Genomic DNA, 72,089 nt, shown 5'->3' on the forward strand with positions numbered 1-72,089 from the left:
GTTGCAGGGAAGCCAGCGGCATAGAGTTGTGGGGAATGGGCCGCAGTATCAAAGCTATTGAAAAATAGGTTTAGTTCATTGGCCCGGTCCACGCGACCTTCCAACCCCATGCCAATGGACTTCTGGGACCCTGTGATGGCTCTCATCCCACTCCACACATCCCTCATGTTGTTGGTCTGGAATTTATTCTCCAGATTTCTCCTGTACATGTCTTTAGCCTCCTTGATTTTACGTTTGAGTACCCCCTGCACTCTCCTCACCTCCTCATGGTTGCCATCTCTGAACGCTCTCTTCTTCTCATTCAGGATGGCCTTTATGTCCTTGGTGATCCATGGTTTATTGTTAGCGTAACAGGTGACAGTCCGAGCTGGAACATTGCAGTCCACACAGAAGTTGATATAGTCCGTGATGCACTCTGTGAGCCCATCGATGTCCTCCCCGTGGGGCTCACAGAGTGCAGGCCAGTCAGTCACCTCAAAGCAGGCCTGCAGTGCCTCATAAGCCTCCTCCGACCACCTCCTCACAGTTCTTGTGGTCGTAGGCTTCCTCTTCACCAGAGGCACATAACAGGGTTTGAGGTGAACCAGGTTGTGATCTGACCTGCCCAGAGGGGGGAGAGAAGAGGAGATGTATGCATCTTTAATGTTAGCATACATCAGGTCCAGGGTCCTCTCCTCTCTGTAGGGCAGCTCACATGCTGTTTGAAGGTCGGCAGAACTTTGTTCATGATGACATGGTTGAAGTCTCCCGACATGATGATGAGGGCATTAGGATGTTGGGTCTGTAGTTTAGAGATGGTGGTGTGTATGATGCTGCAGGCAGATGTTTGGTTTGCAGAGGGAGGGATGTACAGGACAGCAGCGATGACGTGTGGGATCTCTCTGTGCAGCTGATATGGACGGAGTCCAACGGCCAGCAGTTCAACATCTGGGCTACAGAGCTGTTCTTTAATGGTGATGTGACCCGGGTAACACCATCTGCTGTTTACTAGAATGGCAAGCCCCCCTCCTTTCCGCTTACCGCTCTTAGTGTCCCGGTCAGCCCGGACGGTGTGAAAGCCATCCACAAAGACAATCTGGTCCGTAATGTCCTTGTGCAGCCATGTCTCAGTGAAACGCATCAGACTGCACTTTCAGTACTCCGGTTGGCTCCACGTTAGCACCGTTAGCTCGTCAATCTTGTTGCTAAGGGACTGCACGTTTCCTATAATGACAGAGGGGAGACATGGCTTAAATCCTTTTCTTTCAATAAGCCCGTCCCGTCTCGACCCTCCTTTCATCCCCCAATGTTGCTTTCCTTGTCTGCAACCTCGGTGTGTTTTTCTCCAGAGTTCGGGTGGTATTTCAACTGGTCTGGCTACCACGCCGGTCAGCATTAGAGCGATCAGCTGTTCTCAGGAGTTGCTAACTGTCTTTATTTTAACTTCACGTAGCGGTCCTCCAGCAGCAGCACCCGAGCAGCCGGGTAACCAGGCCGGCTGGGTGAGGGTTCGTAGGAAGCATAGCACAAGATTCCAGCCCCCAGGTCACCACCAACCCGTCTGCGTTTCTGACAAATTTTCCCCACTCAGCGACACATCCGCTGAGAAGCCGACCCTGGTGATTGGCAGCTCAATAGTCAGAAACGTGGCACTAGAGACACCAGGGACCATAGTCAAATACCTGCCAGGGACCAGAACGGGCGACATTGAATCCTACCTGAAACTGCTGGCTAAGGATAAGCGTAAATGTAGTAAGTTTGTTATTCATGCTGGCGGTAATGACACCCGGTCACGCCGATCAGAGGTCACTAAAGTTGGTGTCGCTTCGGTGTGTGAGTTTGCTAAAACAATGTTAGACTATGTAATTTTCTCTCGTCCCCTGCCTGATCTGACCAGTGATGACATGTTTAGCCGCATGTCATTATTCAACCGCTGGCTGACGTGGGCTACATTGATAACTGGCAAACTTTCTGGGTAAAACCTGGTCTGATCTGGAGAGACGGCATCCATCCCATTTTGGATGGTGCAGCTCTTCTTTCTAGGAATCTGGCCGAATTTATTAGTTCTCCTAAATGCTGACAACCCAGGGTCCAGACCAGGAAGCAGAGCCGTAGTTTAACACACCTCTCTGCAGCTTCTGTACTGTTACCCACCCATTACCCTATTGAGACGGTGTCATTCCCACAGCCAAAACAGAATAGATCAAAAACTTATCTAAAAGGAAAAAATCATAAAAATCTAATAAAAATCAATACAACTTACCTTGAACCAAAAGATAAAACAATTAAATATGGTATAATAAATATAAGGTCTCAACCTCAAAAGACTGTTAGTTAATGAATTGTTTCCGATAATCAGATTGATTGATTTTGTCTCACAGAAACCTGGCTACAAGAGGACTACGTTAGTATAAATGAGTCAACTCCCTCCAATTATTCAAATTTTCACATTCCCAGATCTGTGGCAAGAGGAGGAGGAGTGGCAACCATCTTTCAGTCTGATTTATTAAAGGCATACTATGCAACATTTTTCAGTTAATTAATGTGTTCCATACCGTTTTGGATGATTAAATGAGTCATTTCAGGTCGAACAAAGGTTTTCTCGGCCGCCCTGGGGGTCTGTGGGGGAAATACCGCACTTGCAATTGCAAGAGCTCACGGCCCGCACACACAGAAGTCTCGCTTTACGGCGAGAACTCCATGTGTTTTTGCCCTGCCATTCACGCGCGAAAGCAACAACAAAGAACCGCGTGTTAATGTCAAATAAACATGCAAGCATATCGAGTTTTATTATTATTATTTTTATTTATTTTTTTATGTTGGCGAGACGCTACCGCGGCGGCCGCGGCGAGGCGGCTGTGGCTTGGCGAGGCGGCGGCCGCGGCTTGGCGAGGCGGTGGCGGTAGCGTCTCGCCAACATAAAAAAAATAAAATAAAATAATAATAATAATAAAACTGGCGAGGCGGCTGTGGTGGCCGCCTCGCCAAGATAGCGCTGCGGGAAGCTTGATGTTCATACCTTCACTGTGTTAGTCATTGTTTGTACTGCCGTTTTTTCCACTTTTCGTTGCGTTCGCCTGTCTGCTAAGCTCAAAACAACCGCGCCTGACTTGACGGAGAAACCAGAACAGCTGAGCATCTTTACGACAGTGCACTTTTACTTTCGCCCTCTGGGGGGAGCCTCGCTGGAAAATCAACCCCGGTTGCATAGTATACCTTTAATTAGTCTCAGGCCAATTAATAACTACAGTTCTTTTGAACATAACCCTCAGTTTCCCTCATCTAAATTTCAAAGCAATAAAACCTCTTCTGTTTGTTGTTTTGTATCGTCCACCAGGCCCTTACACTCAGTTTTTGGATCAGTTGTCAGACTTCTTATTTGATTTGGTGTTAAACACTGACAAGGTTATTATAGTGGGGGATTTCAACATTCATGCTGACACAGAGTGTGATAACCTTAGTGTAGCCTTTAAAACTATCCTAGGTTCAATTGGTTTTGCTCAAAATGTGCATAAACCGATGCACTCTTGGCTCCATACTTTAGACCTTGTGCTGACATATGGCATTGATTGTGAAGAATTAACAGTATTTCCTCACAACCCTGTCCTATCTGATCATTTTTAATAACATTTGAGTTTGATCTAACTGAGTTCTCACCCCCAAAAGAGGGTTCCATTATAGTAGATCTTTATCGGATAATGCTGCATCAAACCTTAAAGAGTCTGTCCCCCTTTTAATATCTTCAGTATTGGAGAAATACCCTGCAGATAGCAGCAATGTTGTTTTTTCCCATTCACAAATAGATGTCTTTGTTACCGGTGTGACTTCGTCATTGCGTTCTTTATTAGACAATGTAGCTCCCTTGAAAACGAAGGTGATTATTCACAGGAAGCTGGCTCCCTGGTTTAATTCAGAGCTGCGTTCCTTGAAGCACAATGTTAGGAAATTATAGAGAAAATGCCGCTCTACACACCATGAGGAATCTTACCTAATCTGGAAAGACAGTCTATTGTTCTATAAAAAGACCCTTCGCAGAGTTAGAGTAGCATATTTTCCATCATTAATTGAGGAGAATAAAAATAATCCTAGATTTCTCTTCAGTACAGTTGCCAAACTTATTCAGAGTCACAGCTTTGTTGATCCATCCATTCCCTTAGCTCTTAGCAGTAATGATTTTATTAGATTCTTCATAAATAAAATTGATTCCATTAAAAATAAAATAATTGGCATCCTCCAAAACATGATTACCTCGTCTTCAGTAAGTGAGGCAGCATTGGAGGAATCTTTAGAACCTGCATGGTGTTTGAACTGTTTAGAAGCAGTAGAGCTTTCTGAGCTATCTAAAATTCTAGCTTCATCTAAACCTTCTACCTGTATGTTAGACCCAATCCCAACCAAGTTGTTTAAGGAGATATTCCCTTTGTTCAGTGGCACTATTTTAGACATGATTAATCTATACTTAGTAAATGGATATGTACCACAGGCTTTTAAAGTAGCTGTTATTAAACCTTTACTTAAGAAACCTCTTGATCAAGATGAGTTAATAAATTACAGACCTATATCTAATCTTCTTTTCCTATCTAAAATTCTTGAGAAAGTAGTTGCTAATCAAATATGTGAACATTTACAAAGCAATGACCTCTTTGAAGAGTTTCAGTCAGGCTTCAGAGCTCATCATAGCACTGAAACAGCTCTGGTGAAGGTCACTAATGATATTCTCATGGACTCAGATAATGGACTTGTCTCTGTACTTGTCCTGTTAGATCTCAGTGCTGCATTTGATACAGTTGATCACAATATTCTCCTACATAGACTTGATCATACTGTAGGGATTAAGGGGAAAGCATTGGGCTGGTTTAAATCTTATCTATCGGGCAGATTCCAGTTTGTTCATGTCAACAATAAATCTTCTTCAAACTCTAGGGTCACCTGTGGAGTACCACAGGGTTCAGTCCTTGGACCAATTCTCTTTACGCATCCGATTGGCAAAATTATCAGACAGCATGGGATTAATTTCCACTGTTATCCTGATGACACTCAGCTATATTTATCCATTAATCCTGATGAATCCAATCAATTACTGCGACTGCAGTCATGTCTGATGACATCAGAAGCTGGATGACTTTAAATTTCCTGCATTCTCCTCAAAAGCAGAGTTCTCAAAAAAAATCTTCTTATCCAATCACTTAATTTAGATGGCATTAACCTGGCCTGTGGTAATAAAGTAAAAAAATCTTGGTGTTATTTTTGACCAAGACATGTAATTTAAACCCCATATTAAACAGGTTTCCAGAATTTCCTTTTTTCACCCCCGGAATATTGCCAAAATTAGAAACATTCTGTCCAGGGGTGATGCTGAAAAACTAGTCCATGCATTTGTTACTACAAGGCTGGACTATTGCAATTCTTTACTTTAATGAAGTCCACAAAATGCAGTTCAAAGTCTTCAGCTGATCCAAAAGTTCTGATGAAAATCAACAAGAGGGATCATATTTCTCCAATTTTAGCTTCCCTTCATTGGCTTCCTGTTAAATCAAGAATACAATTGTAAATTCTTCTTCTGACGTATAAAGCCCTTAATAATCAAGCTCCATCATATATCAGAGCTCTGATTACCCCATTTGTTCCTAACAGAGGACATTGCTCTCAGACTGCAGGTCTGCTGGTGGTTCCTAGAGTAGAATGGGAGGCAGATCCTTTAGCTATCAGGCTCCTCTTCTGTGGAACCAACTCCCAGTTTTGGTCTGTGAGGCAGACACCCTGTCTACTTTTAAGACTAATCTTAAAACTTTCCTTTGTGACAAAGCTTATAGTTAGAGTGGCTCATGTTACCCTGAGCTACCTCTATAGTTGTGCTGCTATAGGCTTAGGCTGCTGGAGGACATCAGGGCCTATTTTTCTCACTCTACTAAGTTCTAATGTTCTCTAGTTTTGCATTGCTTGTCGACATTTCAGCTTTAAATTTTTTGTTCTCTCTCTTTTTTTCTTCATAGTAGGTACACCTGGTCTAGCGTTCTGTTAGCTGTGACATCATCCAGGGAAGACAGATCACCCGCTATTACCATCTAATGAAAAACAGATTACTGGATCAATGTGTGCTTCTGTGCTTTTTTGTCTCTCTTGTGTCATGATTTCAGCACTGCTGTCTGGTTTCTCATGTCCCAACACCTGCTTAGCTCCGCCCATTCCTCATCACCTCAGATCTGTTCCACCTGCTCCTACTAGTATATAACCAGCTCTTTGACAAGACAGCAGTGCCAGTTTATTTCAAGCCAGTGGTGAGATCTATTCCAGCGTTCTTTATTCTGATTTCCTGATCCTGACCTGTTTTACCTCCTGACCTTTGAGCCTGCCTGTTCCCCGCCTGTCTGTGTATCGTATTGGACCTGCTACCTGACCACCGAGCCTGCCTGACCTCGTCTTGCTCTCCAGTCTGACCGTGTACCGAACCTGGATCTGTGTCCCGACCTCGTCCTGGATCTCCCTCTGGCGCTTCAGCTGACATCTGACCACCTGGCTCTGACCTTGGATCTCGTCCCCGACATCGGCTTCTGGTTCGTCCTCCTGATCTTCCTGCTCACGATTGTCCTAGCGGTCCTGACCTCCTGCCTGTCCTCCGACCACCGATACTTCTGCTTCAGGGACGTTCTGGGCGGCAACCGCCGCGCCGGATTAGCAGCCCGCCAGCAGGGATCTACCTCCGCTACTAGATCTGAACTGGACATTAAGACCAGAGGCTCCCGCTGTAGACGCTGACGCCTCCCGCTCCGCGTCTGATTTTAATAAACTTTTAAACCTAAACTGTTTGTCTGCCTCGAATACTGGGTCCACTTGTTCCGAGCCTAACAGATTAAACTGGCCAGTCATGGACCCATCGGTTGACAAACAGTGGCGGTCGGGCGTAGAGAATTCCATTTCTCAGTTAAAATCAGGCATGCAGGAGATTCTTTTTCACCTACGTAATCAGCCAGCTCCCGCTCCGACACTTCCGCAGACGTCATCCTCCGACGCTGCGTCACCAGTTGCTAGGCAGATTTGTCAGGAGCCGCGGCTGTCACCTCCAGAGTTGTTCAGAGGTGATTCTGATCAGTGCCGGGCTTTTCTCACACAGTGTGAGATCCAGTTTGAATTACAGCCCTCAGCTTATCCATCAGAACGTGCTAAAGTTGCGTACATCATCTCCCTTTTAGCAGGCAAAGCCAAGCTCTGGGGAACTTCTGAGTGGCAGAATGATTCCAGTATCTGTCACTCCTACCGAGCTTTTTCACAGGAGTTAGTTCGTGTCTTTAGTCCTGTTCTTCCCTGTCGAGAAGCAACCCGAGGACTGTTGGCTCTGAGACAGGGTAAGAGGTCGGTGGCTGACTATGTTATTGACTTCCATCTGCTTTCATCGGAGAGTCGCTGGAATGAGGACGACCAGATGGACGTTTTTATTACGGGGCTTAATGAGAGGATTAAGGACCAATTATCAACCCAAGACTATCCACAGACACTAAAGCAGCTGGAGGACTTGGCCACCCGTATCGACCTTCGACTGACAGAACGGCGCAGAGAACGGAGGGCGATGACATCATTTCCTCCTCGCTCCATTACTCCTGTATCTACTGGAGTTCCCTCGCCTGCTCGGACGTCGGAGCCTGGACCGTTGCAGCTGGGACGGACACGTTTGACAAAAGAAGAGAGGTTAAGACGTCATCAGCTGAACTTGTGTTTGTACTGTGGCGGTGAGGGTCACCGCGTAAGATCGTGCCCGTCGAAAGGGTCAGGCTCAGCAGAGCAGGGGAGAACTTTACTGAGCCACACCAGACTTTCTGCCTCCCCAGACCTTTTGCTTCCTGTCACGCTCATGGTTAATTCCAAGTGTCACAACCTGTCTGCCCTTGTTGATTCTGGCTCAGACACGGAGCTTATGGATGAGGGGCTTGCCAGGAGCCTGGGGATCAGGCTCTTTCCGTCCCCAGCATCACACAAGGTGGTTGCTTTAGATGGACACCAAATTAACCATTCTCATCTTATTTCTGAACCTGTAGAACTTCTGGTAGGGGGTAATCATATTGAGAAGCTCTCTTTTATGATCATCGAATCGCCACAGGTGCCTATAGTGTTAGGGCTTACCTGGTTAAGAAAACACAATCCTCAAATCGCCTGGCAGAGGATTGAGGTGCTAGGTTGGGCTTCATCTTGTGCTGGTACCTGTTTACAGTCTGCTCAGCCTAAGCAGGCGCCTGACAATGAGGTGGAGGAGGTTTATCCTGACCTCTCCAAAGTCCCAGTTGAGTATCTTGATCTGAAGGAGGTGTTTAATAAATGCAAGGCCACGGCGTTACCTCCACACCGTCCATATGATTGTGGCATCGATTTGTTGCCTGGAGCAACACCCCCTAGGGGCAGGTTGTACTCGCTGTCTGTGCCTGAGTCTCAGGCCATGCAAAAATATGTTTCTGATTCTCTCAAGGCCGGGATTATTCGTCCCTCTTCATCTCCAGCTGGGGCAGGGTTTTTCTTTGTGGGGAAGAAGGATGGCTCCCTCAGGCCATGCATCGATTACCGGGGATTAAATGAAATAACAGTTAAGAATCGGTACCCTATCCCCCTTATCAACTCCGCTTTTGACCAGATTCAGGGAGCTAGCATCTTTACCAAATTAGATCTACGTAATGCGTACCATTTGGTACGGATCCGAGAGGGGGATGAATGGAAGACAGCCTTCAACACCCCTACTGGTCACTATGAGTATCTGGTAATGCCTTTTGGCCTCACTAATGCTCCGGCTGTTTTTCAACACTTAGTTAATGAGGTTCTTAGAGACATGGTGGATCAGTTCGTATTTGTTTATCTGGACGACATTATTATCTACTCCCGAGATCTGGAGTCTCACAGGAAACACGTCAGGTCAGTTTTACTCCGCTTACTCCAAAATCAGCTATTTGTTAAAGCAGAGAAGTGTGAGTTTCACGTGTCCACCATGTCCTTCCTGGGGTTTGTTGTGTCTCCTGACCGTATTGCCATGGACCCCTCTAAGGTTAGCGCAGTCACCGACTGGCCCGTCCCTAAGGATAGAAAGCAACTTCAGAGGTTCTTGGGATTCGCTAACTTCTACCGCAGGTTTATTAGAAACTACAGCCAGGTAGCAGCCCCCCTACATACACTCACTTCTTCTAAGATCAAGTTCTGTTGGAATGAGCAGGCCGACAGGGCATTTCTGAGACTCAAAGATTTGTTCACCTCAGCTCCAGTCCTTATTTCTCCAGACCCAGAGAGACAATTTATTGTAGAGGTTGACGCTTCCAGTACGGGGGTTGGGGCTGTTCTCAGCCAAGAGGCTAAGGATGGAAAAGTCCACCCCTGCGCATTCTTCTCCAAGGGACTGTCTAGTGCTGAGAAGAATTATGATGTGGGGGATCGGGAACTGCTAGCGGTCAAACTAGCATTAGAGGAGTGGAGGCATTGGCTGGAGGGTTCAAAACTTCCGTTCCTGGTTTGGACGGATCATAAGAACTTGGAGTACCTTAAATCAGCAAAAAGACTGAACCCTAGACAGGCGAGGTGGGCACTCTTCTTTGGACGATTTAACTTCTCCCTATCTTACAGACCCGGGACTAAGAACATGAAGCCTGACGCCCTCTCCAGGATGTATGAGGCGGATGGGGAGAGAACCAGTGGTGCAGAGGAGTTTGTACTTCCGGAATCCGTAAGATGTGCTGTCACTATGGTTGACTTGGAGAGAGAGGTCAGGGGGGCTCTCATAAATCACCAGCCCCCAGAGGCCTGCCCGAAGGACCGTCTATTCGTTCCTGACCACCTGATAAAGAGAGTGCTGGAGTTTTGCCACGGGTCCCGCCTGTTTTGTCACCCTGGAGTCACAAGGACGATTCGTACAGTGCGAGTGCAGTTTTGGTGGCCTTCTCTGTCTGCTGATGTACGGGAGTTTGTGGCAGCTTGCCCTCAGTGCAACCAAGCTAAGACATCCAGAAGACCACCATCCGGTCTATTACGACCTCTACCTGTTCCCTCACGACCATGGTCCAACATCTCGATGGACTTTATCACCGGCTTACCCAAATCTCAAGGTAATTCAGTCATTCTCACAATCATCGACCACTTTTCTAAGATGGTTCATTTGGTTCCACTGGCCAAGCTCCCATCAGCTAAGGAGATGGGGGAGATTCTGGCCCGTGAGGTCTTCCGCCTGCATGGTCTCCCGACGGACATTGTATCCGATAGGGGTCCCCAGTTTGTGGCACAGTATTGGAGGGAGTTCTGTGCCATGCTGGGGATCTCTGTCAGTTTGTCGTCGGGATTCCACCCCCAGACTGATGGGCAGACAGAGAGGGCTAACCAGGAGGTGGAGACCAAGCTGCGCATTGTGTGTGAGTCTGACCCTACCAGATGGTCCAGCCAGTTGCCGTGGATTGAGCATGCTCTGAACTCTTCTCCGTCTAGTACCACTGGTCTCTCTCCCTTCTATGTTGTGTTTGGTTTTCAGCCACCGGTGTTCACCATCCAGGAGAGAGACTCTAAGGTTCCTTCAGCCCGATTATCGGCAATGAGGTGCCAGCGAGCCTGGAGGAGGGCTAAAAAGACCATCACCCAGATGTCAGAGAGCCAAACCAAGGCCGCGAATCGCCACAGAATTCCGGCACCGGACTACCGTGAGGGACAAAGGGTTTGGCTCTCCACAAAGGACCTGCCGTTGAGGGTGGATAGTAGGAAGCTGGCACCTCGATTCATTGGGCCATTCCCTATTGTTAAGGTGGTGAACCCGGTGGCTGTCCGCCTCCGGCTTCCCCGCACTATGAGGATACATCCTACATTTCACGTGTCCCGGGTCAAACCTGTTGCCACATCTGGATCTGTGTCCCGACCTCGTCCTGGATCTCCCTCTGGAGCTTCAGCTGACATCTGACCACCTGGCTCTGACCTTGGATCTCGTCCCCGACATCGGCTTCTGGTTCGTCCTCCTGATCTTCCTGCTCACGATTGTCCTAGCGGTCCTGACCTCCTGCCTGTCCTCCGACCACCGATACTTCTGCTTCAGGGACGTTCTGGGCGGCAACCGCCGCGCCGGATTAGCAGCCCGCCAGCAGGGATCTACCTCCGCTACTAGATCTGAACTGGACATTAAGACCAGAGGTTCCCGCTGTAGACGCTGACGCCTCCCGCTCCGCGTCTGATTTTAATAAACTTTTAAACCTAAACTGTTTGTCTGCCTCGAATACTGGGTCCACTTGTTCCGAGCCTAACATCTTGTTGTGTCTCTGCTCTGTCTTCTCTAACCCCCAGTCGGTCGAGGCAGATGACCGTTCATACTGAGCCTGGGTCTACTGGAGGTTTTACCTTCCTGTTAAAGGGGAGTTTTTCTTTCCACTGTTGCTTCATGCTTGCTCAGTATTAGGGATTGCTGCAAAGCCATGGACAATGCAGACAACTCTCCCTGTGGTTCTACGCTTCTCCATGAGTGAATGCTGCTTGTTGGGATGCAATCAACTGGTTCCCTTATATAGGACATTTTTGACCAATCTGTATAATCTGACCCAATCTGTATAATATGATTGAACTTGACTTTGTAAAGTGCCTTGAGATGACATGTTTCATGAATTGGCGCTATATAAATAAAATTGTATTCAATTGAATTGATCGTACCAGTGACTGCATTCTTCTGAAGATTACTCCCACTTTCTATGTTAACCCAGAATGTATAAAAGTTTTGTCTGCCCTTTTCTTCTCGCTCTGTTTCCTGACTGCCTTGGGGGACAAAGACATTCAAACACTCAATGCCTTTGAATTAAATAACTTACAAACAAATGATGCATCATTTTTTTTCATGAGCTGTGTGCTCACTTAATTGATAATTGTTAATATCCACTACAATTTGGCATTGCCAGCAGGATCCGACGTGACAGGAGGACTGCGTGGTGAGGGATGAGGACGCTTGGCCAGCCTGAAGACTTTTCTTCAGTCCACCATTTTGTTGCACATTAACCTTTATCTTCTTATATTTATTTAATTTTGCAGAGTTGGTGGAGTAAGAACATCAGCGCGAGGGCCTCGCCCTGTCAGGAGAACAGTTTTATTGGTAACAATAGGACCAAGCGAAACAAAGGGTTTTGAAGGTGGTTTTAGCATTTCTACACCTCATAAAGAAGAAAGCCAGGACGGGTAGACGTGCCGCCTGTAAAAAAAAAAAAAGGTTCCGGAACCTCAAAGGCCTCAAGGGTGTCTCCCTCTCCTCCAGACTCTCCAATATCTAAAATTATGAGAGGGAAAGGCGGAGATGGTTGTGTTGAATGTGCTTTAACTTGGGACTTTGACAGGTGGAACTTTGAGTATAAATCAATGAAATAAAATAAAAAAGCTGATGGATGGAGACTGAGAGAAAAATAAAAATAAGAATTTTTTTTTAAAAATTCTCCATTGCAGGTGGAGCTGCAGGCCCTCCAAGTGGCTGACCCGGATCTGGACTCCTATCCCCCTCCGTGAAGACGTCCACCCGCTCAACAACATGTGGACCGAGGCTGGGGAGCGAGGCGAGCTCAGCAAGCAGGGCGGCTCTGACGGAGCAGCGAGTGAACAACTACGGGTGGATCCCTCCCTCATGCATCACTCCCAAGGCAAAGCAGCCACAAGAGTCATCTCAAAGCCAAAACTGGACTGAACTCTCCTTTTATTCACACTTCTCCAGTTTTTACATGCCAGAGAAATGGGAAACAGTGAGTAAACAAAGTAAGGACAAATTCATCAATTCCACATGCTGGAGGTGACTGGATTAAATGGACCCCAGCTGGTGTTTAGACCAAGGACTGCAGCTGACATCCAGGCCAGCACTGCCCTCCTCCCTAATTCAGAGAGGACGAGGAAAGGTTTGCTGCAAAAAATGTAAACTTTGTATGGAGACTGGAGTCATGGTGTGCATCTGCCTGAGTTAAAGAGACATGCTCTGCACAGTGGTGAGGTCATCAGTGAAGGAAAGAAAAAGAAAGCTGACAAAAGAGACACTGATCTGCACAAGGCTGCCCTAACCCTTTTTTCTGATGGATCTCAGCGAGGAAGATCTAACCGTCATGGACATGGCCGTGAATGTCGGGGCAGAGGCCGTGGACGTGGACAGTGGTTCCGTTCTGATGCATATCACAACTGTGGACATCTGGGACACTGGAAGAATGACTGCACACAGGAACCGCAGCAGCCTGGTGCCGGCAACTGACAGGTGGGGGACCCTGGATCCGGAGGCCAACCTCGTTCAGAAGGGACTTGCTAAGGGGCGTAATGCTTCACACACACAAACACACACACACACACACACACACACACACACACACACACACACACACACACACACACACACACACACCGTTACACCTGTGTCTGAATGCTGAGATGGTACCTGCTTCTACTGATCCAAATAGTTTGCTCACAGAGGCCATCACCCACTTAGAATGTGTTTCATCAGGCACGTATCTCCACACAGAGATACGTCACCATCTATGCTGGTGATGGGTGAAGAATTTTATTTTGTTGTTGACTCAGGTGCAACTCACTCTGTTTTATCTGCTAAATGCATTAAGGAACAGCCAAAGCTCAGTGTTTGTTATGTTCATTCTGTCTGAGTTTCAGTTAAGGAAACACGAGAGAGCATGGAAGCATGAAACCACTGGACGGCTACAATTATTTTATATCGGGACATAGGCACCAGCAACTCCCGCGACCCCATGAGGGATTAAGCAGGTCAGAAAATGGATGGATGGATGTTCAGACATGTTTGTGTAACAGCGGGAAGCGGAGTCGGACACAGACAGCGCCTCAGCAGAGAGGAAGACCCGCCCGGTAGGTTAAAAAAACATTGTTCACTATGGATTATTTTGGTGTTTTTGTCTTATTAAAATGGGTGGGGGTGTCGGCGACATTGCAGCGTAAACACAGATGTACTAGCACGCGTGAAACAAGGGCGTAATGCAGCCGCTGTCTGAACATTATTGCACACTGATTGCACAAAGAAAAGTAAAATGATGCGCCGTGCTGCTGCTGCAGCGCAACGACTCCCCTTCTCCCGGCCCCGTCTAGCAATTGCCACCTCCCCTCCGCCGCTATTTAGAACAATGACTAGTGCAGAATTAAGTTGTATTTACCGGAGATGAAGTGTAGACTGCAAATTCTGTCGTGGTATGATGCTCCCACTGTCCAGTCGGATTGTCTGCCTGCACTCTTTTCATTGAAATTATCCATTTCTTTCTTCTTTCTTCATCCTTCGGTAAACGACAGAAACGTACATCCGACGATTTGGAATGCCTCTGTGTGCAACTGGGAGCACAGAGAGGCATTCCAAATCGTCGGGTTGGTCTTCATCTACCGCCTCAGTCTAGACCTTCTACGTATCCCAGATCAAGCCGGTTGTGGACTGTGACTTTTGCAGTCAACCCCGCCCTGACGTTCAGGCCTCGTTCAGCCGACTAGTTGTCATATTTTTGTTACTGCTCTTTCCTTTAATAAACACCTTAAACTGTGCTCTGGTCAACCGTCCTTATCTGCATGTGGGCTAAACATCTCAAAAACATGACAAGTGGTAGCTGAAATCCTAGGCCGGTGCTGAAGTCCCAGGCTGATGGGTATGAGTTAGGTGATTACTCAGGTTAGTCACAAATTGTTCGTGCTGTACCTTTTCTCTGATGAGCACAGGAGTGATAAAAAACTTGAAGTGGATTGTCCTTTCTTCTGGTACTCAGTACTTAAAAAAAAAACAGAAATGAAAAACAAAATAAAAATCCCACTGCCTCTCCAGAGTGGCATCTGCGCTTCAAGCTGCACTGTTACCGGCCTGGTACAGGTGGGTGGCAGGCCCGTCGCTAGAAGGCAAGCAAACCAAGCAATTGCTTGGGGCCCCAAGACAACGACTGGTTAACAATAAAATGCAACGACAAACTGTGAGCGCCGCTTTGATAGTCAATGCAGTAAAGTGCAACGACACTGTTACCGGCAATACTGGAATCCCCCTCAAGGGAGCCCCTCTCAGTAGTCGCTGACAGCAGCCAGCCAGCCAGATTTGTGATCTCTGCTGCGGGAAAACATAAACGCTCTCCAGTCATAATGAATCGGAGTTATGCGTCCGGAATCCAAAAAAGAAAGAAGAGAAAGGAAGAGGATGACAAGAAGAAACAAGATAGTGGTAAGTGATAAATTACACTGGATAAAATAGCTCTACTTGTCTTGTACAAATGGTGTAATGTCGCAGCAGGAAGGCTAGCTTAGCAAAAAATGTTTATTATGTTAACTACCTTCCTGACGGCCCATGCTGCTTGTAACAAACTAGCCTGTAACAAGTTAGCGCAACTTTTTTCCGAACGGACGGAATATGGTTACATACTGTAATATGTTTATTAACGGGATAAAGAAGACGCAGATCTGTTCCAGAATCACTGTTTATCGTATTTAATGACATAACATTGCTATAGCTTTGTACTGGGTTTTGATGAAAGTAGCTTCTCTGCTATACTAACTATTCGACCGTGATAATCTATTTACCAAATGGGGGTCAGGAAAACCACACGATAAATTGTAAAATATGTAAATGCTAACATATCTTTTCTTTCTCCCTCAAGGTGCTTTGCTTAAATTCCTTAGCCCTCAGGCTCTTCCTAAGGATACATCTACAGATGAAGGTAGAGTGCATTTCTCTCACTGAGCTGAGCTGTTAATAACCTTTTCCAATATGCTAACAGTGAAATGGTCAAACGTACTTCACAGGTATTTTCAGTTTTTTTTTTAATTATTCTGTTTTTTCAATCATTCTGCCTTCTGTCTTCTCCGCCTCTCTGCCTGTTCGGACGCTTTTTTCTCTGCTCTCTGCTCCCTGCTTGCTTGCATTTTCCTGCCTTTTACTTTTTACCTCCTGTTTAGCTCTTAACCTAAACCACAGAAAGTTGGATTTAGTTATTTTAATTATTTTGTTTTACTTACTTTTTGATTTTGATTTTGAAAAGATGCCTTCCTTCACCACAATGGATTTTGACAAGCTTTTACAGAAGATAGCTGTTATGGAACTGAAAATCTGTCGACTTGAAGTGAATTATGATGTAAACGCAGCGCATGGAAATGAAACAACCCTGCCTGTGATTCAAAACGGTGACCACCAGCCCAGCGACTCAGCGAACAAACAGTTCCCTGAGGAAAATGAGAATCCCTGGACCACTTTGGGTGCAAGACCAAAGGATCAATGAACCCCACACCTAGACAAAGAAAACTGGCCGAGACTACAGAGAGATGTTCCAAGACAAGTGAAACAACAGTGGGCTGTTCTCAAAACAAATGATAGGAGTAAACCTCCTGGAAATGCTGGAATTCCATTACTAAACAGATTCGCTCCGCTCCAAAATGTGATCAGGAGGACAAAAATCAGAGGTATGTCAACGATTTTCGTTCTAAAACATCAGAGAAAAGACATGCCACAGGGCCAAGGACCCTGATATTATGCAATGGATCTGTAAGGGGGATTAAACATTTCTGTAACAAGAAAAACACAGAGGTGTTGATTTATAACGACGGGAGCTGTAGCCTAGTATCTGATGTTTCAGACATCCTTCCAAGGGTCTTGAAAGAATGCCCGACCTTGGAAAAACTCATAATACAAGCTGTAGCCCTGGGTGACACCTTCCAGAGAAAATCAGAAGTATTGAAAGAGGACTACATTTGTCTGTTGAACTTAGGTGATGGCAAAAATCTCAAGGTGTTTCTCAGTGTCCCTCGTTCGCCCGTTACTTGTGGAGACGAGATTTATTCCACAATTCTGATGCTAAACAAATGGCTGAAAAAAACATGCAAACAAACAACTGTAACCTTCATAAACAACTTTAACATAGTTTGGGAGAAGAGTCATCTGTTCAGCGACAATGGTTTCTCTCTAAATAGGTCAGGTGCAAAACGACTGATTTCAAACATCTTCTATTCTGTGAACCATGCACCATCAGCTTTGTTCCAAAACAAAGTACATCCAGTGCCTAAACAAAAGATAAGCCCAGTGCAGTCCGAACAAGCCAAGATAAAGACGGCCAGAAAGATGACACAGAATGAGGCGTTGTCAGAGCTACAGGACGATTCATCCCAGATCTCAGCAAGACAAAGAGAGGACCAAGAACCGCCATCGTCACGAACACCGATCCAGACTACACCCGCCTCGCTTTCCTCTCCACACCCGCCTCGCCTTCCTCTCCACAAAGCCCAGAGGTTCCTTTCCTGGATTTCTCTCATAACATGAACAAAGTCCTTAAGATTGGTCTACAGTTAACATCCTCTCCACATATAAATTCTGAATACCGCAGTTCTGTGACTAAATCAGCATCTTCCAAAGGACGCAGAGGTCCAGATCCTCCTCCTCCTCTACATATCACAGAACATGCCTGTCCTGAAGACCTTCGGGTAAAACTTCCTTGTGATATTCAGCGGGCCCTGGCAATACGTTTATCAGTCAAGACCGCTTCCAGCATAAGCCTGGGCCTCCTGACGGAGAACATGGAATATCTCTTATGGTACGTGGCAGAAATAAGAAAAGCAAAAGGAAAACAGACAGGAAAAATCAGTCTTACTTAAAAGTCAGATGCAACCTGCCACAGAGACATCATCAACCACCAAATCATATAAACTGGGTTTACTAAATATTAGATCTCTGTCAGGAAAATCCCTTTTAATTAATGACTTCATTATTGACAATAATCTTGATGTTATGTTTTTAACAGAAACATGGTTACATGAATTTAATGAAGCAGCCATGCTGCTGGAGTCGACACTTCCAAACTACAATTTTCTTTGTGAAAGCAGACAGCAAAGGAAAGGTGGAGGAGTAGCAACATTGTTTAATGATTCACTAAAGTGTAAAAAGGTGTTTTTGGGAAAATTTGACTCTTTTGAACATTTGGCTCTCCAGGTAAAGGGCCTGATACGAACTATGTTTCTGAATGTTTACAGGCCTCCTAAGTCCACATCAAACTTTTTTAATGATTTTAGTGACCTGCTGTCTGTGATATGTGTTGATTATGACTTTTTAATTATTGAGGGAGACTTCAACTTTCACGTTGACAACCGTAAAGACAGAAGTGCAAAAGAACTGTGTGACACACTTAGAAACTTTGGTTTAACCCAACATGTTAAACAGCCAACACACAAACAGGGACATATTTTAGACTTAATCATCACTAAAGGTCTAAACATTTCACAGGTCAATGTAACTGATGTTGTCTTATCCGATCACTTCTCCGTTACCTTTGAAAGCATCATTTCCAGTGACTCATTTAGCCAAAGGGACATCGTAAGAAAACGCACCTTTAAGGACAATGCCACAGAAAATGTTATTCAAGCTTACTCTGCTACTTCAACCTTGGGCTGCAACTCAGTAGATGAGCTAGTAGATAACTTTCATTCTAAAGTCTCAGACATCATTGACTGCATTGCTCCAGTTAAAGTGAAAGTTGTTTCCGGGAAGAAAAAATCTCCTTGGAGAAATGCTCCAGCAGCTAGAAGTGAAAAAAGGGAGTGCCGGAAAGCTGAACGCAGGTGGAGAAAGAATAGACTCCAGGTTCACTACAACATCTATAAAGAGAAACTTTACAGATATAACTTACAACTGAAAAATGCAAGGGAATCTTTCTTCTCTGAGATCATTAAGAAAAACATTAATAATGCTCGTGTCTTATTTGCCACAGTCGACAGGTTAACAAATCCTCCTGTGTCCGTGGCTTCTGAACTCCACTCCACCAGGGCCTGCAATGAATTTGCTAACTTCTTTACTGAAAAAATCCTAAAAATTAGAGGATCAGTTTGTACATCCACACCAGCTCCAGAACCAAAGCCGTATTCAGCTGGAACTTATCCTGACAAAATGTCCCAATTCAGCCAAATAAACCACAAAAGCTTAGAGCAGATCATTCAGCAGTTAAGTTCCTCTTCATGCTGCCTTGATGTTCTACCCACAGTTTTCCTTAAGAAAGTTTTGCCTGTCATAGCGTCTGATTTGACTCAGATAATAAACACATCCCTTCTGTCAGGTGTTTTCCCCGAGTCCCTAAAAACAGCAATTATCAAACCACTGCTGAAAAAGAACAATTTAGACAAACTTCTACTCCAGAACTACAGGCCCATCTCAAACCTCCCCTTTATCAGTAAGATTATTGAAAAAGCTGTATTTCAACAATTAAACACCTTCTTAACAACGACCAGCCGCTTTGATGTTTTCCAGTCAGGTTTCCGTGCTCACCACAGTACAGAGACCGCCCTTATCAAGGTTTTTAATGACATCCATATAAATACAGACTGTGGAAGAACCACCGTGCTGGTACTATTGGACCTTAGTGCAGCATTTGATACTGTCGATCACTCCATTCTGTTAGAGCGCCTGGAGAACTGGGTCGGCCTAGCTGATACAGCTCTCCACTGGTTTAAATCCTACTTAAAGGACAGGGACTTTTTTGTATCAGTAGGTAACTTTACATCAGAGATGACAAAAATCGCATGTGGGGTTCCCCAAGGGTCCATCCTGGGTCCCCTCCTTTTCAATATCTACATGCTCCCTCTAGCTCAGATAATAAAAAATAACAACATCAGCTACCATAACTATGCAGACGACACACAGCTTTACATCACCATGTCACCAGGTGACTATGAACCAGTTCAGGCACTGAGTAAATGCCTAGAAGAAATCAATACGTGGATGTGCCACAATTTTCTTCAGTTGAATAAAAACAAAACAGAAGTAATAACATTTGGACCAATAGAGGAAAGATCAAAAGTTAGCACACAGCTTCAGTCGCATCAGCTAAAAACCACTAATCAGGCCCAAAATCTGGGTGTAGTGATGGACTCAGACCTGAACCTCCAAAAGCATCTAAAGACAAGGTCGGCTTTCTATCACCTGAAGAACATTTCCAGGATTAAAGGACTAATGTCTCAGCAGGATCTGGAAAAACTAATCCATGCGTTTATTTTTAGTAGAATTGATTACTGCAACGGTGTTTTCACAGGTCTGCCTAAAAAGTGGATCAGACAGCTGCAGCTGATCCAGAACGCTGCTGCCTGCGTCCTCACCAAGACTAAGAAAGTAGAGCACATAACCCCAGTTCTAAAGTCCTTACACTGGCTCCCTGTATTTCAGAGAATAGACTTTAAAATACTTCTGTTAGTCTATAAATCCCTAAATGGCTTAGCACCCAAATACATCACAGACTTGTTATCAGTGTATCAACCCTCCAGACCACTAAGGTCTTCTGGCTCCAGCCTACTCTACATACCTAGAACCAGAACTAAACAAGGAGAAGCAGCATTTAGTTCCTATGCTCCACTTATCTGGAACAAACTTCCAGAAAATTGTAAAGGTGCGGAAAGCCTGAGTTCCTTTAAATCAAGATTAAAAACACATTTGTTTAGGATTGCCTTCAACTGTTCTAGTTAACTGAATCACCACTTCTTTGTTCTAATTTCTATCTACATTTTATTCCTACTTGCTTTTATTCTGTTTTAATTTGCTATATTTTAATCATGTAAAGCACTTTGCATTGTCCCTGTACTGAATTGTGCTATATAAATAAATTTGCCTTGCCTTGCCTTGCCTTGCCTCTGGTGAGAGGAGCTTTTGAGCTTTGAAGCTGATAAAAAATTACATGAGGTCCACTTTGGACCAAGAAAGGCTCACAGGACTGGCACTTATGTCAATTGAGCGTGATGTTCGCCGGTCTTTGGACATGGAGGACATTGTGGTTGCCTGTCGCAAACAGCAGTTTTAGATAATTTGCACATGATGGCCTGAAAGGTTAATCTCTTGTGTGTGTGTGTGTACTTGTATTTATGTTGGATTTTTAAATTACTATTACAACCTGCACTTTTTAGAGTTTGAACAATGCATCCTTTTTCTGCATAAGATGGCAGTGTTTTATTTTCTCACTTTGTGAGAACTGAAAAATGTTAATGTGTGTGTGTGTGTGGTGTGTGTGGTGTGTGTGTGTGTGTGTGTGTGTGTGTGTGTGTGTGTGTGTGTGTGTGTGTGTGTGTGTGTTTAAGTATGTTGGGTTTAGTTATTGTGCACTTTTTAAAATTTATATGGGATCTTATGGTGTTCAAATTTTCAAAATGTTCAATAATGCACAGTATATATATGTAACAGACATACATTTTCTTACACATTTTCACATTAAATCAGCCTTGTAATTGACAAGGTAAAAGTAAAGGGTAAACAGTAAAAAGTGTCTTTCGTTATTTTGTCTATCCTGCTCCTTTTTGCTCCATTTCAAGCTGTCAGAATGAATCAGTCGGCGTTCAAAGTATTTTCATATAGTTACCTCTAGTGATGGGTCGATGATAACCTGACGCCGCCAGATAGATTTGCTTCGCATATCCATCTGGAAACCTTCCGTTGAAGTAATTTTGGGAAGGGGCGAAAATACTGGTTAGCTGATTGGCCTATGTTGGTGATTGACAAGCCAAATAAACCAATCAGATCAACGAAGCATATGACGTACTCAACAACATGCTTCGTCGTCGCTCTGTTACGAGCGACGACGAAAACACAACCACAAGCCAAGCTACTCTTGCTGCTGCAGGTAAAGGCTCGTTAGCTCAGCAAAGAAATACTCTGTAATTCCGATAAAACTTGCTCGATAGCCACGCTAACGCTAGTTTCATCGGCTGAAGCCGCCATGTTCTTTAGACTGAACTGTCGCGCTTCTCGTTGCGTCACACCTCAACCCGCCTCAAAGCCAACGCTGATTGGACGTTCGTTTGGTGAACGGCTCCAAATTTTCTTTAACGGAGAGTAGCCAGACTGATCTGCGAGTGAAACCTTGAAAGCTCGCGAGATCAGGATGGTCTCACGAGGCTAGGTCGATGAGGCGTCATGAAGCGTTTCAACACGTTGCCAAACTGTATTGCCGATATTGTGTCACTGAATACTGCTGACTGAATACTGACACCTGCTGGACCTTAAAAATCCTTACAGGCAATCTAGTTGACAGAGTTAACTGACACTGATTTGATGACCAAGTATACACAATAATACAATTTAAGTCATCGTATGTTGCATTGTATTATTTTATATTTTCATTTGAATTTGAAATATATTAGACTTTTTTAGATACAGTCAATAAATAATGTGAACCTGTATCATAACGTAAGTCAACATATTGTGAATGAGGATGCTTGTGGACTGGCTTTTTTATTTTATTTTTTTTTTTACAAATCTTTTGCTGGAGCACCTTAAATTTTACAATCTAGGATATTTTTGCAAAGCTCGATAGAAACAAACCAATAATCAAGTCTTGAACACATATTGTTATTCCCAGCATTACACCATGTGCACAGTTTTTGGAGTGTATCCTCTTTGGGATGTTCTGTCTAAACATGTATTAGGAGCAATATTGAATTCACCACCCATTACTATATAGTCTATATGACGTATTTAATTTCCATTTGCTTACTACTGAGCTCATGTTATCCAAAAAAATTCTTATTCAAAACCTGTATATCACATTCCCTTCATTAAGTGTTAAACACTTAATGAAGGGGAAAAAAGTGTAAACAAGTGACATTAACTTAAATACAATATAAATATGGCACTGTGCAATGAAATCAAAGAAATGAATAGGCACAAAAAATATAAGGATTTAAATAAAATAAAATAAAAAAACATGAAAATATGATCTTACAAATAGCTCTTGTGGTGACTTTAGTCTGCCTTCACTTGAATTACTTCAAAAACTGTATGCCACCACTTTTCTCACATCCTTATTCTCACATGACTACAGCTTTACTCTGTCATGATTTGAAGGTGAACCCGAACACAACCACAGAAAGAGATATGTTTTAAGAGAGTTTATTGGATGATGATGAGTAGGCCCGGCTGAGCTGGGTTGGTCTCCCTTGTTATTGTCTGTGCATCAGAAAATCCAGTGTTTCTGTAACTGGTGAGGCAATCTCTTGTTTTCCTCAGCAAGTCAACAGCTACGTCAAGCTGCATGGAGGGTGACTGCATCAGTTTACTGACATGTTGGATTTTGCAGAGAACGTCATACCATATGGCTGTACAAATGCAAAAGCGAAATGATCCAATCTCCTCAGCTAAAGACTGGGCTTCAACTCTCACCACAGGGTCTGTAGTTTTTCCCCTCACCTCCAAAAGAGCCTCTCGGATTTGCCCAGCCTGATACCTTACTGCCTCAACGCGTTTTATCCTGCTTTCCCATCTGGTCTCAGTCCATGATTTCAGAGTGATTTTCACATATTTTAAGAGGACATCCCACATTTGGGTGTAGGCTGAGAAGCGCTTGAATAATATTGTCAAATGCCTATGCATTTGACAAAAGGGCATCTGCTGAGCTTTTTGCAGCATCAGCTACTACCAGGTTTAAAGTGTGGGCACCACATGGGACATAAAAAGCTTTTGAGTTCAGCTGAAGCAACTTTGCCTGAACACCTTTATTTTTTCCCTTCATATTGGCGCCGTTGTCATAGGACTGGCCTCTGCAGTCCTCAAATGGGATGTTAAGTTCCTCTAGCCTTTTTAGGATTAGAGATGACACATGTTCTCCACTTGACTGGTCTGCCACCAGAAAGCCTAAGAAATGCTCTTTTACTTGAGGAATGTCTTCTTGTGACACTATCCTGACTATGACAGAGAGCTGTTCCTTATGACTCAGATCAAGGGTGCAGTGTAAAATGATGGAGAAATATTTTGAAATTTTGATCTCGTCACAATGTGTTGTATTATTTTAGAACTGATGGAGTCAATCAGTTAATTTTGAATTGTTTTGCCAAGATAATGTACACGACGACCAGCTCCACTTTCCACCCTACTGACATGCTGCTTCATCACTGGATCAAATCTGGCCATGAGCTCCACCTCTTTCAGAAAATTTCCATTGTCTGGTTTATTTAATGTGTCTGTTGAACCCCTAAAACCCATGTTTCTTTCAGCTAAGGACTGAATTATTGCCACCAATCGGTGTAGAACGTCACGCCACCTTTTACTCTCAGCCTCAGCAAGTGCCATCTCTTGTTTATCTATCGTAATCCCCTTTGCAAACCGGACCTCCAAGTCCTTCCATGTTGGCATGTGAGCATTGTGCTTCTGGCTATCCTCATGGACCTTGAGCAACTGATTTGCATTTTTCCAGTCCTTTAGTCCTTCCCTGTTAAGTCGGACTAAAGTCCCTGTTAAAAGTTTGCAACAGAAGCAGTGCAAGCTATTGTCTTTTTTAGAGTATATAAGCCAGCTTCTTCTGACTTTTTCTCCATTGATTAAGAGTCTGTTAAAATAGTCATGCTGACACCTTCGTCCGTCTTTTGTTTTAGGGAATGTGAAGCTGTTTTCTGTTTGAAATGGACCTCTGTGAACCAACTCTGTTCGTACCTTATCAGTTAAAGGATGTGGTCAGTCAGCCGGGTCTACAGGAGCAACAGGAGGACCGCTTGATGCTGCTTCTTCTTCAATGCTGGGTTGTGCTGCTGAGGTAGAAGCGGCAGGAGAATTTGCAGGGGCTTGACGGAGAAACCTCAGCAGTGCATCTGAAGACATAAGAGGAATATGTGACACCAGTCTAATAATAAACACATGATTTCAAGAATAAAGTAAAATTAAATTAAATAATATAAACAAAAAAGAGATGCATGCATGATGTACACTATCGCTTATAATATACAATATGATTTTTGGATTAGTAATAATTATTACTGTAATTTATTGTTATTACAGTGAAATGCTAATTAGAAGAATGCAATGGATCAGTAAACTGCAGTATAATATGCTATAGCATGTGGGAACTTTGTGCTAACTTTGCTGTAACATTAATGATGTACACTTTAACACTAACATAGTTAAACATGATGAACACACTTTAGATAATATGAGATATAACACAGCTAATAGCTAGGCTTAAAATTATGGAAAATTTATAGTATTTTGGACTATTACCACCTGGGAAAAGGTAAAATAACCATGTCAATGCAATTAACATTATAATATCTGCTGAATAAATCTAATATATACACATTTGCCTGAGGATGGCAAGGGGGGGGGGGCATTTAAATCACTATTTTCCAACAACTGTGCCCTTCCATAACATTAACTGATGTTAAAACTAACAGATAGTGCTCGCTATTTATTGATTAGCCAACTATGTCATGCTAACGGCTAATGCTATTATCGATCATTGTTTTGTATCAGCAAAATAATATTATCATCATCTTTACCGTAACATTACCTCTGTCTTTGTCGCGTGTTTCCTCCTCTTCTTTTCTGTTTTTCCTCCCCTGGGCACCAGACAGTTTAGGACGCTTTGACATTATGAGATTTTAGATGCAACAAAGACCGAAAACCGAGTTGCAGGTAAAAGAAGTTGGGCTTATTTTTTATTTTTAATTCAGGTCAAGGTACAGGCTGGGCGCCCCCTGGTAGTTTGCGCCTTTAGCATTTGCCTATACTGCCTAAGCCATAGGCCGGCCCTGATCAGAAAGATATATATCAAAATATCAAAGTGGTTTTAGGAGGGGTAGGAAGTTTTGAGTTTGGAAATTAAAATCAGATTCCACAGAGCTTGAATGTCCAGTATCCAACTTCAAACCAACTTCACCACGGTCTCTCCTCAGTCAACCCATCCCCGATGGAATGTCTTCCTCACCTTCCTTCTGCCACGTTTCCTTCTCCTTGCTCCTGCATCACTCTCCCTCTCCGTGCCAAGCCTGCTGCCTACCAGTTTGTCCAAGTCTCCTGGCTGCCAAACTGCTGGTTCTCCCGCCGCAGACCCTGTGGTGAGCAACCCAAACGCCTGCTCTGCCTGCCCTGGTGGTTTCCCGGTTTCTTTCGTCAGATTCAGCTCCGTCCTGGGCTGCCACCTTCGACCTCCTGCTCATTCCCGACCGCCTGCTCCTGCTTTGCTTGGTACCATTCTCCAGTCTCATCTTCCACTACTCATCTTCCTTTCAATAAAACTCTCAAACGTTGCTCTGTGTGTGGCTGAATTCGGGTTCACTTGATCAGTTCTTGATAGCACATTCCAGCCAGCATGAACCCGTTGCCCACACAGAGCTCGGAGCCCACAGCCGCTTCCATCCTGAGGGGACTGCTGGACTTCTACGTCATCCTGGATCTGTCTTGGTTGCGGGTGACTGCAGCAGAGGGTTTATGGGACATTTGGAGGGATAAGACCACACTCTTATCCCTCCTGGGAATAACCGGCCTAGCAGAAGCACAGCACTGCCTCCAATGCAAATGCATGGGCAGGGCCTATTACTATGCACCTCTAAACGGACTATATCTTATTCTTTATTATTCTTCCTTCACGATTAATGGGGCCCGAACCTTAGTGTGCACCCCCACAATATAGGCATCAAAACCTGTGGCTCGATCTCGAGATGTGTGCTACTACTTTTATTGGGATTTCGAGTTACCATGGCAACAAAATTAGCGAAAAACCAACCCCCAAAAAACCCATAATAATCAATGGAGTCGGGTAGAAAGAAAGCCTCAAAAAAGCCTCAAAATTACCATTTTCAAAGCTTTACTGTGTCGTCATGCTTTCACCTACGAACACCGTTTAACTTCCAGTTTGTAGATATATCTGTGAACTACTCAGAAGTGAAAACGGCATGTGGATATTTTTTATCGTCTCTTCACAGTTACTTCTCAAAGCTCATGTCCAAAAATCAGCGAAATCATCGTTTACAATGAAAGTCAATGACGGAATTCTCCAACCGCTAGAGTGGGCCACTCTAGCTTTTTTTAAAGATTTCAAAACTCCGAACAACTTGACCTTACTCACTCAATTTTCACTCTATGTAGACAAATTATACATAAAAACGTAGGTATTTTTGTCTGGATTCGGGAAATGTAACCCTCATTGGTGTGGCTTTTATAAATTTTTCGCAAATCAGACAGAATCTGACAGAAGAACTCTGGCTAAGCAGCTGTTGGTAGGACCTTCCTAAAGCTATTTCCGGTTAGCAACATGCTAACGGTTAGCCGCTAGCATGGCTGTGTTCAGTATCACCGGGTGATGTTACTCTGTTAGTTTGGTTGAAATCCTGTACTGAGAAGTGCCTAAAAAGGGAGAAAATCCTAAAATTCACCAAATCTGTCAAGCAGAAGTTTGTACAGGCTTCCTAGAGCTACCTCCGCTTAGCAACATGCTAACCGTTAGCCGCTAACATGGTTGTGTTTGGTATCACTGGGTGAGTGTACTCTGTTAGTTTGGTCCAAATCCTGTACTGGGATGAGCCTCAAATAGGGAGGAAAAAACGTTGTTTGTAACGTTGCCATGGTAGCTCAAAATGGCGGGTGGTACAAAAAAATACTTCATGGGATCAGCACACATGTTTTAATATACACACTGTGGGGATTATAATACAAAACTGTTAGTCTCCCACACCGGGTTTCGATCCCACGACCTCTTGCATGCAAAGCCTGCAATTTCCATCTGAGCTATACTGGAGCGCCATATATGGGCATGCATTATTGGGACCATAAGGGGTTTGGTCCCCCATTGAAAAGCATTGGATGTTTGACACCTCATAGCTTGGAGATGCTTTATGCGACGTAGCCCAAATTTCTTGTGGAGCTTTCTCTCTAAAGGAAGAACAGACTGTGTGAAGCAGAAGTTGGTGAGACCTTCCTAGAGCTACTTCCGGTTAGCAACATGCTAACCATTAGCCGCTAGCAAGGATGTGTTCAGTACCACCGGGTGATTGTACTCTGTCAGTTTGGTCCAAATCCTGGACTGGGAAGTGCCTCAAATAGGGGTGCCAATACTTAATGTCACCAAACATGACCAAAGTTCATGGGTCACATTGGCCTCCTTTAGCAACTCAGCCTCACCACATCTGGGCCCAGAACTCAACATTTGACCAAAATGGTGTGTAGTGCCATTTCCCACATGTGGGTGGTGCTGTATTGGCCAAGTGGGTCGTGTCTGGGCATCATGCCAGGTCCTGTTGGAAGCAAAGGCCCAATAGGAAAGCATGTGAAAGTCTCATGTCTGTACATAAAACGGTTTAGGAGTAGCGACGATGCAAAAACATGTGATGTTTTGGATTTTCAGACGTCATTTTTCAAAACCGCTCCATAGGAAATGAATGGGGGAGGTTTCGGGTTTGTGTCGCTCTGAGGTGATTTGCGAAACATCTATAAATGCCACACCAATGAGGGTTGCATTTCCCGAATCCTGACAAAAATACCTACGTTTTGATGTATAATTTGTCTACGTAGTGTGAAAATTGAGCGAGTAGGCTCAAGTTGTTCGGAGTTTTGAAATTTAAAAAAAAGCTAGAGTGGGCCACTCTAGCGGTTGGAGAATTCCGTCATTGACTTTCATTGTAAACGATGATTTCGCTGATTTTTGTACATGAGCTTTGAGGAGTAACTGTGAGGAGACGATAAAAGATATCCACATCCCGTTTTCACTTGCTAACCAGAAGTAGCTTTAGGAAGGTCCTATCAATTTCTCCTTAGCCAGGGTTCTTCTGCCTTTACAGACAGAGAGAGGGCTGCAGCTGTCAGTGAGTCTCCATGACAACGCTGCTAGCAAGAGGCTCCTAGGAGGTCCTTTGACTTAACATGGCACATTTCGACGGCCGCTGCGGGGGCTGTGAAGACCGTAGGAACCTGAAATTTGCAGTGTTACTTCCTGTTGCTATTTCTGACGGTACGGTACGCACCAAGTGGCAGGCGCCTTGCTAAATTTCTTCAGAAATTTTTCTAGTTATTCTTAATTTTTCTTCCGTCACGATTAATGCGGCCCGAACCGTAGCGAGCACCCCCACAATATAGGTATCAAAACGTGTGGCTCGATTACGAGATGTGTGCTGGTACTTTTATTGGGGTTTCGAGTTACCATGGCAACAAAATGAGCGAAAAACCACCCCCAAAAAACCCATACAAATGAATGGAGTCGGGTAGAAAGAAAGCCTCAAAAAAGCCTCCAAATGACCATTTTCAACGCTGTACTGTATCGTCATGCTTTCACCTACGAACACCGTTTAACTTCCAGTTTGTAGATATATCTGTGACCTACTCAGAAGTGAAAACGGGATGCGGATATCTTTTATCGTCTCTTCACAGTTACCCCTCAAAGCTCATGTCCAAAAATCAGCGAAATCATCGTTTACAATGAAAGTCAATGACGGAATTCTCCAACCGCTAGAGTGGGCCACTCTAGCTTTTTGAAAGATTTCAAAACTCCGAACAACTTGACCTTACTCGCTCAATTTTCACTCTACGTAGACAAATTATACATCAAAATGTAGGTATTTTTGTCAGGATTCGGGAAATGTAATCCTCATTGGTGTGGCATTTATAGATTTTTCGCAAATCACCTCAGAGCGACACAAACCCGAAACCTCCCCCATTCATTTCCTATGGAGCGGTTTTGAAAAATGACGTCTAAAAATCCAAAACATCACATGTTTTCGCATCGTCGCTTCTCCTAAACCGTTTTATGTACAGACATGAGACTTTGACACATGAATGTGCCAAACCTTCTGGCACTCAAGAAAAATTAATTTTGTGGATAACTGTTACGGTTTTTCCGCAGGAACAATTTGTTCGGGAGTAGCGAATGTGCAAAATCCTAAAAACGCTTTGGAGCTGCATTTTCCCACATCATCCACTTTTTTACATCGTCGCTGTATCTACACCGATTTTTGTACAAACATAAAAATGAGCTTCATGGTCCTCAAAAGCCTGCTGATACTCATGGTGAAAGAATTATTTTGATCTCTCTTATACTTTTTGAGCTACAGCGATTTGTTCGGAACCGTTTTAAGAGGATTTCGGAAAATCCATAAAAATCCCATTTAGATCATAATTTTTTACGCCTTTATTAAACTTTTTCCAGCAAAAAAAGATAGCTTTTCTTCTTCCCCTATCCGTTACGAAATAAACACAGAAAAAATTACGTCTCTACCATTTACGGTTCCAGAGAAATCGTGCGTTGTTCGAGGCAAAGTTCTCCATTATAATCCAATAGGCAGACTTGGACACAAAGTGTCTGCACTTCTTTAGACTGGCCCGCTGCAGCTGTGTCAGTGAGTTTCCATGACGACGGAACTCTGAGGGCCAGTGGGAGACGTTCCATTGAGATAGAATGGCAACTTTCGACGCCAGCTGCAGCGGCTGTGATTAATGTAGAAATCTGAAATTCGCACAGTCACTTCCTCTTAACATTTTAAAATTTTCATGTGACTTTCAGTCATGTGTCACTTTTCTGTCCCATTTTGGATGTCACATGCTTTCCTATTGGGCCTTTGCTTCCAACAGGACCTGGCATGATAACCAGACACGACCCAATTGGCCAATACAGCACCACCCACATGTGGGAAATGGCACTACACACCATTTTGGTCAAATGTTGAGTTCTGGGCCCAGATGTGGTGAGGCTGTGTTTCTTAAGGAGGCCAATGTGACCCACGAACTTTAGTCACGTTTGGTGACATTAAGTATTGGCACCCCTATTTGAGGCACTTCCCAGTACAGGATTTGGACCAAACTGACAGAGTACAATCACGCGGTGGTACTGAACACAACCTTGTTAGCGGCTAACGGTTAGCATGTTGCTAACCGGAAGTAGCTCTAGGAAGGTCTCCCCAACTTCTGCTTCACAGAGTTTGTTCTTACTTTAGAGAGAAAGCTCCACAACAAATTTGGGCTACGTCGCATAAAGCATCTCACAGCTATGAGGTGTCAAATATCCTATGCTTTTCAATGGGGGACCAAACCCCTTATGGTCCCAATACTGCATGCCCATATATGGCGCTGTTGTATAGCTCAAATGGAAAGTACAGGCTTTGCATGCTAGAGGTCGTGGGATCGATTCCCGGTGTGGAAGACTTGGAGATTTGTATTATAATCCCCACATTGTGAATATCAAAACATGTGTGCTGATCCCATGAAGTATCTTTTTGTACCTTCCGCCATTTTGAGTTACCATGCGCCATTTTGAGTTACCATGGCAACGTTATAAACAATGTATTTTCTCCCTATGTGAGGCACTTCCCAGTACAGGATTTGGACCAAACTGACAGAGTACAATCACCCAGTGATACTGAACACAATCTTATTAGTGGCTAATCGTTAGCATGTTGCTAACCAGAAGTAGCTCTAGGAAGCCTGTACAAACTTCTGCTTGACAGATTGGGTGAATTTTAGGATTTTCTCCCTTTTTATGCACTTCTCAGTACAGGATTTCAACCAAACTAACAGAGTAACATCACCCGGTGATACTGAACACAACCATGCTAGCGGCTAACCGTTAGCATGTTGCTAACCAGAAGTAGCTTTAGGAAGGTCCTATCAACTTCTGCTTAGCCAGGGTTCTTCTGCCTTTACAGACAGAGAGGGCTGCAGCTGTCAGTGAGTCTCCATGACAATGCTGCTAGCAAGAGGCTCCTAGGAGGTCCATTGACTTAACATGGCACCTTTCGACGGCCGCTGCGGGGGCTGTGAAGGCCGTAGGAAGCTGAAATTTGCAGTGTTACTTCCTGTTGCTATTTCTGACGGTACGGTATGCACCAAGTGGCAGGCGCCTTGCTAAATTTCTTCAGAAATTTTCTAGTTATTCTTTATTATTCCACGATTAATGCCGCCCGAACCGTAGCGTGCACCCCCACGATATAGGTACCAAAACGTGCGGCTCAGTCGGGAATAGTGTGCTACTATTTTTATTGGGGTTTCGAGTTACCATGGCAACGCAATAAGCGAAAAACCACCCCCCAAAAAACCCATAATAATCAATAGAGTCGGGTAGAAAGAAAGCCTCAAAAAAGCCTCAAAATGACCATTTTCAAAGCTGTACTGTGTCGCCATGCTTTCACCTACGAACACCGTTTAACTTACAGTTTGTAGATATATCTGTGACCTACTCAGAAGTGAAAACGGGATGTGGATATCTTTTATCGTCTCTTCACAGTTACTCCTCAAAGCTCATGTCCAAAAATCAGCGAAATCATCGTTTACAATGAAAGTCAATGACGGAATTCTCCAACCGCTAGAGTGGCCCACTCTAACTTTTTTAATGATTTCAAAACTCCGAACAACTTGTGCTTCTTCGCTCAATTTTCACTCTACGTAGACAAATTATACATCAAAACGTAGGTATTTTTGTCGGGATTCGGGAAATGTAACCCTCATTGGTGTGGCATTTATAGATTTCTCGCAAATCACCTCAGACCGACACAAACCCGAAACCTCCCCCATTCATTTCCTATGGAGCGGTTTTGAAAAATGACATCTAAAAATCCAAAACATCACATGTTTTCGCATCGTGGCTACTCCTAAACCGTTTTATGTACAGGCATGAGACTTTCACACATGAATGTCCCAACCCTTCTGGCACTCACAAAAAAGGAATTTTGTGGATAACTGTTACGGTTTTGCCGCAGGAACAATTTGTTCGGGAGTAGCAAATGTGCAAAATCCTAAAAACGCTTTGGAGCTGCATTTTCCCACATAAACCACTTTTTTACAACGTCGCTGTGTCTTAACCAATTTTTGTACAAACATAAAAATGAGCTTCATGGTCCTCAAAAGCCTGCTGATACTCAAGGTGAAAGAATTATTTTGATATCTCTTATACTTTTTGAGCTACAGCGATTTGTTCGGAACCGTTTTAAGAGGATTTCTGAAAATCCATAAAAATCCCATTTAGATCATAATTTTTTACGCCTTTATTAAACTTTTTCCAGCAAAAAACGATAGCTTTTCTTCTTCCCCTATCCGTTACGAACTAAACGCAGAAAAAATTACGTCTCTACCATTTATAGATCAGGAGATATGAAGCGTTGTTTGGGGCAAAGTTCTCCATTATAATCCAATGGGACTTATTGTGAGCAAAGTCTCTGCACTTCGGTAGACGGCCGCTGCAGCTGTGTCAGTGAGTTTCCATGACGACGGAACTCTGAAGGCCAGAGGGAGACGCTCCATTGAGATACAATGGCAACTTTCATCGCTCACTGCAGTGGCTGTGATTAATGTAGAAATCTGAAATTCGCACAGTCACTTCCTCTTAACATTTTAAAATTTTCATGTGACTTTCAGCCATGTGTCAGTTTACTGTCCCATTTTGGATTTTACATGCTTTCCTATTGGGCCTTTGCTTCCAACAGGACCTGGCATGATGCCCAGACACGACCCAATTGGCCAATACAGCACCACCCACCTGTGGGAAATGGTTCTACACATCATTTTGGTCAAATGTTGAGTTATGGGCCCAGATGTGGTGAGGCTGAGTTGCTAAAGGAGGCCAATCTGACCCATGAACTTTGGTCACGTTTGGTGACATTAAGTATTGGCACCCCTATTTGAGGCACTTCCCAGTACAGGATTTGGATCAAAGTGACAGAGTACAATCACTCGGTGATACTGAACACAACCATGTTAGCGGCTAACTGTTAGCATGTTGCTAACCGGAAGTAGCTTTAGAAAGGTCTCACCATCTTCTGCTTCACAGAGTCTGTTCTTACTTTAGAGAGAAAGCTCCACAAGAAATTTGGGCTACGTGGCATAAAGCATCTCCAAGCTATGAGGTGTCAAACATCCAATGCTTTTCAATGGGGGACCAAACCCCTTATGGTCCCAATACTGCATGCCCATATATGGCGCTACAGTATAGCTCAGATGGAAAGTGCAGGCTTTGCATGCAAGAGGTCGTGGGATCGAAACCCGGCGTGGCAGACTAAGATTTTTGTATTATAATCCCCACAGTGTGTATATTAAAACATATGTGCTGATCCCATGAAGTATTTTTTTGTACCACCCGCCATTTTCAGTTACCATGACAACGTTATAAACGACGTTTTTTCTCCCTATTTAAGGCTCATCCCAGTACAGGATTTGGACCAAACTAACAGAGTACACTCACCCAGTGATACCAAACACAACCATGTTAGCGGCTAACGGTTAGCATGTTGCTAACCGGAAGTAGCTCTAGGAAGCCTGTACAAACTTCTGCTTGACAGATTTGGTGAATTTTAGCATTTTCTCCCTTTTTAGGCACTTGTCAGTACAGGATTTCAACCAAACTAACAGAGTAACATCACCCGGTGATACTGAACACAGCCATGCTAGCGGCTAACCGTTAGCATGTTGCTAACGGAAATAGCTTTAGGAAGGTCCTACCAACTGCTGCTTAGCCAGAGTTCTTCTGCCTTTACAGACAGAGAGAGGGCTGCAGCTGTCAGTGAGTCTCCATGACAACGCTGCTAGCAAGAGGCTCCTAGGAGGTCCATTGACTTAACATGGCACCTTTCAACGGCCGCTGCGAGGGCTGTGAAGACCGTAGGAACCTGAAATTTGCAGTGTTACTTCCTCTTGCTATTTCTGACAGTACGGTACGCACCAAGAGGCAGGCGCCTTACTAAATTTCTTCAGAAATTTTTCTAGTTAGGCGCCTGCCATAGCATTTGCAATGAGGAGGCAGTGCTGTGCGAAGCACAGCACTGCCTCCCATGCAAATGCATGGAGGCACCTATTACTATTCACCTCTAAACGGACTATTTATTATTCTTTACTTCTTCTTCCGTCACGATTAATGCGGCCCGAACCGTAGCGTGGACCCCCACAATATAGGTATCAAAACCTGCGGCTCGATTACGAGATGTGTGCTACTACATTTATTGGGATTTCGAGTTACCATGGCAACAAAATTAGCGAAAAACCACCCCCAAAAAACCCATAGGAATGAATGGAGTCGGGTCGAAAGAAAGCCTCAAAAAAGCCTCCAAATGACCATTTTCAACGCTGTACTGTATCGTCATGCTTTCACCTACGAACACCATTTAACTTCCAGTTTGTAGATATTTCTGTGAACTACTCAGAAGTGAAAACGGGATGTGGATATCTGTTATCGTCTCCTCACAATTACTCCTCAAAGCTCATGTCCGAAAATCAGTGAAATCATCGTTTACAATGAAAGTCAATGACGGAATTCTCCAACCGCTAGAGTGGGCCACTCTAGCTTTTTTAAAGATTTCAAAACTCCGAACAACTTGACCTTACTCGCTCAATTTTCACTCTATGTAGACAAATTATACATCAAAATGTAGGTATTTTTGTCAGGATTCGGGAAATGTAACCCTCATTGGTGTGGCATTTATAGATTTTTCGCAAATCACCTCAGACCGACACAAACCCGAAACCTCCCCCATTCATTTCCTATGGAGCGGTTTTGAAAAATGACGTCTAAAAATCCAAAACATCACATGTTTTCGCATCGTCGCTACTCCTAAACCGTTTTATGTACAGACATGAGACTTTCACACATGAATGTCCCAACCCTTCTGGCACTCACAAAAAAGGAATTTTGTGGATAACTGTTACGGTTTTTCCGCAGGAACAATTTGTTCGGGAGTAGCGAATGTGCAAAATCCTAAAAATGCTTTGGAGCTGCATTTTCCCACATCATCCACTTTTTTACATCGTCGCTGTGTCTACACCGATTTTTGTACAAACATAAAAATGAGCTTCATGGTCCTCAAAAGCCTGCTGATACTCATGGTGAAAGAATTATTTTGATATCTCTTATACTTTTTGAGTTACAGCGATTTGTTCGGGACCCTCTTTAGAGGATTTCTGAAAATCCATAAAAATCCCATTTAGATCATAATTTTTTACGCCTTTATTAAACTTTTTCTAGCAAAAAACGATAGGTTTTCTTCTTCCCCTATCCGTTACGAACTAAACGCAGAAAAAATTACGTCTCTACCATTTACGGATGAAGAGATATCAAGCGTTGTTTGGGGCAAAGTTCTCCATTATAATCCAATAGGACTTTTTGTGAGCAAAGTCTCTGCACTTTGGTGCAGAGACTTTGGGCGCTGCAGGTGTGTGAGTGAGTTTCCATGACAACGGAACTCTGAGGCCAAGAGGGAGAAGTTCCATTAGGATACAATGGCAACTTTCGACGCCCGCTGCAGCGGCTGTGATTAATGTAGGAATCTGAAATTCGCACAGTCACTTCCTCCTAACATTTTAAAATTTTCATGTGACTTTCAGCCATGTGTCAGTTTTCTGTCCCATTTGGGATTTCACATGCTTTCCTATTGGGCCTTTAGTTCCAACAGGACCTGGCATGATAACCAGACACGACCCAATTGGCCAATACAGCACCACCCACATGTGGGAAATGGCACTACTGACCATTTTGGTCAAATGTTGAGTTCTGGGCCCAGATGTGGTGAGGCTGAGTTGCTAAAGGAGGCCAATCTGACCCATGAACTTTGGTCACGTTTGGTGACATTAAGTATTGGCACCCCTATTTGAGACACTTCCCAGTACAGGATTTGGACCAAACTGACAAAGTACAATTACCCGGTGATACTGAACACAACCATGCTAGCGGCTAACGGTTAGCATGTTGCTAACCGGAAGTAGCTCTAGGAAGGTCTCACCAACTTTTGCTTCATATAGTTTGTTCTTCCTTTAGAGAGAAAGCTCCACAAGAAATTTGGGCTACGTGGCATAAAGCATCTCCAAGCTATGAGGTGTCAAACATCCAATGCTTTTCAATGGGAGACCAAACCCCTTATGTTCCCAATACTGCATGCCCTTATATGGCGCTACAGTATAGCTCAGATGGAAAGTGCAGGCTTTGCATGCAAGAGGTCGTGGGATCGATTCCCGGCGTGGGAGACTAAGAGTTTTGTATTATAATCCCCACAGTGTGTATTTTAAAACATGTGTGCTGATCCCATGAAGTATTTTTTTTTACCACCCGCCATTTTGAGTTACCATGGCAACGTTATAAACAACGTTTTTTCTCCCTATTTGAGGCTCATCAAGGTACAGGATTTTGACCAAACTAACAGAGTACACTCAATCAGTGATACCAAACACAACCATGTTAGCGGCTAATGGTTAGCATGTTGCTAACCGGAAGTAGCTCTAGGAAGCCTGTACAAACTTCTGCTTGACAGATTTGGTGAATTTTAGGATTTTCTCCCATTTTAGTTACTTCTCGGTACAGGATTTCAACCAAACTAACAGAGTAACATCACCCGGTGATACTGAATACAACCATGCTAGCGGCTAACCGTTAGCATGTTGCTAACCGGAAATAGCTTTAGGAAGGTCCTACCAACTGCTGCTTAGCCAGAGTTCTTCTGCCTTTACAGACAGAGAGAGCTGCAGCTGTCAGTGAGTCTCCATGACAACGCTGCTAGCAAGAGGCTCCGAGGAGGTTCATTGACTTAACATGGCACCTTTCGACGGCCGCTGCGGGGGCTGTGAAGGCCGTAGGAAGCTGAAATTCGCAGTGTTGCTTCCTGTTGCTATTTCTGACGGTACGGTACGCACCAAGTGGCAGGCGCCTTGCTAAATTTCTTCAGAAATTTTTCTAGTTAATATTCTTTATTTTTCTTCCTTCACGATTAATGTGGCCCGAACCGTAGCGTGCACCCCCACAATATAGGCATCAAAATCTGTGGCTAGATCTCGAGATGTGTGCTACTACTTTTATTGGGATTTCGAGTTACCATGGCAACAAAATTAGCAAAAAACTACCCCCAAAAAAACCCATAGGAATGAATGGAGTCGGGTAGAAAGAAAGCCTAAAAAAAGCCTCCAAATGACCATTTTCAAAGCTGTACTGTGTCGTCATGCTTTCACCTACGAACACCGTTTAACTTCCAGTTTGTAGATATATCAGTGAACTACTCAGAAGTGAAAACGGGATGTGGATGTCTTTTATCGTCTCCTCACAGTTACTCCTCAAAGCTCATGTCCAAAAATTAGCGAAATCATCGTTTACAATGAAAGTCAATGACGGAATTCTCCAACCGCTAGAGTGGCCCACTCTAGCTTTTTTAAAGATTTCAAAACTCTGAACAACTTGACCTTACTCGCTCAATTTTCACTCTACGTAGAAAAATTATACATCAAAACGTAGGTATTCTTGTCAGGATTTGGGAAATGTAACCCTCATTGGTGTGGCATTTATAGATTTTTCGAGTTACCATGGCAACAAAATTAGCGAAAAACCACCCCCAAAAAACCCATAGGAATGAATGGAGTCGGGTAGAAAGAAAGCCTCAAAAAAGCCTCAAAATGACCATTTTCAAAGCTGTACTGTGTCGCCATGCTTTCACCTATGAACACCGTTTAACTTCCAGTTTGTAGATATATCTGTGAACTACTCAGAAGTAAAAACGGGATGTGGATATCTGTTATCGTCTCCTCACAAGTACTCCTCAAAGCTCATGTCCGAAAATCTGTGAAATCATCGTTTATAATGAAAGTCAATGACGGAATTCTTCAACTGCCAGAGTGGCCCACTCTAGCTTTTTTAAAGATTTCAAAACTCCGAACAACTTGACCTTACTCGCTCAATTTTCACTCTACGTAGACAAATTATACATCAAAACGTAGGTATTTTTGTCAGGATTCGGGAAATGTAACCCTCATTGGTGTGGCATTTATAGATTTTTCGCAAATCACCTCAGACCGACACAAACCCGAAACCTCCTCCATTCATTTCCTATGGAGCGGTTTTGAAAAATGACGTTTGAAAATCCAAAACATCCCATGTTTTCGCATCGTCGCTACTCCTAAACCGTTTTGTGTACAGACATGAGACTTTCACACATGAATGTCCCGACCCTTCTGGCACTCACAAAAAAGGATTTGTTTGGATAACTGTTATGGTTTTGCCGCAGGAACAATTTGTTCGGGAGTAGCGAATGTGCAAAATCCTGAAAACGCTTTGGAGCTGCATTTTCCCACATCATCCACTTTTTTACATTGTCACTGTGCCTACACCGATTTTTGTAAAAATATGAAAATGAGCTACATGGTCATCAAAAGCCTGCTGATACTCATGGTAAAATAATTATTTTGATATCTCTTATACTTTTTGAGTTACAGCGATTTGTTCGGGACCATTTTTAGAGGATTTCTGAAACTTCATAAAAATGTCCTTTAGATCATAATTTTTTACGCCTTTATTAAACTTTTTCCAGCAAAAAACGATAGCTTTTCTTCTTCCCCTATCCGTTACGAACGAAACGCAGAAAAAAATTACGTCTCTACCATTTATGGATCAGGAGATATGGAGCGTTGTTCGAGGCAAAGTTCTCCATTATAATCCAATAGCAGCCTCTGACACAAAGTGTCTGCACTTCAGTAGGCTGGCCCGCTGCAGCTGTGTCAGTGAGTTTCCATGACGACGGAACTCTGAGGTCCAGAGGGAGACGCTCCATTGAGATAGAATGGCAACTTTCGATGCCCGCTGCAGCGGCTGTGATTAATGTAGAAATCTGAAATTCGCACAGTCACTTCCTCTTAACATTTTAAAATTTTAAAGTGACTTTCAGCCCTGTGTCAGTTTTCTGTGCCATTTTGGATTTCACATGCTTTCCTATTGGGCCTTTGCTTCCAACAGGACCTGGCATGATAACCAAACACGACCCAATTGGCCAATACAGCACCACCCACCTGTGAGAAATGGTGCTACACGTCATTTTGGTCAAATGTTGAGTTATGGGCCCAGATGTGGTGAGGCTGAGTTGCTAAAGGAGGCCAATCTGACCCATGAACTTTGGTCACGTTTGGTGACATTAAGTATTGGCACCCCTATTTGAAGCACTTCCCAGTACAGGATTTGGACCAAACTGACAGAGTACAATCACCCGGTGATACTGAACACAACCATGCTAGCGGCTAACGGGTAGCATGTTGCTAACCGGAAGTAGCTCTAGGAAGGTCTCACCAACTTTTGCTTCACAGAATCTGTTCTTCCTTTAGAGAGAAAGCTCTACAAGAAATTTGGGCTACGTCGCATAAAGCATCTCCCAGCTATGAGGTGTCAAACATCCAATGCTTTTCAATGGGCGATCAAACCCCTTATGGTCCCAATAATGCAAGCCCATATATGGCGCTACAGTATAGCTCAGATGGAAAGTGCAGGCTTTGCATGCAAGAGGTCGTGTGATCGATTCCCGGTGTGGGAGACTAAGAGTTTTGTATTATAATCCCCACAGTGTGTATATCAAAACATTTGTGCTGGTCCAATGAAGTATCTTTTTGTACCACCCGCCATTTTGAGTTACCATGTGCCATTTTGAGTTACCATGGCAACGTTATAAACAACGTAGTTTCTCCCTATTTGAGACACTTCCCAGTACAGGATTTGGACCAAACTGACAGAGTACAATCACCCGATGATACTGAACACAACCATGCTAGCGGCTAACGGTTGAGCATGTTGCTAACTGGAAGTAGCTCTAGGAAGGTCTCACCAACTTCTGCTTCACATAGTCTGTTTGTACTTTAGAGAGAAAGCTCCAAAAGAAATTTTGGCTACGTCGCATGAAGCATCTTCAAGCTATGAGGTGTCAAACATCCAATGCTTTTCAACGGGGGACCAAACCCCTTATGATCCCAATAATGCATACCCATATATGGCACTACAGTATAGCTCAGATGGAAAGTGCAGGCTTTGCATGCAAGAGGTTGTGGGATCGATTCCCGGTGTGGAAGACTTGGAGTTTTGTATTATAATACCCATAGTGTGTATATCAAAACATGTGTGCTGATCACATGAAGTATTTTTTTGTACCACCCGCCTATTTGAGTTACCATGGCAACATTATAAATGATGTATTTTCTCCCTATTTGAGGCTCATCCCAGTACAGGATTTGGACCAAACTAACAGAGTACACTCACCCAGTGATATCATACACAACCATGTTAGCGGCTAACGGTTAGCATGTTGCTAACCGGAAGTAGCAATAAGAAGCTTGTACAAACTCCTGCTTGACAGATTTGGTGAATTTTAGGATTTTCTCCCTTTTTAGGCACTTCTCAGTACAGGATTTCAACCAAACTAACAGAGTAACATCACCCGGTGATACTGAACACAACCATGCTAGCGGCTAACCGTTAGCATATTGCTGAACGGAAATAGCTTTAGGAAGGTCCTATCAACTTCTGCTTAGCCAGAGTTCTTCTGCCTTTACAGACAGAGAGAGGGCTGCAGCTGTCAGTGAGTCTCCATGACAACGCTGCTAGCAAGAGGCTCCTAGGAGGTCCATTGACTTAACATGGCACCTTTCGACAGCCGCTGCGGGGGCTGTGAAGACCGTAGGAAGCTGAAATTCGCGGTCTTGCTTCCTGTTGCTATTTCTGACAGTACAGTACGCACCAAGTGGCAGGCGCCTTACTAAATTTCTTCAGAAATTTTTCTAGTTATTCTTTATTATTCCACGATTAATGCGGCCCGAACCATAGTGTGCACCCCCACAATATAGGCATCAAAACCTGTGGCTCGATCTCGAGATGTGTGCTACTACTTTTATTGGGATTTCGAGTTACCATGGCAACAAAATTAGCGAAAAACCAACCCCCAAAAAACCCATAATAATCAATGGAGTCGGGTAGAAAGAATGCCTCAAAAAAGCCTCAAAATGACCATTTTCAAAGCTGTACTGTGTCGCCATGCTTTCACCTATGAACACCGTTTAACTTCCAGTTAGTAAATATATCTGTGACCTACTCAGAAGTGAAAACGGGATGTGGATATCTTTTATCGTCTCCTCACAGTTACTCCTCAAAGCTCATGTCCGAAAATCAATGAAATCATCGTTTATAATGAAAGTCAATGACGGAATTCTCCAACCGCTAGAGTGGCCCACTCTAGCTTTTTTTAAAATTTCAAAACTCCGAACAACTTGAGCCTACTCACTCAATTTTTACTCTACGTAGACAAATTATACATCTAAACGTAGGTATTTTTGTCAGGATTCGGGAAATGTAACCCTCATTGGTGTGGCATTTATAGATTTTTCGCAAATCACCTCAGACCGACACAAACCCGAAACCTCCCCCATTCATTTCCTATGGAGCGGTTTTGAAAAATGACGTCTAAAAATCCAAAACATCACATGTTTTCGCATCGTGGCTACTCCTAAACCGTTTTATGTACAGACATGAGACTTTCACACATGAATGTCCCAACCCTTCTGGCACTCACAAAAAAGGAATTTTGTGGATAACTGTTACGGTTTTTCCGCAGGAACAATTTGTTCGGGAGTAGCGAATGTGCAAAATCTTAAAAACGCTTTGGAGCTGCATTTTCCCACATCATCCACTTTTTTACATCGTCGCTGTGTCTACACCGATTTTTGTACAAACATAAAAATGAGCTTCATGGTCCTCAAAAGCCTGCTGATACTCATGGCAAAAGAATTATTTTGATATCTCTTATACTTTTTGAGTTACAGCGATTTGTTCGGGACCCTTTTTAGAGGATTTCTGAAAATCCATAAAAATCCCATTTAGATCATAATTTTTTACGCCTTTATTAAACTTTTTCTAGCAAACAACGATAGCTTTTCTTCTTCCCCTATCCGTTACGAACTAAACGCAGAAAAAATTACGTCTCTACCATTTATGGATCAGGAGATATGAAGCGTTGTTCGGGGCAAAGTTCTCCATTATAATCCGATGGGACTTACTTTGAGCAAAGTGTCTGCACTTTTGTAGACAAGCCGCTGCAGGTGTATGAGTGAGTTTCCATGACGACGGAACTCTGAGGGCCAGAGGGAGACGCTCCATTGAGATACAATGTCAACTTTCGACGCTCACTGCAGCGGCTGTGATTAATGTAGAAATCTGAAATTCGCACAGTCACTTCCTCTTAACATTTTAAAATTTTCGTGTGACTTTCAGCCATGTGTCAGTTTTCTGTCCCATTTGGATTTCACATGCTTTCCTATTGGGCCTTTGCTTCCAACAGGACCTGGCATGATGCCCAGACATGACCCAATTGGCCAATACAGCACCACCCACATGTGGGAAATGGCACTACTGACCATTTTGGTCAAATGTTGAGTTCTGAGCCCAGATGTGGTGAGGCTGAGTTGCTAAAGAAGGCTAATCTGACCCATGAACTTTGGTCACGTTTGGTGACATTAAGTATTGGCACCCCTATTTGAGGCACTTCCCAGTACAGGATTTGGACCAAACTGACAGAGTACAATCACCCGGTGATACGGAACACAACTATGTTAACAGCTAACTGTTAGCATGTTGCTAACCGGAAGTAGCTCTAGGAAGCTCGGACAAACTTCTGCTTCACAGAGTCTGTACTTCCCTTAGAGAGAAAGCCCCACAAGAAATTTGGGCTACGTCGCATAAAGCATCTCCAAGCTATGAGGTGTCAAACATCCAATGCTTTTCAATGGGGGACCAAACCCCTTATGGTCCCTATAATGCAAGCCTATATATGGTGCTACAGTATAGCTCAGAGGGAGAGTGCAGGCTTTGCATGCAAGACGTTGTGGGATCGATTCCCTGCATGGGAGACTTAGGTTTTATATTATAATCCCCAGAGTATGTGTATATAAAAACTGTGCTGATCCCATGAAGTATCTTTTTGTACCACCCGCCATTTTGAGTTACCATGCGCCATTTTGAGTTACCATGGCAACGTTATAAACAACTTATTTTCTCCCTATTTGAGGCACTTCCCAGTACAGGATTTGGACCAAACTGACAGAGTACAATTACCCGGTCATACTGAACACAACCATGTTAGCGGCTAACTGTTAGCATGTTGCTAACCGGAAGTAGCTCTAGGAAGCTCGGACAAACTTCTGCTTGACAGATTTAGTGAATTTTAGGATTTTCTCCCTTTTTAGGCACTTCTCAGTACAGGATTTCAACCAAACTAACAGAGTAACATCACCCGGAGATACTGAACACAGCCATGCTAGCGGCTAACCGTTAGAATGTTGCTAACCGGAAATATCTTTAGGAAGGTCCTACCAACTGCTGCTTAGCCAGAGTTCTTCTGCCTTTACAGACAGAGAGGGCTGCAGCTGTCAGTTAGTCTCCATGACAACGCTGCTATAAAGAGGCTCCTAGGATGTCCATTGACTTAACATGGCACCTTTCGACGGCCGCTGCGAGGGCTGTGAAGACCGTAGGAACTTGAAATTTGCAGTGTTACTTCCTGTTGCTATTTCTGACGGTACGGTATGCACCAAGTGGCAGGCGCCTTGCTAAATTTCTTCAGAAATTTTTCTAGTTATTAATTATAATTTGCTTTATCATTTTAATAATAGATCATCCAAACTCAAATGGTAGCAAAAACTAATACAATTCAAATGGTTATGATCCCAGGGCTATAAGCCTGTAACGATTAACACTAACAATGCATTTATTAATTAGCTGTTATGAACTTATTTATGCTGGGAAAATGTGATCTGACTGGTTGTTGACCGATCAGACTTATCCAGCAAACATTGATAACTCAAATTATAACCGCAATTGGACTTTTAACCCTTACTCCTTTACCACAAATTAATGAAAATGTCTTGGTTGATTCAGTTTTTAACTCAAAAAGAGGTACTTCTTTTACTCTTAGAGACCATTCTACTTCTGGATCAAAATAACCACCAACAATTACTATTTCACACGTTATTATTAATTAAACCAAATAATTCCCTGTTACAGTAATTATTATATTTAATAAACACTAAGAAACACTACTCGCTTCTCAAAAAACATGCAAAACAAAATAAATGAAAATAAAACAAGTCAAAATGGATTCAATGAGAGGTTGCTATTGTTAATTCAATTCACAGTTTAACTCTACATTCAAGAAGTCGGCACTTTGACATAGCAGCATTGAAAGACAACATAGCTTTGAGAAAACAGACCTGAAGCTAGATGGAGGATGCTTTGTATTCCACAACAAGCTAAGCCAACTGTTTAGAGCTACTTTGCATCTTCCCAAGATGGCGACTATGACGACATATGACCTACGACCTTGCGTGACGCGAGAGGAGGAGGTCCTAATGACGTATCTAGCGCACACGACTAGGGTAGGGCGGTCTTTGACCAGGAGGCGGTTTCACTCCTGAACAAAGACTTCAAAGAAAAATGCGGGAACCAAATATGCAGACGAAGGAATAAAAAAAAATTAAAGAAAGAAAAAGAAGAGAAAATCGGCTCTCGGCGGAGCCAAAGTATAACCAACCAAACACAGCAGAATCACTTATTACATGCACAATATCAGAAATATTCAACACAGTTAACCAAACTCCATCTTGGAGTAATTAAGCATTAAACTAATTCATAATAAGTTCTGCCCAGGCACAAAATGTCTCCTTATGGATAAGAAAAGAGAAATAAAAAGTAAAATCCTTTTTGTTACTCGGATCTGTGGCTCCAGCAGCCGTTTGGACGGTCCCTCGGGCAACAAGAAGAGGGGGAAACTCCACTCGGTCTCTGGGCTCTGTCCGACGCTTTGTTTGGCCAAAACAACAGCGGGGTTCTTGACGATCACTGGGAGATAGCGGCTCCCAGTAGGATCAAAATTAATTCAAAGTCGACGTCCAGCATAGGAAAACAGGGATAAGTTTGATTCGGAAGTTCTCGGTCCAGCAAGAAATCGAACACGTGCCATGTGGAGGAAATCCCAACAGGAGAGAAATAGCTGTATGTCTCCTCAATTTGGCAAACTGCCAGCAAATAGGAATGATTTGAGAGCACTGGGCGCTTTTATATGATTTCATAGCAACGAGATAACGTTGCTAGGCTGGGAGTCAGTTTTGATCGTGTTGCTTGCTGGGAGCAGGTGATCTGGTCGACCATGTTGCATGCTGGGAGATGGAGTCTGTCACATCATAAGATGACATTACACAGTGGATGACCTGCTCCATAACTCCTCTCATCCTGTTTGCCAGGGCTTTGGAGATGATTTTATAGTGCATAGGAGAGACACAGAGCACCAGTTGCAGATTTCTGGCCCCGCATGCTCTGGGGGGCTGTGTGGAGTTCCTTCAGTCCCAGCTGAGTTTTTGTTTTATCAGAAACCTTGGGTAGCTCATTATAGAACTCCCTTGACAGCTCTTTATTCTAACAAGCAATAAAACTCCACAGCCCTCCTCCTGATCTGACCCGGTTCACTCAATTGTTGACCTGTGTCCGATAGCAAAGAGTGGATTAATTTTCTCTGCCCACATTTCCTCTCCAAATTTAAGAACAAGCTGGACGGCGCATCCATTTTCTTGATGTTTTGAACCCGGGATCTGACTAATGCGCCTTGCACGCACTTTGGTTTCCAGCAGGTTTGCAACTAGCTTTTTAGATCTGATAGCCTCAATATTTATCTTGATTTCCTGTGGTTTCAGTTAGTTGTTCTATCTCCACCATGTTCATCTCCAGATCCTTGATAGACCTGGTAATATCACGAGCAGTGTTGTATAGTAACAAAATAAAAATAATTCACTACTGTATATTTTGGAGTACTTTATACTTTTCTTGAGTATAAAATTTTTTGATAACTTTTACTTTTACTTCACTATATTTCTGAACTTAATTGCATACTTTTACTCCGATACATTTTCAATGTTTGGTTTAGTCACTCGTTACAAAAAAAGCAAGAGAGTGTCGGTTCGGCTCTGCCAGACGTGCGTACATGCACAGGTTCGCCTGGAGCGCCTCTGTTTGAAGCACTAGGCGTGTCATTTCAACACTGCTGTGCGGCAGCGGGGGCGGAGCCTGGTGCTCCACGCAGCCAATCACTAACACGCCTGGCCTTTGATTGACAAGGTAGACACCCCCCTTTAACTCCACTGTCATTGGTTGTGCTGCCTTAAATCCCGCCTTCCCTCTTCCTGATTGGCTGTTTTCTATTGCGTGTGTTTGTGTGTGTGTGTGTGTGTGTGTGTGTGTGTGTGTGTGTGTGTGTGTGCGTGCGTGCATGTGCGTGGGTGCTTGGAGCGCGAGATTTCAGTTTGATTCTTACTGAAATACTGCCGTTACCACAATTAATACTAGGCTACAAAACTAGTCCCAGTTAAGAAACTAAATATTATCTGCATTAAAATAGGTGAAAGCTGCTGAGTGCCGTTCTGAACAGGAGCGTGAGAGAGTTTTGATTTGTTGAACTGGATAAATGTAAGTAACTAACGTTAATATCTCAAAATAGCATTTAATTCTGAAGTATAACACATTTTATCAACAAAAATCTAATCTCTTTTATAAAACTAAATATTCTGTACCAGGCAGGAGTTCTGAAGACTGCTGGAAAGATGGAAAAGCAAAGACTGCAGGTTATTAAAAATTCTGATTCTTAGCCACAGCCATCTGAAAAAGAAAAGGTGAGGGTTTCCATTTTACCAATATTGCATTGCTATTGTTGCTTTCATTTATAGTTGACCATTTGAGGTAGTTCAGGCATAAATAGCAGGTGTAAATTATTTGGCATAATATACAGTATAAGAACATTAGATGCTGCCTAAACAACTGCTATTCTTGTTTAGACCTTTGCGTAGTTATAATAGTATGATTAGGGTTCCACAAAATAATAGTGCTATTCATTTGACTATTTCTACTTCTAGAATTAGGATAAAGACAAATAAAACAGAGAAACACTATTTACATTGGTTTCATTGTATATAGATTTTCACACTGTCCATTAGTAAATTAGTATAAACCAGGGGCGGACCTACACATTTCTCATTATCAGGGGTTTAGCCCATAAAATATTTCATCATTACAAGGGTAATTTGGTACACCATAAAAGTAAGCAATTATTTAATCTGTAGATGTGGTTGCAAAATTAATTTAATATAGGCCTTTACATATTTTAAAGTTTAATCTGCTGTTCTTTAATAGTCGTACTAGTACATACTAGTACAGTATATTAATATGTTCTCATTTCAATGATGAAATGGACAACCACTCATGTAACAATTCAGTTTTGGTGTAACCAATCTTACTCAAAGTACAGTATTGGGTCCACCATGCTGCTTATGTATTAAGATTTACTGCACATTTAAACATTGACAACTTACTATTGTTAGGGAAATAATTAGTTGTCTGAGAAGATGTAGGTAAGGAGAAGCTGTTATCTACACTTCAGATATATGATGTAAGAAATGTGTTTGGAATGTTAAAGGCATACTATGCAACATTTTTCAGTTAATTAATGTGTTCCATACCGTTTTGGATGATTAAATGAGTCATTTCAGGTCGAACTAAGGTTTTCTTGGCCGCCCTGGTGGTCTGTGGGGGAAATACCGCACTTGCAATTGCAAGAGCCCTCGGCCCGCACTCACAGGCTCAGTAGTCTCGTGTGCATCGCTTGAATCGGTCTTGCTTTACGGAGAGAACTGCTACACGCCCCCAGTGAAAGGCATGCTCGTTGCTAGATTTGTGCAGTTATTATGGCGGAACCAGCGAGAAAACAGCGAAAGCCCATGTCGGAGCAGGCAAGAAAGAGGAAAATGGCTCTGGACAGAGAGAAGAGTCCTACACGGGTGAACATCGGGCAAGCTTTTTCAGAATGGCAAGAACTAAAAGAAAAAGAAGGCTGCAAAGCTGACGCGGACCTCGCGTTTCTGCTGATGCGATTGTAAGTAACATTGTAGGGTTTCCCTCACTCTACCGCCTGGCCAACATTCCAAAAAAAAAAAACTAACTCCATATGCGTGCAAAGCTTGCAAAGCTTGTCTCCCCCGCTCTGCCGGTCGCGCAAAGCTTGTCTCACCCCCCGCTCTGCCGGGAGCGCAAAGCTTGTCTCCCCCCCACCCCCACCCCCGCTCTGTCGGTCGTGCAAAGCTTGTCTCCCCCCGCTCCATCGCGCTAAGCTTGTCTCCCCCCGCTCCGCTCATCCGGTAAGCAAATTCCTAGGAGAAACACTGCATTGGAATGGTTTCTCTCTGTGTGCATGTTCATACTTTCACTGTGTTAGTAGACATGGTGATTCGTTGCGTTCGCCTGTCTGCTAAGCTCAAAACAACCGCGCCTGGCTTGACGGAGCAACCAGAACAGCTGAGCATATTTACGACAGTGCACCACTTTTACTTTCGCCCTCTGGGGGGAGCCTCGCTGGAAAATCAACCCCGGTTGCATAGTATACCTTTAAGATAAATTACATGAAATGGGCTACACAGAGCAACTGCAACCCAATAGTACATTTGTTGAAATTTGAATTTAATATTTGAAATGCTGTTAGTATCAGTTACACTTCTACTTCCAGTGCAGAGTAAATATGATAAATGTATCTGTCAAATGTATAATTGAATGTATAATTTTGCTGTTTTATAATTCAGACAGAGTATCTTAGATAAAAAAAACGAGGGTGGGGTTTATCTCTGTGCATTTCTATATATTCTAAAGAAAACACAGGATAAATCTAAACAACAGACATATGTTGACTACATTTGGTTTAATAGGCTAATGTATATATATATATATATATATATATATATATATATATATATATATATATATATATACACACACACACACACACACACAAACTGCTCCATTTGTCTTTCTTGTAAGCAAGAGAGATAATTCCTGTTAAATGTTGTAATAGCAACCCTTGTGCATCAGTGCCCTAACCCTAGTTCTGTGTCTTTAGGGAAATTATTCCTCACTTTTATCAATATAGCTAGTCTAACTATTGCCATCATGAAGGTTTTACAAATGCACAAGGTTTTATCAAGTGAAAACATTTCAATCTGTTTGTCACTGCTTTTGGATGGGCCTCGGGGGAGTGGTGGCCGAGTGGTTAGAGCAGCGCGCCTGAGGCTGGGGAACATTCGGCCGGGTGGGAGGGGGAAGAAGGGGGAAAGGGGGGGAAGAAGGGGGGAGAAAGGGGGGGAAGAAGGGGAAGGGAAAAAAAGGAAAAAGAGAGAAAAACGGAGAATGTTTTGGCATACTTCTGTATAATAAACATTTCTATAGTCCTCTGAATGTAAACTGGAAGATTTTAAAACATTGACCGATGTCCGACATGTCATGAACGGGATACGAACCCGCGCGCATATATATATATATATATATATATATATATATATATATATATATATATATACAGTACATATATGTGTACATATGTTACTGCAGAGGAATCGTCTTGCTGATTGCTGACTTCCTGCTGACTTCCTGTTTGCGGTAAGGCGTATTGTGTCACTTACTGTTGTTGCTGTGTGAATGACGGATTTTTGCTCCAGGCTCTCTCGCTTTTTATCTTTAAACCTCTTTGCTGTAACATCTGTTTCCAAACATAAGCACTTTTAAAAATTTTCTGTGGCTGTTCATCACATTTGGGAACTCCTTGTGTTTCACACGGTTTGTTCTTTGGCGTGATAACAGGGCGCTAGCCTAGCTTTAGACTAGCGTTAGCCAAGCCTTAGCCTCATAATGGCTTCTCCGTCTCTGACTAAGTCTCCTATCTGCTGCTCTCTGTGTCAGATGTTCAGCTATTCCTCTGCCTCCTTTAGTGATAATGGTACATGTAATAAATGTAGTGTTTTTGTAGCTATGGAGGTGAGGGTGTCAGAATTGGAGACCCAGCTCCGTGCTGTTGAAAAACCAGCTGATAGCCGCTCCTTTGCTAGCGCGGAGCCGCATAGAGTAACTTCACGTAGCGAACTAACATCTGCACTCGAACAGCCGGTTATGCAGGCTGGCTGGGTGACGGTTCGTAGGAAGTGTTTGAACTGTTTAGAAGCAGTAGAGCTTTCTGAGCTATCTAAAATTTTAGCTTCATCTAAACCTTCTACCTGTATGTTAGACCCAATCCCAACCAAGTTGTTTAAGGACATATTCCCTTTGATCAGTAGCACTATTTTAGACATGATTAATCTATCCTTAGTAAATGGATATTTACCACAGGTTTTTAAAGTAGCTGTTATTAAACCCTTACTTAAAGGTTTAATAACTTTTACTTACCTTTACTTGATCAAATGAGTTAGTAAACTACAGACCTATATCTAATCTTCTTATCTAAAATTCTTGAGAACATAGTTGCTAATCAACTTTGTAAACATTTACAAAGCAATGACCTAGTTGAGGAGTTTCAGTCAGGCTTCAGAGCTCATCATAGCACTGAAACAGCTCTGGTGAAGGTCACTAATGATATTCTCATGGCCTCAGATAATGGACTTGTGTCTGTACTTGTCCTGTTAGATCTCAGTGCTGCATTTGATACAGTTGATCACAATATTCTCCTACAAAGACTTGAACATACTGTAGGGATTAAGGGGAAAGCATTAGGCTGGTTTAAATCTTATCTGTTAGACAGATTCCAATTTGTTCATGTTAATAATAAATCTTCCTCAAACTCTAGGGTCACCTGTGGAGTACCACAGGGTTCTGTCCTTGGACCAATTCTCTTTACTATATATATGCTTCTGATCGGCAAAATTATCAGACAACATGGGATTCATTTCCACTGTTATGATGATGATACTCAGCTATATTTATCCATAAATCCTGATGAATCCAATCAATTACTTCAACTGCAGTCATGTCTTGATGACATCAAAAGCTGGATGACTTTAAATTTCCTGCATCTAAATTCTGACAAGACTGAAAATGTAATCTTTGGGCCACAGTCCTCAAAAAATAAACTTCTTAACCAATCACTTAATCTGGGTGGCATTAACTTGGCCTCTAATAATAAAGTTAAAAATCTTGGTGTTATTTTTGACCAAGACATGTCATTTAAATCCCATATTAAACAGGTTTCCAGAGTTTCCTTTTTTCACCTCCGGAATATCGCCAAAATTAGAAACATTCTGTCCAGGAGTGATGCTGGAAAAACTGGTTCATGCATTTGTTACTTCAAGGCTGGACTATTGTAATTCTTTACAATCAGGAAGTCCACAAAATGCAGTTCAAAGCCTTCAGCTGATCCAAAATGCTGCAGCAAGAGTTCTGATGAAAATCAAGCGGGATCATATTTCTCCAATTTTAGCTCCCTTCATTGGCTTCCTGTTAAATCAAGAATAGAATTTAAAATTCTTCTTCTAACGTATAAAGCCCTTAATAATCAAGCTCCATCATATATCAGAGCTCTGATTACCCCGTATGTTCCTAACAGAGCACTTCACTCTCAGACTGCAGGTCTGCTGGTGGTTCCTAGAGTCTCTAAAAGTAGAATGGGAGGCAGATCCTTTAGCTATCAGGCTCCTCTCCTGTGGAACCAACTCCCAGTTTTGGTCCGTGAGGCAGACACCCTGTCTATTTTTAAGACTAATCTTAAAACTTTCCTTTTTGACAAAACTTATAACTAGAGTGGCTTATGTTACTCTGAGCTACCTTTATAGTTTTACTGCTATAGGCTTAGGCTACTGGAGGATATCAGGATCTAATTTCTCACTCTATAGAGTTCTACTGTTCTTCAATTATGCATTATGTGTTGTCATTTCTGCTTTAACTTTCTGTTCTCTCTCTTTTCTCTTCATAGTAGGTACACCTGGTCTGGCGTTCTGTTAACTGTGACATCATCCAGAGAAGACTGCTCAACCGCTACTACCATCTAATGTAAAACAGATTACTGGATCAATGTGTGCTTCTGTGCTTTTTTGTCTCTCTTGTTGTGTCTCTGCTCTGTCTTCTGTAACCCCAAGTCGGTCGAGGCAGATGACCGTTCATACTGAGCCCGGTTCTGCCGGAGGTTTTCCTTCCTGTTAATGGGGAGTTTTTCTTCCCACTGTCGCTTCATGCTTGCTCAGTATGAGGGCATGCAGCCATGTACAATGCAGACGACTCTCCCTGTGGCTCTACGCTTCGCCAGGAGTGAATGCTGCTTGTCGGGACTTTGATGCAATCAACTGGTTTCCTTATTTCTGTGTAATCTGACCCAATCTGTATAGTATGATTGAACTTGACTTTGTAAAGTGGCTTGAGATGACATGTTTCATGATTTGGCGCTATATAAATAAAATTGAATTGAATATATGTTTGTTTGTATATATATATATATATATATATATATATATATATATATATATATATATATATATATATATATTACATATATGTGTACATATGTTTGTATTTTTGTTACTTTAATAAATCAATCCCCATTTCGAACACACTGTTTAACAGTTTTTTCCCCCCAAAATGATTGCAATCATTACACTTTAAGTAAATGTATAAAACGGCTTTATTTTTCAGTAACAACTGTTGGACAATAAAAGTCATTATGTTTATTCACAGAATGTTTGTGCTGTTCAATGTCAATAACAAAATGAAAAAAGATACAAAAGGTAAAGGTTTAATATAATAAAACCAAATATTTAGACATAAAACTGAATACAAATATGAAATGCTTATATACAATTTTATTTTCCCACCCTCCTCATCTCCTCCAACCACTGCTCCTTTGTAAGGACCTCAGACTGTGGGCAGTAAATCCTCCCACGGTAGTGGCTATGCCCAGTCTCTCCTGTGCGGAAGAGGCCACATTTTTTGCACGTATTAGCCTGTACCGTTCTTTTATATGGCCTCTTTCTTGAGGGTTGGTGGTGACGGCTGGGTTGAGAGGTTCCCTGCATTTGTGCAGGCAGGACAACCTGATATAGAACCACAGGTTGTCCTACCTGTGTGAAGACCTGTTGAGGGACCCCAGAAGCCAAGGGAGCCATGGGTGCACAGCCTGCTGGGACCGGGAGAACCGCTGGGGCCGCAAAGAGCTGCCTTTTTGCAGCACCTTTAGGGAGGATGGAACATGGTGCCTGCCTTTGTTTGGCCTGACCAGCTGTACACTCTGACAGCTGATATTGATGTTCATGCTGCACTGGCACAGGAATGGAAGGCAGCACTTTTGGGTCCAACAATGGTTCTTCCGACACTGGTAAGTTGGTAGGTACAGAAGTTCCCTGAAGCGGCACAGACAGCTCCTGCTTCTTCTGCCTGCCATTGTGCCACTGGATCAGGGTGGTCTGATTAACCTCCACCAGCTAAATCTCTGATCCCTGCATCACTCTGCCATTTCCGATCACCAGCTGACTGATTTTACGATAGTCCCTCAAAATTAGGGACCACCGTGATTCTGTCCCTTTGCCTTTCCATTTCGGGGCTGGGTGCAGACCACAAAGTCTAATAAAAATGGCCTCCACCAACCTACAGCAGTCAGGCCACTGTGCAGGAGCACTGCTAGCACCTAGCACGCAGCGGGTTGTGCTCTCCACACCAGGAGTTTTGGAGGGCTTCTTTGGTGATCGAAAGCGTCCACTCAAAAGTCTCTCCTGGTGGCGTGCTGCATACACAACCCGCTGCTTGTCCCCATCATCCAGCCTCTGCCAGAGCTCCATGATGCGGTCTGCCTGTAGGTTGGTGAGACAGAGCGAGGTCTGCTCCCGAAGCCCCACCAAGTAGTCAGCAAGCATGTCAATGTGCTGGTATCAAGGCACATTCTGGTCTTCAACAGCCTGTGAATATTATTAAGCACAAAAAAGAAAATTACAATTTAAACCTTGAAAACAACCAAACTGATGCTTTAGATGTAATAAACCATGTGAAAATGCACAACAGTAGCAAATAGCTGTTACTGACCATCGTTTCATCTGAGGTATCTCCAGCCTCAGATATGCTGGAGGCCAGCGGGGAGATGCCTGGAGACGCCGTGCAGGGAGCAGGTCTGGAGGAGGGACTGGGGGTCCACTGTGGAGGAGGCGCTGGGAGCTATGAAAGGAAGCCACTGTGGAGGAGGCGCTGAGAGCTGGGAAGGGAGCCACTGTGGAGGAGGCGCTGGGAGAAACCTCCAAATCTATCAGTGTAGGGTCATCTGTGAAGTCAGAGAAGCCCTCATCTTCTTCATCTACCCCCGCATCGTGCTCCTCAATCAAGCGGGCAGTCTCCTCTGAGTCGGGGTTCATGTCCTGCAGTGCCTGACCAGTCTGCTGAAACAGGTACTGCAGTCCGATGAGCTCACCTGAGACAGAACAAAAAACATAATGAACAACACAGACTGGAATATGTAAAACCAAGTAAGCTGTATAAAACATTAATATAATGCCTCAGCTGAGTGTCAACTGTAAAACCTAATTTAATATAGAATGCAAAGATATGGTTGAATCCTTTAAATAAAAATGTTTTTTCCTATGTTCAAGCAACATCTTTATATTATCTATAATGTGCTCAAGTTTACTGTTGTTTTTACTTAATGAGCAAATCCTCCCCTTGTCATGTTATTTTGTATGCTTTATAAAAATAAAGAACATTTATGTAAAAAAAATTTTTTTCACTGAAAGCTGGGGTTATTGTGATGCAGCGTAAGAATTTTAGTGAGGTCACAAACACAGCCTCATACTTTTCCTCTGGCCTAGTAGTAGTGATGTCATTCTTACCTGTGTAACGTGCGGGGGGACAGAACTCAGGTGCCAGCTTTCTGCCAAACAGCTTCTCGTAGTGTTTATTGACAGAATGCAACAAATCACCAGAGTAGCAGCACGACGACGACTTCTTTATCACCTATCCTGGTTCCACCTGTGCAGCCCTATTTCAGGTAAACCTGAAAATTCAGGCTGTTGGCACTGATTCCTAGAAGCAAAGTCAACACATGAAACACATCAAATACACAAACGCACATCAATGACAAAGCACAAATTTTGGTTTAAATAATTTAAATACAAACCTGGTATGAAGCGGTTGAGGTGGAGATGAAAAGACTCCAAGGAAGTTGAGCCTCGGGCACACCTGAAGACCGGCAGCCGCACACCTCCCTTGGTCAGCTCACCGGTTTTGGTGTAGAGAGCGACACCTGCTGGGTCTTGGATGCACTTAACATGTTTTTTTCTGGACCCGCCAGATGTGCTCCATCCTCTCCTGATCAAACAGAGGAACGCCAAGGGAGTCGTTGCCTTGGGGCCCCATCAGTGCAGCAATCAGCTCCTCCAGCAGCCGAACCGTGGTGTCCACTCCTCGTGTCCTCCGTCGGCAGTGGAGAGCCAACTCGTCCTTGGTCAGATGCTTGTCCACATCTGTGGAAGGGAGTCCCTGGGCCGCAATTGCTGAGCCTTGGCTTCACGCAGCAGTGCTAAATCAGCCGCATCCCATTCAAAAATGCACGTTGACATGCGTGACACGTTGACAGCTGATGGGCATCGGTGGTGCATCCCAGGGCAAGCCGCTGCATGAAGTGCCAAATATCCAGCCTCACCACAAGCTGTGGCCACCCGCTGAATCTGGCCTGCAGCTTGGTTGTTTCTGCTGCCTCGGCACAGCAACCGCAGTCCACGTAAAGAGCAACAGGGGGATCCACACCGGCCTGCTGGTACCGCTTCACCAGGCCACTCGCCATCCTGTCTAAACCAGCTCCCTCCTGAGCGGTCAGGACGCTGATTAGAATCTGGCCGTGCTCGTTTCCCACGGAGCTCAGCCAGAGAGCTGTTCCCTTTGCAGTCCCAGCAAGCTTCTTTGTGATCTGAACCACAAGACATGAACAGAGCCACACACAATATGGTTGTGAAATAGCAAAATGCTAAATAACTGAAATGCCAAATGTAGTTAATAGAACCCTATTTTACAGAAAACAAGATTGTTCAAACTTTTTTGTGGAATCCATCTTAAGAATGGTGCCATACGTTGAGGTGATGTGGGCCTTGATGTCGTCGAGCCTTGTCAAAATCTCCTGGCTATAGACAGACAGGAGCCACTTACAGCTGGGGACAACTTCAGGCTCCGGACGCTCAGGGAACGTCACAGGCAGCAGACCCTGGTGCCGGAGGAAGCCCATACACGCAGTGGTGTACATTGACACACGTTGCAGCCACTCCTCTGAGTGGTTCTCCCTCAGCTGCTTTAACACTCGTGTGGGGCTGTTGCCCAGGCCCCTCTCCCGCAGAAGCCGAATCACTCGGACGTCACAGGCATACCTTGGTTACAGATAAAGAAATCAGCAAGATTGTACAGCATTCATTTGGATATGGAAAAAGAAAACTGGACAAAATATTCACTTCTGAGTCATGATGACCCAGAATCCTGACCTGTGAGCCAAGTCTAGTTGTTGGAGGACAGCTTGGCTCCAGGACACGTGTGAGCCTTTACATCTGGTACAAATCAGCATCTCGGTGACCATAATGTAAATGCGGTCAATGTACAGGACCTGCCGCGCCCTTTAGTGAAGCCCTGCCCCAGTGAGCTGATGCCCACCACACGCAGGGTTGGGGCAGACCACCTTGACCTTCCACAACTTGTACGGCATCCACACAAGCAGTGAATGGGCAAAGAAGCAGTCAGGTGAAGGTGGCTGGTGGTAGAGGGGACTCGGCTCCGGTGGGTAGTACCACAGCTTCAGGTTGTCCTGCAGCTGTGGTTTGTCCGTTGCTCCCATCTTAAACAGTCCTTTGCAATCCACCGATGGTCTTCAGGTGGGAAGCCCTCTGACCACAAACGGGGCAGCTGTGGAGTTACAGCAAAAAAAGAAAGAAAAGAAGCAATGTATAATCACGCTTTGCTATCAGAAAAAAAAAATATCAGTGCAAGTAAACTTACAGATACAGGAGCAACCACCGGTATCTCAGGTATTAGGGCTGGTTCCTCGGTTTGGATGTCTACAGCCTGTGCAAAGTTTCATTATCAGATACTTACATTTGTAAAAGAACACTTTATTGTGGCACAAATAATGAAGTGGAGAGCACCAGAAGCTCTGGATGAAAAGGTGATCACTCACTGAGATGGTTGTGCTGACTGCAGAACCAGGCATCTCCGTGTCTTGTGTGACTTGTTTCTGTAAAATAAAGTCTTAAGAAACATTCATAAACAACCCACTTTTCTACAGTAGAATTTTAATTGCAATTTACCTGAGTCATTTTTCTGGCCATGGCCAGATTTGGCTTTGCAGCTGCAAGATGTGCACCACTGAATCTTAGCTTGGTAAACTGACAAACCATAATCAAAGAAATGTATAATGAGTATTAACAACTAAACTAGTACCATGGACAGGTTCATTGGTTGTCACTGCTTGTGGCCTATAGCTCCATGTGCAGCAGGGGATGTGTGCAATGTTACAGCAGTCTGCCGAACACTTGCAGCAGGGGACGTGTGTGAGGTCACAGCAGCCTGGGAAACACTTGTGGTTGATGCCTCTGGTGTTGTAGAAGATGGTTGCTGTTTCAAGACAATTCAAGGCAACAGGAGATACATTAGTGGTCACTTTTGGAGATGATATTTGAACTATACTACTATACTACATAACTATTATGGCTACCCAACCTTCTGGATGTGGAATCCACATAAGCATCTCCTGACACCACCAAACAGGGATTTCTGTCCAGGCTGCATCATTGGACATTTCTCAATCTAAAAACAATTGTAGATTTAACTAAATCAGTTAATATATGTGGTGACATCGTAATTTAATTTCATACTTATCCCATCTTTATTAATGTGTCAAAAGCCAGTTTATGCAGTTAAAATTGGTGACATATTAACCGTGATGTAAACAAAAACAATATAGAAACATACCCTTTGATACAGCTCGTGCCACTTCTTTTGTCTCGGTGCAGGTCTGTTTCCCTGCCCTGCAGGCCATGACCCTGTGGCAGCAAAACTCCTCAGTCGTGCCATCCACACAGTGTCTGGCATTGGCTTGTGTGATTTTGATGCCTTAAGAGAATTTTAAAAATAAAAGGAAGCAAGTCAAGCACTTTTGAAACTCTTATTAAAACTAAAATAATTAAAGTATAACAGCATTATAGGAGTATACTAAATTAATGGGTGTATTTAATATAATATATATAAAATAATTCAAAATATGTACACTTCAACTACCTAATCAGATCGCATCTGAGCTGGTTTAGCATTTCGTTGTCTCTGTAATCAGTGAAAATTATGTTTTATGATAATCAACTTGTAGTTCTCCCAAAACTGCAGACTTTTAACTTCTCGGCTGCTGTCTTAGCCAGCAAACGTTTAAAAAATATTTTGTTGTTAGATAAAATGAATATTATATATATATATATATATATATATATATATATATATATATATATATATATATATATATTTTTTTTTTTTTTTAATACTCGATGGATTATTGAAAACGCTATGACCACGATATCAGTGGTAACTCACTCTGTAGCTTAGCTTAGCTTAGCACCGGCTTTGTTACGGTGGTATTACAGGTATAGCAGTTAAAACGTTATCTTATACTCATGGTAATATCACACAACATTGTAATAAAAGTGCAGATACTTACCATATCGCTAAAAAGACCAACTTCTCTTCTCAACGCGGACTGAATGTATAGTGCTCTGGGAACTTTCCACTCTATGTACCGGTAGCAGCTCCAACTTAAACGCGATTGGTTAAAAGGTTAAACCCGCCCACCCTCAACCCTGAAACGCGATCGGTTGTGGATTTTCACATTTTCAATATTCCTCAGACATTATTGGTCAGTTACTTCAACATTTTTGTCCAAACTGAACATTACTTAAACACCATTGGCCCTAATGTTCAACCCTTTCCCGGCCGATTCTCCGACCGCAGGCGCTCGAGAAGGTTGCAAGTACCCAGTTCGATCCCCACAGCCTGCACTCTGGGTCCCTGAGCAAGACCCTCAACCCCCGATTGCTCCCCAGGCGCCGCACAGTGGCAGCCCACTGCTCCCCCCAGGGGATGGGGGAGCAGTGATCTCCATTGTGAGATCAATAAAGTTCAATTAGTATTATTATTAATTAGTATTTGCATATTGTAGCTTGTTTGATGAGCTTTAGCTCAAAAGTGTGTCAACTCTAAGAATCTTACATCTGGACTAAAAATGGAAAGCCTGTTTTTCATGCCAGGAATCACAGTCAACACTGTGGGCTGAGCACTAGAATTGCCCCTGATCACCACCAACAGGATAAGAAGCTGGTTCAGTAGTAAAGCAGGTTAAATTAACCTTGTGATGTAGGTAGAGCACCTAATAGTAGAGCCGGGAGTCAATTTTCTTAACTAAATGATACCTGCAACCGCAGGTGTATCTATTAGCAAGTTTACCACTTCCTGTAGGTCACTTTATCACTTAACCATGTTCTTAGTATACACCCCCTTTGCCTGCACTTGGTTGTGTACAATTTTAAAGTGCTTAGCACTGACCTTACTTGAAGAAGGAAAACTGAAAGCTTACAAAAAGATTGTATTTTCTGTCTAAACTTGGTCTAAATTTCTCCTGCACTTGGTTGTTTATATTATTTTAAGTGAATATGACTTTCAAAGTTTACCAAAATCTAAAAAATGTCAAACTGCATTTGCTTTGTTTTACTTTTTACTTATACTTCTTATTACATTACTTGAGTACATCTATTTTTACAGTAATTTTCATACTTAAGTACAAGACATTTCAGATACGTTAAGACTTTTACTCAAGTAACATTTCAGTCAGTGACTTGGACTTTTACCAAAGTCATATTTTGGAGAGGTACTTATACTTTTACTTGACTCCGAGATTTCAGTACAACACTGATCACGAGTAACGTTGCGATTGTGCTGCTAACACAGCAGTTTTATTTGAACTTTACTGTAGTCCAACCACTGTTGCAGAGAGGTAAAATCACTTTTTTTCTGTGTAAAACCAGTCCAAAAATAACTCAGAGTCTCTTTAAGAATAGAATAGAATTAAATTGTATTGTCATTGCACTGTCACAAGTACAAGCAATGAAATATGGTTTCTCTGCTTTTAACCCATCCCCTAGGGGAGCAGTGGACTGCCACTGTGCAGCGCCCGGGAACCGTTCTGGGGTTAAGGGTCTTGCTCAGGGACCCAGAGTGCTGGCACTGGGGATCGAACCGGGTACTTGCATCCTTCTCTGAGTGCAAGCACACTGCTCTAACCACTAGGCCAGCACTCCCCAATCATAAGTTAAAACGCAGTTAAAATGCCAGTAAGCACTTTTAGGTAAAATGTTTCTAATAAAAACATTACCTAAAACCAGAGAATGATCCGTGAAACCTACTGGTCAAATCTGACAAGTTTTAAACACATTTAAATGTTGTTTAAAACAATAAAACCGGTCTAGAAGAACTAATGAAATGTGGATTTCTTTCATGTGGGACCATGTGTACTGCCTGGAGCCTGCATGCATCCTCCTCCATACATCCACCAGGCCGTGGGAGGAGACCAGAGCGTGCTGAGCTGCTACATGCACTCTGCATGATTACAAAAGAGTGGTCCTCTGTACAATTAAAATCCCCTCAAATAAAAACGTTATCCTCAGACCCACAATCCCCCAACTTCTCCCCCGCTTTTTCTCTCCATTGGTATTATCAATTAAAACCACATTAAAATTATTAAAATCAGCCCTGACTAAAAGACACCTTCCTGGAACAATGTGTTTTACTTCCAGTGTATGGAGGACCAAGTCTTCCATATTTAAAAATAAATACCCTATATATTTCTGTGATGCTATTTATTTCTGCCTGTTGTTTTTACATTTCTGCCTGTCCTTTTTACATTTCTGTATGCATTTCTGCCTTATTATGCAAATGAGGAGGGGCTGTGTCTTAAGGGCTCAACTTCTGCCCATTGGTTGGTTAGCATTTTACTGCATCGGTTAATTCTACATGGCTTTTCCCCAACATGAAGCATTGTTTAGTAATGTCAAACTCAGCAGGCAGACGTTCAGTGTCTGACCTCTTAAGGGAAGCTGCTAATAGATTGGAAGAATTAGAACGCTGTACATTTGGGATCTGAAATGTTTTTCTGTGGTTTCAGATTCGGCTTTTCCAGATCAATAACTCATTGGCGGATGATCTATTCTACAAAACAGACACCTCTCCGCAACCACAGCAAGGCAGACAGTGAGCTACAACCATAGTTTCCTCAAAACGAGTCTCCCACCGCGCTGGGTGAATTACATTGGACCCTATGCAGAACTCGCTTGATAAGAAAATATTGTAGTTGATTATAAAAGGCACAATATGAATTATCAGATTCACATCCAGGCAATAGAAAACACTACAGATTGTCATTATTCTATCCAGTGGTGGCTGGTGAAAAAAAATCTTGGTGGGATTGGCCAATAGATTTCCCTGCCTAACTCAGTACATGCATATAAATTAAAAGTCGGAAAATTACTACGATTCCACAATAAAAAAACATTGTTCACAAAGGATTATTTTGGTGGTTTTGTCTTATTAATCCTTTTCACAGACTCATGCCAGAGGGTTTGCATACTTTGTACATGTACGTATATTATTACGAAACGAACGTTTATGTCTTGACTTAAATATATATCCTAATTTTTTATTTATATAATGATTTAGGTAGAACAATGACTAGTGCAAAATTAAGTTGTATTTACCGGAGATGAAGTGTAGACTGCAAATTCTGTCGTGGTATGATGGCTCTCACAGTTGACTGGAATTGTCTGCCTGCATCCTTTTCATTGAAATTATCCATTTCTTTCTTCGTCCTTCGGTAAACAAGAGAAACGTACATCCGACGATTTGGAATGCCTCTGTGTGCAACCGGGAGCACAAGTCGTAGGCATTGTTTAGATTCCAAAAATAAACTAAAAGTACACTCTAATTCACCCGTTTTGTCACGCTGGTAGGCGAAAACAGTACTGTTTTTGCCAACCACCGTGACCTGGATGTAGCGCGGATGTAGCCCGTGACGTCACGCGTGAAGTGCACCTATCACTGTGCAGCTAGGGTTATGACTCCAGGAGCCCCAAACCCATTCATTTTGCCGATGCTGATTGGCCAAATATTTATAAATCTTCCCTAGCAACAGTATATGATTGGTTATTTCGCTACACTTGTAGGGCTCCTTGAGTCATAGCCCCACAAGTGTAGAAGAAGAGAAATGATACGTTCTGTTGGTGGAAATGCACTGTTAAATGAGAGTCAATTGATAGAGTCAATTAGTAGAAGCGTTTTAATAATTCTTATTACATGTAGCCATGTACTATTAAGTAAAAACTGACATTAATAATACTTTTAAAATCTATATATATTTTGACTTTTCCCCTCCACATCTAGGGAGGGCAGCACCCGAGCGCCCCCTATGGGCCAGCCGCCACTGATTCTATCCATGTTGGTCTAATTTGTGAATAAGGCGGAGTTTCATCAAGCCAGTTGTCAGGTCTTAATACCTAAAACATCATACAACACATACAAAACCAATTAGTTTGGTTTATCCCAACATTTCCCCCCTCTTTATGGTGTATAATGTCAGATGAAAGATACCATTACAATTTTCACTAAACAGACACTTCATCGATGATTTTCGGCTGCTAGATCATGGAGTAACAGCAACATTACCACGTACACTCGGAGGGGTTGTAAGTTCACACATGGTCGACAAATAACATTTTCTGTTACAATTGTCTTCTTCCTGGTCATCTGCATAGTCACTGGGAGCCAAAAGAGGATACTGTCCCTGCGGAGGAGCTATTGCAGTAGTTATTAACTGGTGCGTTAAACCTCTAAGACATGGGATGTCTTAGAGGTGCACCAGCACCCACAAAGGGTCAAGATGGCGGCAAACTGCCAGTAACATATCTAGAGCAATTCTATTCTGAAAAGCCATGTGTGAAATCGCAGCCAGTTGTCCATGTACTGCTTCAAAACCACTCTGTGTCCTATTTCCTAGTCGTTGAGTAAACATCCAGCATCTATTACTGCTGGAACATCTTGGAGTAGCGGCCTGGGACCCATACACACTACGCAGCTTTGTCCGGACATGTTAGCAGCTTGCTCCACCATTAACATCCAGTTGTTTGTTTGTCCTGAGACTCCTGTTGTGACCTGAAACCATTCATTGGTAGTGAGGGGGCTGTTTATTATTAAGGGTACCACCTCTGAATCTGTTTTGGGTCCCCGTGTGAGTGTTCCTTCTTCAGAGATTTTGTTATTCATTTTGTTTACATTGAAGGCAGTTACATTAGGACAAAATCCTAAATGAACACAAGGGTCCTGTCCGTGTTCTCTCCAAATACAAAGCATTAATACATGACAAGGAGGATTTATGTATTGACCGGAGGATTCAGGTTTTTTTTTTGTTTGTTTTGCAGTGGTTCACTAGTTGTATTGAATGTAAAAAAAAAAAAAATCTTTTCCTGCTAGATGCATTGTCATTCTTCTTTTCCATATTTTAGCTCTATTGGAGTGGCCATATGATCTTTCTGGCCATCGACCAGTGGTTGCACAAACATTTCCCCAATAATGTCTTGACTGTTTCAGGCCAGTACTGACTAAGTACCAATCGTTCCCTTTCCAGGAATCTCCGCTGAAGCCTCCTATCTTTATTTTGCTGATGTCTTGTACCAGAACTGCCTGCAATCTTGTACTGTTATAACAGAAATACAGATCTCCTGTTCTTCTATGTTCTGTTTTTAAACATGGGTTCGGGAAAGTTGTTGATAATTCGGGTGATTTGTCATAATAGTCTATTGTGGTTTCGACCAGACTGAAGAAAACGCACGCGATTAGCAGTAAAAGAGTATTCATTTTCTCTTGTTAGTGTAATACAGCTTAATGCGTCATTCAAGCTGAATTCCTCTACTTGGTTCCGTATCCTCTTTTGCTTCGTCGACTTTCGGATCTCACCGACTCTATATGTCTGGGTCCACCCTATTATTGGACTTATAAGTACTTCCCCTATCGGAGCTTTCACCTTGAATGACCTTTTTACAATGAGATAAATGGATCCAGGTGGACCTTTCTGCTATTTTTACTGCTGTAGGGGTGGTAAGGAGCACTTGAAAAGTCCTTCCCACTTGGGTAAAGTTTCTGTTTCATGGCTACTGTGTCAAGGTTCATCTCAACTCATTTAACACACTAAGTCTCAACAAAGAATTCATTTCAGAACCTTCTTGCTGAACCAGCCTTAAAATACTTCACAAATTTCTAAAACCCCCAAAAACAAAACCCTTAAGTTTGTAAAAGAAAGCTCCACTGTGTATATTTCCAGAATATTGTTGTGATGGTAGTCAGAAGCATCCCCATGTATCTTTTTATCTTATTTTGAAAAGCTCAGCTTGAGAAAAAGGAAGTGTGTGCATACCCCAGCGCACACCATAGACATAATATAAGAGTAGACGCGTCATTGGGCGGGTTCTGCCTATGCTGCGATGCGTCAGAGCGTCCGCCATCTTAAATGTGGCAAATCTGCAGTTACTCAGTCACTTAAACAGTATCAGAGGGACTTTAATCTCTGAATATACTTTGTATTCGTAGTATTTTTTTGTAATATTACAAGTTTATTTTCGTACCCTTTAGCTTCATTCTCCTGAATTTATTCTCCTAAAGAATAAAAATATTTAAAATAATCTAACCTGGCCCTATTACTCCAGGAGTGAAATAATTCTGCAAACTGTGATTATTCTGGAAATGTTCCCCCTTAATTCTCATAATATGATGTTTTTATCATAACATTATCACTTTTGTGTTTGTTTGTTTGTTTATTTTTACTTTATTGACCTAGGACTTTTTTTCTCATATTATTAATTTTACGTCTTTAATACTCACCCAAAAAGTCTGTTCCTAAAGGTTCCCATGTGACACGGTGTGTGTGTGTGTGTGTGTGTGTGTGTGTGTGTGTGTGTGTGTGTGTGTGTGTGTTTATTGCAGCACAGGAATGAGGCATCTTCTCTGATCCACTTTCAAAATAACAGAACCCAACTTTTTTCTGCCACATACAATATGGCGGTGACGTTGACGTGCGAATCTGCGCCCTATGACGCGTCTACGTATATATGTCTGTGGCGCACACAAAGTCGTAATTGGTTGCTATTCAGAAAGTGGGTGTAGCCCAGGGCGGAGACAGGAAGTAGTTCTGTGAATCAGTTTCAGCTTGACATGCATCATTCTCTTATTTATTTATTTTATTTTATTTTCATAATTTCTGCTTGTTTTAACTTACAGCTTTTGTAAGCAACCCTGGTTGTGTTTTATGTCCCCTCTTTGAATCTTGTTTGAAAAAGACAAAAAAAAAAAAAAAAACATTAAACGGTAGTATGCTGTGAACGGTAATTCATTGTTCTTCTTTTTAAAAACATCTCCCCCTGATCATGTAACTGCTCCATACTGCTCTAGATAGAATTTTTATGAATCATTAAACCTTTTTCAGTCATCTAACATTAGTTTAATTGATAATACTCCCCAATACAATCTTAACCTCATCTAATTCATTTTTTAAACAAGTATCTTGTTCTTGGTTCTCGTGTGTTTAGTTTACCCTTGAAAATATTATTATTGTTGCATTTTCTGCGTTCTTACAAATTTAGGATCTGTGTTTGTTAAATTATAATCACCCAGTGATCTATGAATCCTTATTTTATGTTTGCACCTGGCAGATTAAAAATTTCCATTGTAGAATTTGCCTTTTTCATCAATCACTGTCTATTTTAATAATGAAGAAGTAATCCCAACATTTCTCTCATATAATCTGCTAGGTCAGTTTCTTCTTTCAGTTCCCATTTATTCTTAATATATATAGCAGCCTGTACTGCCTGTCAAACAATGTCTCATAGGTCTCATAGCTTTGAGGGTAATATGAACAATGATTCTTTAAGTCTATGTGAAAGCATTGTCCTATCTTTTGATCACTTGGTTTACAAAATGAGTGCCATTGTCACTGTAGATTTCTTCTTTTTTTATATATATACCATATCTAGGTATAAGATCTTTGCACAAAGCTTTAGCTACTGTTACTGCTTTTCCATTTAGAAAAGCATCTATTATCACTAGACAGTACTTTATTCCTTCACTCTGATTTAATTCAATGAAGTCCATGTGAATTATTTGAAATGGGTAGCTTGGAGATGAAAACTTGCCTCAGTTCACAGTGTGAACTGTTGAAAATGCATACTGACGGACTGTGTAAATAGTGGCTTGGTTTCCTTTCATTAATTTGCAGCCTCTGTGAGGGCTACCAGTTCTGCAGCTTGTGCAGAGTATTTAATGGCAGTTTTTCTGCTTTTAAGACTTTTGTTGCTGTAACAACAGCATAACCTGTCTGAGTTTTAACATAGTTGTCTTTTCTTGATGAGCCATCTATGAGAAGAGTTTCTCCCTCGGTTAAGGGTTGATCTTTTAGATCTGGTCTGGATTTAGTCAACTGTTCAGCTGTTTATTGACAGTGATGTTTGCTGCCGGCCGCGATTACTGCATGTACACTTGCTGATAAGGTGCAGGTCACACTATCTAGTTTAGATGAAAAGTAAGCAATTGGCTTCATTCTTGCACCGTGCTGCTCTACTAAAACAGAGGTCATGTAATGGGCTTTGCAGTCTACTATTTGAATAAACGGTTTATTGTAATCCGGCAACGCTAGAGCGGTGTTGGAAACTAAGGCCTGTTTTAGATCACAAAAGGCTTTTTCTGTTTCTGCTGTCCGGTTTAATTGTGTTGACATTTTCAATTCTTGTTTATACATTAGTTTTTGTAGAGGCCCTGCTATTTCCGGGTTCTTCTTTCTGCAGTAGTTTGTGAGGCCTAAAAGGACATCATTTGTGTTTTTGTTACAAGTTTTAGTGCTTGTAGTACAGCTGTCTTCCCTTCCTCTAAGATGGTTCTGCCTTGTGCATTCAGGTTATGACCTAAATATATCACCGTTGTTCTACATAGTTGAAGTTTGTTTTTGCTGATTTTATGGCCTTGGCTGGCTAGATGATCTAATAGGGCTTTTGTATCTGTTTCACAAGCCATAATGCATGAATATAATTATCAGGATGATTGCCTATGCAGTGTGGACAGATATTAGATTGTGCCAGACCCATCTTGAATAATCTTTGTCCTGTGTAGTGTACTCTGTGAAGGATTTTGTATTGTATTAGTTGTAAGTTGGTGTTTCTAGTCAATTTGAAAGTTCTTAGACATATCTGAGCCCATAAGTCTTGTTCAAAGCTGACTGATAGATCCTCTTCCCATTTTATAATAGGAAGAGATATTGAATCATCTATTTTAGTCAGTGTCCTGTATGATTTAGACAGTAGTTTGGGGGGGGGGGGGGGGGGGGGTTTAAATCTAGGAACTCTAATATTTTACTTGGAATTTGTAAACCACCTTTAATATGCTTAATTTTTTTTCTAATTATAGATTTAAGTTGTTCATATTCCAAAAATTTATTTTTACTAATGCCATATTGCATATTTAGTTTGGAAAAATTGATGAACTCGGTTCCATCAAGTAAATGTTCCAGATATTCAATACCTTTATTCTTCCAGTATGTAAAGTTTATCATATTATTATTTTGTAGGATGTCAGGGTTGTTCCAGATGGGTGTACGACTGCATGGGATAAGTGACGACTTTGTCATTTTAAGAAACTCCCACCATGCTGTCAGAGTAGAGCTGATATTGATATTTTTAAAGCATGTATGCCATTTTATATTTTGAGTTAATAAACGGCAAATCTGAAATCATGATATTATTGCATATTTTCTGTTCTATATCTATCCAGGGCTCGTCTAAAGGATTATGCTTTATCCATTTAGTGATATATTGTAGTCTATTTGCCAAGTAGTACTTATGGAAGTTAGACAGATCTAGTCCCCCTCTGTCTTTAGTTTTCTGTAGATGTAACTTCTTAAAAGCTGCTGGACCCCGTCCATTCATTTTTCTTCCTTTGGGTGCGGCAGTCAAAGTGAACATTGGTTTGTCAATGCGTGAACAGTCTGGTATAAACTGCTGGTAATACATCACCATCCCCAAAAATGACTTGATCTTTTTTTGTGAGGGTGTAACACCATCCTCCATCATCAGATCAGACTCTGCCATAGCAACAACTGCTTGCTTCAAGCCATGGACATGCAGCCTGCTGAAGACAATCTCGAGCCTCCTCAGAGCTTCTGCCTCATCAGGAGCATATACAAGCAAATCGTCCAAATAACAAAGCAGCGTCAAGAAGTTCTGATCACCAAAGATGTTCATCATGAGGCGCATGAAGTTGGCAGGACTGTTACAGAGGCCCTGAGGCAGCCTGTTAAACTCATACAGCCCCATGGGTGTGGTGAAGGCTGTCAGTTTTTTATCATCCTCTGCCATGGCAATGTTATAAAAACCAGAGGTGAGATCCATGGCACAAAATATGGCACTGCCACCCAAAGCTGTCAAGCAGTCTGATTAATGCGGCAACGGGTGGGCATCCTTAACTGTACGAGCGTTTAGCCAGCGATAGTCCACACAGACCCTTAGATCTCCATTCCTCTTCCACACCAGCACTACAGGAGACGCCCACTCACTGTTGGATTTGCAAATGATTTCCCGTTCTTCCATTTCTGTGAGAACTTGTCGCAGCTTGTGATACTGCCCTGGTGGTACACGTCGATGTGGAAGCCTGAATGGTCGATCATCTGAAAGGCGGATACGATGGACAAAATCTTTGGCCAGCCCACAATCAAGTTTGCTTCTTGAAAAAATGCCTTCGTATTCCTGAATCAGCTGCAACAGTTTTGACTTCCAATAATCAGACTTCAATTCAATTTCAATTTTATTTATATAGTGCCAAATCATGAAACATGTCATCTCAAGGCACTTTACAAAGTCAAGTTCAATCATATTATACAGATTGGTCAAAAATGTCCTATATAAGGAAACCAGTTGATTGCATCAAAGTCCCGACAAGCAGCATTCACTCCTGGGGAAGCGTAGAGCCACAGGAAGAGTCGTCTGCATTGTACATGGCTTTGCTGCAATCCCTCATACAGAGCAAGCATGAAGCGACAGTGGGAAGAAAAACCACCCATTAACGGGAAGGAAAAACCTCCGGCAGAACCGGGCTCAGTATGAACGGTCATCTGCTTCAACCGACTGGGGTTACAGAAGACACAACAGAGACACAACAAGAGAAACAAAAAAGCACAGAAGCACACATTGATCTAGTAATCTGTTCTACATTAGATGGTAGTAGCGGGTGAGCCGTCTTCTCTGGATGATGTCACAGTTAACAGAACGCCAGACCAGGTGTACCTACTATGAAGAAAAAGAGAGAGAGCAAAAAGTTAAAAGCTGAAATGACGACAGTCATTTCAATGTAATACAATGCAAAACTGGAGAACAGTAGACTGAAGAACAGTAGAAATCAGTAGAGTGAGAAAATTAGACCCTGATGTCCTCCAGCAGCCTAGGCCTATCACAGCACAACTATAGAGATAGCTCAGGGTATGAGCCACTCTAACTATAAGCTTTGTCAAAAAGGAAAGTTTTAACATTAGTCTTAAAAATAGATAGGGTGTCTGCCTCACGGACCAAAACTGGGAGTTGGTTCCACAGGAGAGGAGCCTGATAGCTAAAGGATCTGCCTCCCATTCTACTTTTAGAGACTCTAGGAACCACCAGCAGACCTGCAGTCTGAGAGTGAAGTGCTCTGTTAGGAACATACGGGGTAATCAGAGCTCTGATATATGATGGAGCTTGATTATTAAGGGCTTTATACGTTAGAAGAAGAATTTTAAATTCTATTCTTGATTTAACAGGAAGCCAATGAAGGGTAGCTAAAATTGGAGACATATGATCCCTCTTGTTGATTTTCATCAGAACTCTTGCCGCAGCATTTTGAATCAGCTGAAGACTTCGAACTGCATTTTGTGGACTTCCTGATAGTAAAGAATTACAATAGTCCAGCCTCGAAGTAACAAATGCATGGACTAGTTTTTCAGCATCACTTCTGGACAGAATGTTTCTAATTTTGGCGATATTCCAGAGTTGAAAAAAGGAAACTCTGGAAACCTGTTTAATATGGGATTTAAATGACATGTCTTGGTCGAAAACAACACCAAGATTTTTAACTTTATTACCAGAGGCCAAGTTAATGCCATCCAGATTAAGGGATTGATTAAGAACTTTATTTTTTGAAGACTCTGGCCCAAAGATTACAACTTCTGTCTTGTCAAAATTTAAATGCAGGAAATTTAAAGTCATCCAGCTTTTGATGTCATCAAGACATGACTGCAGTCGAAGTAACTGATTGGATTCATCAGGATTTATGGATAAATATAGCTGAGTGTCATCAGCATAACAGTGGAAATTAATCCCATGCTGTCTGATAATTTTGCCAATCGGAAGCATATATATAGTAAATAGAATTGGTCCAAGGACTGAACCCTGTGGTACTCCACAAGTGACCCTAGAGTTTGAGGAAGATTTATTATTAACATGAACAAACTGGAATCTGTCCGACAGATAAGATTTAAACCAGCCTAATGCTTTTCCCTTAATCCCTACAGTATGCTCAAGTCTTTGTAGGAGAATATTGTGATCAACTGTATCAAATGCAGCACTGAGATCTAACAGGACAAGTATAGACACAAGTCCATTATCTGAGGCCATGAGAATATCATTGGTGACCTTCACCAGAGCTGTTTCAGTGCTATGATGAGCTCTGAAGCCTGACTGAAACTCCTCAAGTAGGTCATTACTTTGTAAATGTTCACATAGTTGATTAGCAACTACTTTCTCAAGAATTTTAGATAAGAAAAGAAGATTAGATATAGGTCTGTAATTTACTAACTCATCTTGATCAAGAGATGGTTTCTTAAGTAAAGGTTTAATAACAGCTACTTTAAAAGCCTGTGGTACATATCCATTTACCAAGGATAGATTAATCATGTCTAAAATAGGACCACTGATCAGAGGGAATACCTCCTTAAACAACTTGGTTGGGATTGGGTCTAACATACAGGTAGAAGGTTTAGATGAAGCTAAAATTTTAGATAGCTCAGAAAGCTCTACTGCTTTTAAACAGTTCAGACACTGCGCAGGTTCTAAGGATTCCTCCAATGCTGCCTCACTTACTGAGGATGAGGTAATCATGTTTGGGAGGATGCCAATTATTTTATTTTTAATGGAATCAATTTTATTTATGAAGAATCCCATAAAATCATTACTGCTAAGAGCTAAGGGAATGGATGGATCAACAGAGCTGTGGCTCTGGGTAAGTTTGGCAACTGTACTGAAGAGAAATCTAGGATTATTCTTATTCTCCTCAATTAATGATGAAAAATATGCTGCTCTAACTCTGCGAAGGGTCTTGTTATACAACAATAGACTGTTCTTCCAGATTAAGTAGGATTCCTCTTGGTGTGTAGAGCGCCATTTTCTCTCCAATTTCCTAACATTGTGCTTCAAGGAACGCAGCTCTGAATTAAACCAAGGAGCCAGCTTCCTGTGAATAATCACCTTCTTTTTCAAGGGAGCTACATTGTCTAATGCAGAACGCAATGACGAAGTCATACCGTTTACAAAGACATCTATTTGTGAATTGGAAGAAACAACATTGCTGCCATCTACAGGGCATTTCTGCAATACGGAGGATATTAAAAAGGGGACAGACTCTTTAAGTTTTGATACAGCATTATCCGATAAAGATCTACTATAATGGAACCCTCTTTTGGGGGTGGAGAACTCAGTTAGATTAAACTCA

At 42.5% G+C, this 72,089-nt stretch overlaps 1 protein-coding gene across 1 annotated transcript; it reads right to left on the minus strand.

Annotated features, from left to right (window-relative positions):
* Positions 1-52,884: 52,884 nt before the first annotated feature.
* LOC118558811 lies at positions 52,885-56,040 on the minus strand. The gene is made up of 5 exons (XM_036129369.1): positions 55,815-56,040; positions 55,542-55,720; positions 55,088-55,211; positions 54,294-54,672; positions 52,885-54,169 (listed from the first exon to the last, which is right to left on the minus strand). Exons 1-5 carry the CDS (start codon positions 56,038-56,040, stop codon positions 53,974-53,976), a joined length of 1,104 nt encoding a protein of 367 aa, XP_035985262.1. The 3' UTR covers positions 52,885-53,973.
* Between the last annotated feature and the right edge of the window lie 16,049 nt (positions 56,041-72,089).

This window comes from Fundulus heteroclitus, unplaced genomic scaffold (assembly GCF_011125445.2).
Source record: "Fundulus heteroclitus isolate FHET01 unplaced genomic scaffold, MU-UCD_Fhet_4.1 scaffold_161, whole genome shotgun sequence".
Taxonomy (NCBI): domain Eukaryota; kingdom Metazoa; phylum Chordata; class Actinopteri; order Cyprinodontiformes; family Fundulidae; genus Fundulus; species Fundulus heteroclitus.

Bases quoted from the DNA above. Each gene is read 5' to 3' on its own strand.
- LOC118558811 (XM_036129369.1), bottom strand. From the start codon at position 56,040: ATGGCGAGTGGCCTGGTGAAGCGGTACCAGCAGGCCGGTGTGGATCCC. The intron at 55,212-55,541 runs GTCCAGAAAAAA...GAACCAGGATAG, and splicing joins GGATGGAGCACATCTGGCGG to GTGATAAAGAAGTCGTCGTC. The intron at 54,170-54,293 runs GTCAGTAACAGC...TAATATTCACAG, and splicing joins ATACCTCAGATGAAACGATG to GCTGTTGAAGACCAGAATGT.